Raw genomic sequence first — 71,016 nt, forward strand, 5'->3', positions numbered from 1 at the left:
CGAATGATTGTGCTGTACGCTGCTTTGATCTGTGGAAAAGCGGTATATAAATAAAATTTATTGTTATTATTATTATTATTATTATTATTATTATTATTATTATTATTATTATTATTATTTCTCACCCTTCCTGGTCCCACCAACAATCCTCCAACCCACCATTCTGACCCTCCTATCTACATACCAAGTAGCTGCTACAGCTCCAGCAACAACAAGTAGGATGTTAGTTAATTACTCAACACACATCTTACCTTCCATTTGTTAGCCCTGGCAAGGCATGAGAAATAGACATTTAAATGGGTGAAAGGAAAGCAGGAGAGTGCGGTAAAGACATTTAAATCAGAACTCACAGGTGTATTTGGGGGACATTATACTCATCCTGTGATTTCAAGCAAAGTCCTGAAAGCTGTGATTTTCTAGTAATGCTAATACTGCATGGAGCTTTGGCAGCTAGGGGTGGATGATACTTGTAATGGAGGGGAAAAAATGCAGATTCCTCTTGCAAAATTCTTAACCCAAGAACAGTTGCACTAAGATCATTCCCCTACCCAGGCTACAAAACCAGAGGTAAATCAGATAGAGAATATTTGGAAGGGTGCATCAGTTGGCATTGCAGTGCATAGATATGTATTAACTATGCCATGCTTGCCTCACTATTTTTGTGAGCTGAAAATGGCACTCTCTTCTTGTGTCAAGATGCAGAGTATCCAAAACCAGCTAAATTATTTGAAAGGTTGTGTCAGCAAGTCTCACAAGCACCTCTCTTTTTCTCTCTTACAATGAATAACAACAACAACTATATGTGAAAATGATCACTTTCTGCCTTGTCATGATATCCTAAATCATAAAAGGGCATGTTATTTTAGTGCTCTCTGCAATTCATTTCAACCTGGATTGTATGAATTCTCCAATTATTAAGAAGGCTGCTCACACTAATGGGGTGAAACATGACCTTATTTTCACCTGTGACAGATTACTTTTTGCTTTTTTCCTAAATATGTAATATGTGACCACAATAAACATAGGGTATTAAAATGCTGTCCATATGCTACCCACCAGAGATGCTTTTCTATACTATACTATTACGTATAGTGGCAACATGCTATGGAATCCTGGGATTTGTATTTTTACAAGGCACTCAAGCTCTCTGGCTGAGAATTCAAAATACTGGTCCTTAAAATGCAAATTCCAGCAGGATTCCATAACATGTTTTTATGGCAGTGAAAGTGGAATTATAATGCTATAATTGTAAATAAATAAATAAATAAATAAATAAATAAAATTGTCCAGTGTGAATGGGCAAAGTTTCAAAATTGATTGGTGTAGGAGCTTCAGGTGACACTGGTAAATATTATAGAGATTATTGCTTCATTTCTGGCTCACCTTTCATTATTATTTTTTTCCAAAGAGAGTACCTTATATACTCTTGTATAAGTTTAGAAACTTCAGTCTAAAAATTGACCCCAAAAACCTGGGCTGACTTATCCATGGGTCAATGTAAGTACTGTACTTTAACTCTTATTTTAAAAAGGAACCATCCCCTGGTGAAGGGCAAGAGTGTCATCTGCCGTGGAACCACTGACCCTCATCTATTCTCTCATCCATCCAGCCTTTAGTATGAGCACAAACAGTTATGCCTGCTGGAATTGTCCAAGTTCTTTGGCATTATTTTCCTTTGCTTCATCCTTTAGATCCTTTATTACATTCCCCTAAATTTTACCCTCAACTTATCCTCGGATCATATCAAAATCCATAATTTTGGCCCCCAAACCTGCCTCCAACTTATACATGAGGACGACTTATGGTCGAGTATATACAGCAAGTTATTACTATTTATATTATGCCAGTAAAGCCCAAGTTCCTGGTTGTTGTTTTTGCCAGCCAGAAATCCAGCCAATCTCAGAAACATTTCCTCCCAATTCAGAGTTTAAACTGTTGCAACAATTCCCCATTCGCTCTTCTAATTCTGGCATGGAATATTTGCAATTTGGCAGCTCTCTCTGGCCTTGCAGCTTCAGTAAACAGTAATTCTCTGATAGCTGACCACAGTGAGTCTGGTATTTTATTTTTCACATCCCCCTTACCCCCCTTCTCTAGATCAGTCTTGGTGCATGCATTATGTTTTAAAGTCCCAAGACTCTAGTTTAAACCATTTCCAGTTTTGGACTTTTTTGCAACAAGATGGGTAAGTATCAAGTTTTAACTTTAGCTTTTTTCAGTAAGACAGAAGAGATGTAGAAATGTCATTTTCAGGGAATTCCTCTGTTAAAAATCCGGGTGGAAGACTGCTGTTTGCCCTTATTAATGGTAAAACATAAATTAAGATTACTGAATTGCCCTTAGTAAGTGGAAAGGCTGCATAAAGAAATCGTAAACTTTTAAAGTTACCAATGTGAACATGGAAAGAAGAAATGGGCATATAGCTGGTGTACAGAGCTGGCTCCTACTGCCCTCTGCTGAATTTGAAGTGAAATGCTCAAGTATTTATATGTCCTAAACAGTATGGTGTAGTGGGTTGAGTGTTGGTCAGCAACCAAAGAGATCAGAGTTCAAATCCCTGCTTGGGTGTAAAAGCTTACTGGGTGATCTTAGGCAAGTCACATTCTCTCAGCCTCAGAGGATGGAAATGACAAGCCTGTGCTGAAGAAATTTGTCAAGAAAACCCTATGATAGGTTTGCTGTAAGTAAAAAATGACTTAGAGGCACACAACAACAACAACAACAAACAAACACTATGTATGTATGTGTGTGCCTTCATGGCCTCCATGGACTTATGGCAACCCAATGAATTTCATAGGATTTTCTTAGGCAAGGAGTACTCAGAGGTGGTTTTGCCAGTTCCTTCCTCTGAAATATAGCCTACATCACCTGGTATTTTTTTTTGTTTCCCATCCAAATACTAACCAGAGCTGAGCCTGTTTAGCTTCTAAAATCAGACAGGAACTGGAGCCTTTAGGGTATTTAGTACCTTCCCAATGGCTACTCTTAAACAAAGATTTTCTTTTACCCCAGGTAGAGTTGATGGGTTGTAGTTGAATATGAGTCACTATGGAGAACATTAAAACTAGTGATGACAGAGAAATTGGCAAGGTTCAGGTTTGTCTGTTGACAAGTGGGATCAGAAACACATTATTTTTATTTTCATTTTTTTGGCATTAGCCTTTTACAGTTCCATGTTCCTCTGCCACACTGGGCTGTGAATTGCCGTATGGTGTCTCAGAGCACATCTCCTTAGTTTGTTGATTTACCATATTTATTCTTCTATCTGTTGTTGTTGTGTGCCTTCAAATCATTTCAGACTTATGGTGACACTAAAGTGACTCCTGGCAAGATTTTTTCAGAGAGGGGGGGTTGACTTTCTTTCTTCTGAGGCTGAGAGAGAGTGAGTTGCCCAAGATCACCCAGTAGGTTTCCATGTCTTGAGTGAGGATTTGAACCCTGGTCTTCAGAGTCACAGCCCAAATCACTACACCACATGGGCTCTCTGCTTCCACTGTCCCCATCTATTTATATGAGAACAGGTTGAACAGTTGATGTGCCTATAGTTCTGTCTGTGAAGGCAAAATCCATAAGTGGCTGATTTCCTTCTTTCCTGTAGCAGTGAACTGTCCTGCACATAAGTAGCAGTGACCGGATGTTCCCTTCCTGCATATCCAAGGATGGAGGGGAAAGAAGTAGATATTGAATGGATGTTGAGAAACTTTGTTTAGCTGCCTCCACACTTTAGGCCAGATTGGACTAGAAATTGCAATGTTATTTTTAACTATGTTCCTGTTAACTTGCCGAATACAGTGTTGAAAAAGATTTTTCATTACATTACTAGTTGTGCTGTTGGTTACTTTTTTCATTACTTTTGTGAGCAGTCGGGGGGGGGGGGAATGGAAGAAATTTAATTTTAACTTGGAGAATTCCTGTTCACATATTCCTAAAAATGCTTTAAAATGCCTGTACGAAGTAACTTCTGAAAGTAACCAGGGAATGTGAACTCATTGCACTAGTGGTCCTCAAATGGGACCCCCAGGAGGATCCAAGAGTTGCTCAAGGGAGGAGGGACAAGAATTGGAGGCCTTGATCCCTCTTCCTCCTCCTCTTCCCCCTCCTCCTCCTCTTCCTCCTCTTTCCATGTATTTTTATGTGAAAAATGTACATAAGTGTTGAGTTAAATCTTGAATGTACTTAAATAAAATTGTTCTGATTTATACTACATTATTTTCTGATAAAATATGCATATACATAAATGTGCAATGAAAATACTCTCACTAAATAATCAAAAAAATTTTTATTCATATTAACAGTACAAAGCTCTACATATCTGCTCAGTCCCAGTAAATTCAATGGGAATTACTCCAAGATAAATGTATACAGAGCCGCAGCCTAAATATATGTCTAAATACATTAAGACACCCTCCAAAAAGAAGTGCCCAGTTTGTCTTTAGCATCTGCTTGAGAATGTTCCCACAGTTGTGGGTATGCTAGCTCAACTATAAAAAGTTTCAGAACTGTATATGTGGTGAATCAATAAATCTTTTAATATGTTGCTCTTGTGGGCTGCTCATACAAAGAAGTCTTGTGAGATGGCCCCACAAATTATACCACTGTGGGACATAGTTAGTTCTGTCTCCAACTTTAAACATGTGGTTAAGTTATCAACAACTAGTTCCACAAACAGAATGCAGCCTTTGTCCATGTGGTTTGATATTAATGACTCAAGAGAAATAGTTCATTTTCTCCTCTTTTCCTTTAAATAGTTGCACCAAATAGAGATCTGTGTGGCCTATAATTCCATCATTACTTGATTTAAACCTTTGGGATTACTTTTATTCAGGGGGTAATTCAATGCCAATTCTGCAAGAGGGCAGCTTGTGGGGAAGAAGCAGGGATTATTATGTCCCTCTTGGTCAATGGTGGTCTCCATGTTATGGCAACAGAAAACACCACCACCATGTTTTCCTATCAGCCGTGGGCTGTTGATAAGCAACAACAAAAGAGAAGTAGGGGGGAAGGCTGCAGATGGGGAAAAGCAAAAGAAAATAATAATTTATGAATACCTAATATACTTTAAATACATGCTGAGTATTACTTACCCAGAATTCCAAAATCCAAAATACTCTGAATTTTAACATTGTCCACATGGGTTTCTGAGATAGTGATACCTTTGCTTTCTGATGACTTTGTGCACAAAATTATTTTAAAAATATTATGTTAAATTAGTTTCACACTATCTGTATAAGGTGTTGTGATAATATCTGATTCTGTATATGTAAATATTCCAAAATCCAAAACACTTCTCATCCCAAGCATTTTGGATACAGGAGACTCAACCTGTATAAGCCAAGACTAGGACCTTGGCCAATATTGAAAATATATTAGGAATTATTAAATCAACAGCGTATGCCTTGAAGCTGGTAGAATTCTGCCAGTGTGCTTAGGAGGAGATCCAGGAAGGTGAAAACAGCCAGCTGGGGCAGGAACTTTAGAGAGTTTTCAAGGTGGGCATTTGGGTCCAGGAGGCCAGAACTCTGCCCAGGTAAGTGGCAGCTATTGCACAGTCTGGCAAAACCATGGCACATGGAGGTGTTGGATAACACCTTGTAGAACTTCAGGGGAGAAAAATTAAGTTAAATTAAAGCTACAAGAGGATTCTCACTAGTGATTTCTGTTTGTAAATTTCCCATGTTTTCTCCCTACTTCTTCCATTTTTTTTTTTGTTTTTTGTTTTTTGGTCTTAGGAGGGGGGGAAACCCTGCACGCATTAAAGAGGAAAAGTTGCATAATGCCTTATAATAAGTACTGCTAGGAAAACTCACAGCACAATCTGAAAACACCCACTGTTTGTAGGCATAAATATATCATTTTATTACCTGGACAATATCTGAACACAATTATCTGAAGAATCATACTATCTGGGGGAAATGGACTTATGCCTGCTCAGGAAGTCTGCTCCTGCATAGGCATTCCAGGTTAGTATGGTTAGTACGGTATAGGGCCAAAACCTCAGAGTAAGGAATGGCCCTAGGTGATGTTACAAGTAGTGGCCTCTAGTGATGTCACAAGAGGTGGGCCCTAGTGATATAATTTACATGTAATTAGGGATGCCATAATCCACCTGCAGGCGGGAAAGTCACGCTTTTAGCGGTAGTGGCCTGGTCCCGGTCTGGTTACCGCTAACTCATGGCTTTGGGCCCGGCCCCTGGGCCGGGCATGCTCATGTGGCCATTGCTGCGTCTCCTCCTTCTCCTCTGCCTCCGCTTTGGCGCGCTCCCCCTCCGCGCACTCCAGTGGCAGGCAGCCACCCGTCTCCTCCTCCTCCGCCTCTGCCTCCACCTTAGTGCGCTCCCCTCCACGCGCTCCGGCAGCAGGAAGCCACCCACCTCCGCCACCTCCTCCGTGCGCTTCCGCGCCAGGCGCTTGCTTCGGCCGCAACTGGCAGTAGCGTGCACTCTCCCCACTTGCGCAGCAGCGCGCGAGGCTATAAAGGCAGCTCGGCCCCTTGATGCTGGCTGGCAGAACAGCGGGGGCGGGGCTGTTTCCAGCCCCAATCTGCCATTGGCCAGCAACAAGGAGGAGGCAAAGCCTCAGAGGAAGAAGAGGAGGAGGAGGAGGAGGGGGGTGCCCATTTCCTATGTCTTTTTTTTCTAAAGTGTGTTTTTTGTTGTATTTTTGGTGCTTTTAATGCTAACAAGTCTGCCTTGTTGTGACAATGATAGTAATGATGATGACGATGGTGATATTGATATCAGCAAGCCTCAGAGGCATGGCCAATGTAAGTTGCTCTGAGTTTTACAAACTCATGTGCAGTGAAGAAAAACCAAAGTCCCTTGACCAAGTACACACTTCTGAGAAGTACAGTTGAACCTGAGGGCAAATCACTTCTTATTAAATCACCTTGACATATTCAATATGAATAGCCATGTTAACCCATGTTTAGTGTGAAACCCAAGGGGTTTGGTTAAGGAATAAGCATCTGAAATATGCAAGAGGCCATGTTCATTAAAGCCATGTGAAATTCCCAAATGTGCTGTTGTGCGTGTTTTGGAATGGGGGAAGGGGTGTTTGGCCAGTATTAAAATTTTTAAAAACCATCCAATTTTTTCCCGTGTCCTCCATTTAAAAACCTTGTCCTACAATTGTCCTACATTTGTCCCGGTTTGGAGGTCCTGACTTATGGCAACCCTACATGTAATACATTACCCATCAGCTACAGTTGCTCAGAGTATGGCTGCATCCAAACTGCTGGATTAATGCAGTTTGACACCACTTTAACTGACATGGCTCAATTCTATTGAATTCTGGTAACTGTAGTTTTGTCAGATATTTAGTAGTCTTCGTCAGAGAGCTCTGGTGCCATAACAAACTACAAGTCCTTGAATTCCATAGGATGGTGCCATGATAGTTAAAGCACTGTCAAACAGCATTAATTTTGCAGTGTAATAGGAGAAAAAATAGTCTAGAAAGGGAAAATAGGTTCTCTCTCTCTCTCTCTCTCTCTCTTCATATATGCACACACTTTTTAAATTGTTGCTCTCATCCTGGGATTATTTCCCCCTTTGTTGTGCAGACCAGACAAGAAGATCTAGGATTTAAACTCAGGAATCCCTGTGCCCTATCCATTTTGTGGTAAAGTTATGAAAAGAGCAACAACCATAATAAACTGTTCACAGGTAGTGATTTTGAGCCCTGCTTATTCAAACATTCATGCAAACAAGGGCTTCATGGATACAATTTGTACCTGTGTTAAGTTTGTTTCACACTTTCACCCAACTGCAAGGCCAGTAGCTGCTGCTCAGTCCCAGTCGCCTCATATTCTTGTTCAGATGAATATGTGAAAGGGGCTAATGGATTTTGGAAAGATATCTTGACAAATGTTCCAGTAATGACAACAACGCAATAACTTTAGATGCCTCGTTGTTCATTCATTGATATCCATAACAAAAACCACATCCATTTTTTGCTGTTTTGTTTTTCCCTTGTTTGCATTGTTTGAAAATCTTTAATAATTAAAAAAATGAAAAAGATTTGTGTAGAGTAACAACAACAAAATAAAGGAACCTGAAAGAAACAAAAATATGTAAATAATTATGATGAAACTGCCAGTTGCTTTCATCATGCCAACCCTGGAGTCTTTAACACATTTATACATTTCATTTTTGTAATATCTTGGTTTAAATTGCCTTTTGGCCATCCAATAATTTCATTTTTTCTATGTTTTGTAAAAACAAAATTAATTTTGTTTTCTTAGAATGAGATGGTAACGAGGTAAAAGTGATGTCTGGAGAGAAGAACTGTTAAGAATACTAAAAAGAGGTTCAATACGAACTGCAGAAGACCAAGGGGGGGGGGGGGGGGGGAGAAAGAGGGGACATAAATGGAAACATATATGAGAATATGTATGATAATGTTTATATATGGTTGTTGTTACGAGATGATATTGACAAAATGTCTTAAACAATATATTTAGAAAAATAAACATTTTATACTTTTATCGGGTTTCTCTAGTCTAGCCCAAAATCTACTGTCTCTCAGTTTATTATTGTTATTAGACAAATGTTTCACTGAAAGAGATCGACAGCCCTCTTAGTACAAGACAGATTGATAAATGGTCTATTTGCACTCACAGTTTAATATTGCACCTTTTCTCTTTAGACAGATCAGTGATTGCACAGCCCATCTTTGTTTTCAAGAAAGAGCAACCTTATAAGGTAAGTACCAAACCTTTCTTCTCTTGCACTTGTCCAAACAAGTTAACCAAGGTATGCAAATAACACACAGTGGAAGTGTGGGATCACAATAGCAGCCCTATGCACATTCACTTTAGCATCTGTATACAGCTTGCGCACATGTACTAGAATTCATTGCCACTAGATGGTGATGGTGGCTGCCAATGTGCTCAGATTTAAAAGACATCTTGATAAATTAACAGAGATAAGAGCCATCATTGGCTACTAGTTATTCTAAATCTGTCCAGTATCAGAAGTAGTCTACCTACATATTGCTGGGGAACAGAAGACAGAGTACAGTTGCACTCCTCTCCTGCCTGTGGACTTGCAATAGGTGAACAAAATAGGTTCCTGGTTTTAGTCTGGGTGAGCAAAATGTTTGACTAAAGAGGCCCTAGGCCTCAGTCAGCATGGCTTTTCTTATCTTCATAAACAGATAGGGTTCTTTTGTGTGATATCTTGGAGAAACAGGATTCCTAGTCACAACAGCTTTGTTTGACCATTAACCCTATATTTTTGGAAGGAGTAACAGGCTTGTCCAGGGATGTTTCTTTGAGTGTCACTCAACCCTAACAAGAACAATCCTGGACTGGCAAGAATCTTTGCAGTTTGGTTCTTATTCTGTGCAAAATTCACACAAAGTTGTTTTTGTACAGGAAACTGCATTTTCTACATGGAAAATAAGATTTCAGTGCAGAAATATTAATTCCTGCACAGGAAAAAAAGCTATAATTAGGATTTGTTTTGCGTAAAATTTGCATATAGTAGATTTGGATAGAAAACAGCATTTTCTGTGCAGAAATTAATATTTCTGCATTGAAATGTTATTTTCCATACAGAAAATGCTGTTTCCTGCAGGGAAAATGTTGTTTTCTATGGGGAATTAAAAAAAACAACTTTGTGATCATTACTCAGAACGAGTCTTGAATTGCAAATAGGCTTTGAAAACTACATAGTTTTCAAAGACTTTCATGCAGTGAGAAGAAATTGCTGAAATTACTCATTGCTACCTGTATGAAGCAACTTAGTGAAGACATCCCTTCTTTTCGTCATTGGTCATAACCTGTTTAAACATGAATAAAAATGTCTGTGCATACCCAGCACTTGAATAGGCAAGAGATACTGGATAGGTAGGATCCCTTGTTCTTGTAGACAGAACTAATCCACACTGTTTGGTGATTCACAAATTTGATGCACAGTCACACATATCTTTCATATTTGTCCCTTTTCAAGCAAAATGAATTACTGTGGGCTCTGATCTGGCTCTGTGGGTATGCCATGTAATGTCTGAACAGAGCTACTGAATAATCTTATAATCCGTAACATGCATTGCCTTCGTGCAGAAATGCAAATGAGGGTCACTCCCTGCTTGTGCATTCACAGGGTTAAAGTTATTTGCAAATTAGGAATGGACGATTAGGAATCTCATTGTGCAACAAGAACAAACATCCCTGCTGTAGTTACTGGAAATGTTCTTTAGTTTAGAAAAGGTAAAAAATATGTAGATATACAAGCCTTTATGAACTGAACAAAAAATAAGCTGCTTAACATGTATGTGTTAACTGTGTGAACTGCTGTTACCTGCGACTTTAAAAATGAGGATGGATAAAATTGCAAAAAAAGGTAGGGAGTAGGTATGCTTTAGAGCTCCAACTTTTGTTCTTTGTTCTGCTTTAAAGTTGAGATAGTGAATGTGGAAAGATCATCAGGACCTGTGAATGATGTTAGCACAGAACATCATGTCACACAAGGGGCTTTTCTTAAAGAATTAACATCTGATAATACTTAATCTAGGTCTAACTAAGATTTCTTTTTGTTCAGACACCTATCGAAGATCCTGTGTGCAAGGCTGAAAATGGTAATTATGAATTCAATTTAGACTCTTTTTTTAAAACACAAATATATTGTGAAGGATATGATATTATTTTATTTAGTGGCTGGACATTCACTTTGTCACAAGCCCTGAGCCCCTCCACATCCTCTGTCACAGAAGTTGCCATACTAGACTCCTTTCTTTTGCATCATCATCATCATCATCATCATCAATAAATGTACACAAAACATACTTTTATTTATTTTATATAAAACCAAATGTACAAATCTGAATGTGTTATGTTCAGTTATAATAAAAACCAACTCTTAATGTGTTGATTATTGCAATAATGAAGAAGAGAAATGCCAGCTTTAATTCGATATTTTTGCATTGTGTGCTGCCTTCTTTGATTTGTATCTCCCTTTGTGATTCACTAGGAGGTATGTCCTCCACCATTATGCAGACAGACGCTGGCAACTGGATGATGGTGTACATGCCAGGGGGAAAAAGCAGGCAGCTCAATTTCTAAAACTGTTCCTTGTTTCCCATCAAACCTTCCCCAATAAAGCAAGTCCTCTATGCCCAGAACTCTCTGAGTAGAAGCCATGACAAATTCATGAGTTAAAAGCCCAGAAGGACACAAACCAGAGGCTTTAACCATATTTAGTCCTGGGAATTTCAGACTACAATAGGTTCCACCACAATTGTACAGACAGATATCACAGTCCACTCTTCATGTGAAGTGAGATCTGGGAGAACCATGTCCCTTCCTCCCATCATATGAAAGGCAACCATAAGTTAATAGATTTTACATTTGCTTTATGAATTTTTGTAATGGATTTTTTGGAGGGGAGGAGTAATTTTTATTAACACACAATTTAGTATTCTGGCAGCTGAAGCATATATAAAACGATTCTTCCATGTTTCTTCTCCTTCTGTTCATCCATCAAACCCAATAGAAAAAGTTCTGTTCTGTAGAAAAAACCCCCAGAACTTTTGTTGGATTTTAAAAGTGTTTTAATGCAGACATGAGGAACCTCTGGCCTTCTATGTATTGTGTCCTGCAACTCCCACCAGCCCCACCCAACCTGACCAATAACAATGTACTATGGGAGTTATAGGTCAAAGCAATTGTTTGGGAGGTCATTGGATACTCACCCCTGTCTTAATGTAATGTATTGTTGTGCTTGATAAGATATGCAGTGTATGCTGATGTCCTGTCATTCTTTTTCTCTTCAGTTTCCACTGGTTGTTCCAGAAAACGTCCAAGATCATCATCTTTTTCTTTCCAGCCCTCTGACTCTCAGTTGTGCAGAGGTATGACTGCTTACCCCTTGCTCATTTCCAGTTAGTTATGTTTAAAATGAAAATAATATTTTAACAAAACCTGATGTGCAAATGTATTCATGAACTAAACTAGAAGTAAGTTCTGTAATCTGTGATTTAGCATCTGTTCCATCCAAAGTGACTTTAAAGCTTAAAATTAATGACACTAAAGTGGAAATTGTAAAAATAACAAATATCATGCCTAATATTTGCCATGTTTTGGTAGCAAAGACATGTATCACTATAAAATTATACCTGTTTGCATAATTTGTTGTTGTCCTTATTTTGTGCCTTCCAATCATGTTTAACCTATAGTGGCCCTAAGGCGAAGCTATTGTTGGGTTTTCTGGGGCTGAGCAGTGACTCACTCCAGATCTCTCCATTGCTAAGTAGGGACTCAAACCCTGTTCTCCAGAATCATTGTCCAATGCTGAAATCACTATATCCCACTGGTTCTCATAATTTGCATAATTACTTTTCTTAAAATTATATAATGTTAAGTGCTCTTCCAGGGAAAATGATGAGTTGCTCCTTTTAATTCCAGAAACGATACTATCCCCAAAACGTGTGCGATCATCTTCCTTTACCATCCTTCCAACATTCCCACCATCTCAGCCAGGTAAACTAAAGACTGACCGGTGAATAAATTAAAATTTCTTTATTAAACTTTAATTACATTATTCTTAATAATGTCAAACTTACCCCGATGAAAATAAACATACAGTTTAATGTTTGAGCTGCCTTAATATTTGATAACATCCTTGAACCAGTAAAAAAATTATTGTCCCATATGAATATAGTGTGTTATTTCATATTAGGGTATATATGTGAAAGACATTGCAAAGTGTTAGCCAATCAGTGTGCTATCTATAGTTGACTTTCCCCATTCATATTAAACATTTGAGGAGGGGAAATGGCAGGAAATTGTTTACTATATAGGGATGGGGAGCTATTGTAGGGAGGAATATGCTTTTTGATGATTTCCAGAGTTTTTAGATTTCAATGGACAGTCAAGATTGCAGTTTTGAACTGGAAGCCTCCATAAACCTTACACTGTTTCTTCTCAGAAGCATCATTAGCACTCCACATCTCAGAATGACAAGATCTAGGGCAATCCTCTAGTTCACCAAGGACCCAAGGTGAACTTTCTGTTGTCTCAGATAGACCAGCTCTTCTAAGCAAGCTGTCAGTTGCAGGCAGATGAAAAACTGAAAATTACAAATGAAAGGGCATATAGTGTGTCCTGAGCTAAACATGAAAATGCCCAAGAACTGTACTGTAACCTTTAAGAGAACTGAAGGCGGTTTGAACAGAAATGCCAGTGAGACACACACACACAATAGAAGACTGCATGAGGTGTCTCTCTTGAACTATGTGAAGCTACTGTTTGATAGTTATGCCTTTTGGAAACCACTCTTACTTCAATTCAAAAAGATATTTTAAAAAAACCAGTTTTTATTGTTTAAAATTTTGTTTTGTTTTCACTTATTATTCTACTCTATTTTACTCTTTTTATTGTAGCTTTTTTCTCTGTTTAACAGAAAAGTGGGGTGTAAATTTTAAGAGCCTACTCAATTTAAACTAAATTCAAAATGAAACTTTTTAATTAAAAAAAGCTTATTATGTAGCTCTAACCCATTGTCAGCTGTTATCTCTCTTCATCTGGTACCTAGCACCAGGTTGATCCTTTGGAGGGCTAGTCACTCTAGACATGTTCTGACATGGTCTTTCAGCCAATAACAGTTTTCATGTATTTCAGTAAAATGGACATGGGCTGCATCTGCACTGCAGAATCAATACAGTTTGCTACCACTTTAACTGCCATTGCTCAGTGTTATGGAGTTCTGGAATGTGTAGTTTTGTGAGAGATTTCTGTCAGAGAGCTCTGGTCCACAAATAACTAAAGATCCCAGGATTCAGTTAAAGTGGTGTCAAACTGCATTAATATTGTGGTATGGAAACAGCCATGGATATGATATCAAATGCTATGCATATGCATTCAGCCTCAATAAACATGGTTTGTAAAGAGGAGTTTCTTGTTAAAAATCATAAAATGCTTGAGAGGACAAATCTGCCAAAGCATATTGAAGACATATTAAAAATGGAATAGAAAATTGACTTTATTGGGCATATATTTGTTTTGCAGTAAAGAAGAATAACATATTCTTGACCTCCATGCTACTACAAAAGAAAATTGGTGTGAAAGCTACAGAAGAGAGTAAGTAGAGTTAGCCCATGTATTTATTGCTTGCAAATGCTAGCTGAGAGGACAGGGAAGAGAGAGGAGAGACTCCTCTAGTTCATTAATATGTGAGCTTAAAGTAGGAAATGGCATTCCCCCATCCCCACTCCCAAAAAAATGCACACAGACAAAAGACAGTGGGGACTGCCTTTATCTCTCTGCATTGACCAGGAAAAATACAGGAAGGGATCATGGGGAACCCGAACCTTCTGTGGACAAGATTAGGTCCATGGGCCAGAGGTTTATTTTCAAGGGATTAGGACTACACCTTCCGTAGGTAGGTAGGTAGGTAGGTAGGTAGATCTTGGCTTAACAGATATATCTAGCTAGATAATCTGCAATATATATCTCATGAGGTTCTGGCATGCACGAGTCCAACCAAGTGAGGTTTCTGCAGAGATAAGAGAAATTACACTTGCAGTTTAAGTACATATTTACTTTTGTATGGTTGCTCAAAAAATAAAACATACTGAATTCAAGATACAGAATTGAAACTAATCCTGTGCTATGACTAAGGCTGCCTGATCTCAGGGCTTGCCTGAATCTCCAGTTTTCCAGTTCATAGATAAGTGTGCAAATTCTCCTGTTTTTGTGGGCTCAGATCCAGGCAAAAAGACTCAGATAGGAGAGCAGCTGCCTTGCTGCAATTTACAAGGCTTAATTGAATTGTTGATGCAACTTGCAAAGACTCTCCAGAGTCTATACATTTACTTAGTTGGCTTCCTCCTTCCCTCTCAGTCATGGTGACTGCTCTGTTTTGCACATGCCTTCTAAAAGCAAATAGACTTTTGTTTCCTTGTCCCAAATCTCCAATTAATTTCACTTTGATCCACACCCCTAACATAAGATTTCTGTCTAAACTTCCAAAAAGGAGTATGTACATAAGAATGTGTGTATATTTCTGTGATTGTGTTCTTGAATGACAAGTTGTGAGCAACTGTGGTTGCTACTTAATCTGTAACTCTTAATGACATGACAAAATACCATCCCTATGTATCAGGTTTTGGCACAGAAACCTCAGGGCCTGGGATGATCCCTAAATTGACAATCCTTGCTTTGACAGATGTCTTGCATCATCTGAGGGGCTACTTCTTCTTTAATACTATACCTATTGTCTAGTCTACAGTCACTCAGTATATTATGAGTGACAAAGTCACAAGCATGAGAAGAAGCGATATTAACGTGAGAAAGGATTATGTGGGATTTAAGAAACATTTTTTAAAAGAACATGTGCAAGCAGAAGCAACAAAAATTAACCCCGCTTGCCTCTGTTTTGCAAGGTATTCCATCCACAAATGTACAGTGGGATGTTTTGAAGCCTGCCATCTTACAACCTCCACAAGCTTCTATGCACAGATTAGCAGAAAAGATAAGCACTGAATCTGTTCTGCAAGATACAAACGCTGAGGTAAATACAGTGTGAACAGGAAATATAGTTTGGTATGAAGTGTGTGATGCTGTTGTTTCATACATTACTATTAATATTTTATGGACGGTTTTCCATTTGTGGTTTTTCTACTTCTGTTGTTTTTAGGTATCTGAAGGCACTGATGCCTGGAAAGATGTTCCAGAAAAGCAACCTGTTTCTTTTCACATTTTAGGTCCTCAAGTAATAGGGTATGTGAACTGAAATGTATTCTTGTTTTAATATTTTGATCTTGAAAAAAATAAACATTTATCTAATTGGTTTTAAAAGTTTTTTAGTATTCCTCAACCTGGTGCCCTCTAGATATGTTGGATCATATGTTATTGCTGGATGGTCATGATGGAAGCTATAATCCAATATGTCTGGAGGGTTTACTTGGTTGGAAAATAGGTCTCCTTCTTTACTTATTTCTCCTAACAGTCTTAGGTTAACAGATTAGTACCAAGAGACATGGGGAGTTTGAGGAAGGGCCAAGGAAATTTCCAAAGGACAACAATGTGCCCCCCCCCCCGGTCTTTGTGCCTCATGTTCATGGATTTGACACAACATCCTAAAAGGTAGCCTTCAGATGTAGTTATTTATCGGTTACATTTCCATTATTAATGAGAGAAGATTTATTGCTTTGTCCAAAAACCACTGCAAACAAAACATAGAATCATAGAATCATAGAGTTGGAAGAGACCACAAGGGCCATCAAAGCTTTCATATGATTAATAATAACAACTTTTATTTATATTTCCCACCACTCCCAAGGATCAAATAAATAAAAAATATACCTAAGATTAAGATACATATCTTGTTTTATAAAACAGATCACATTGTAGCAACAAAGAAAAAATACTAATTAACTATTGGTGTCCTAGCAAAAAATATTGTATACACTCATATCCTCAGGTTTCTATGACAGTTAAGATGGCTCCCAAAGACGTTTCTCTACATCTGATAACCTTTGCCACAAACACAACAACCCTTTGGACCACATATTGATTTTATGATTGTAACACTAAACTAAGTTTCTTTTTCACACTCCAGTATTTCATTTTCTTTAGGAAAGGCTCTAAATAACTTTCTCTAATACCAGTATATATCTGGCAGTCAAGTATATAATGAGCCAAATCCTCCAAAACTGGCTCTCCACAGAGACAGCCTATCTTTAAATGGGATACGATAAAATCTTTCCCCATTTTATGATGATTATTATTTGGTTTAGTTGGTTTTTAATATGTAATTTTTAATCTTATACTGTTTAATCTTTTTTAAGGGGAGGCATTATATATATATATGGATGTATTTTAACTTCTTGTAGCCAGCTTTGATTGCCTTGCAAAAAGTGGGATAAAAATTAAAAAATTATTTATTTATTTATTTATTTTATAATCCATTTGTTCAAAACATAAGCATGTAAGAACTGTACATGATTCCATTATCTAGAGATATTGTCAAACATTTTTCACGATTATGTTCACATTTCACACTGGCTAACCATTTCATTGTTCCTATGGTTATTAGGGCATTTATATCAGTTTGTGCAATCCACCTCAGGCGCTCTTTGTTTAAAGATCTTTTAAGTATCACTCATCCTTGGATTCAACGCCTGAGCAGAAAATCCAAAGTTTGGTAGTAAATTTAAAAATTTCTGATACCAAAACTTTCCTTGGGGGAGATTTCTATTATTACTTTCCTCCAGTAATCTCAAGGTGGTGTACATGGCTCTTCCCTTGCTGCTGTATGGGTCAGGTTACGAGAGAGTGACTGGCAAAACATGACCCAGTGAGTGTTATGTTTCTGTGGAAAGTTGAACCTGAATCTCCCAAGTCCTAGATCGATATTCTAATTGCTATCTCATACTGTCTGGCTATTATACACATATAGGTGCTTCACACCATCAGAAGTCTGAGTTGTGCAAATGTGTCCCAATAGCTTCAACAACTAAGACACTTGTGATGCTTTATCGACTGCATCCCTCTGCATACAGTAGTACACATGGTAACCCTCTTTTCCAATGTTGTGCCAAACTTACAAACATCTTGACAGTTGCCAGCTTGCCAAGCTAGGGGTTTTAAAGCCACACACTTTCCCCTTGTATTGACATTTATGCATCTGTACCCATGATAGAAAGAGAACAGTTACTTTTTTGTACTATAGTTCCCAGGATTCTCCAACCACTGGGTTTGTTTGCTGGATATGTGGGTCTCAGACAGTTGTAATCCTCAAAAGAATAATAAAAAGTCAATTTGTTTCTAGGGTGGGAGTACCAAATGTTAGGGCAAAGCTAGTGAGTATGGCTTCATGGTCCCTAGCATTGCAACTGGGCAACAGCAGCAATCCCCTGATTGTGTGTTGAACTAGGAAAGCCAAAAGATTTTAAGAGTGCATGGAAAAAGGAGCTGGCACTCAGATTTCGTGACAAGTCTCCTGTGTTTTTATCTCAATGGAAGGGAGGAGTGAGTGGACCTAATACATATGTATTTTAACTGGTTTTACTAATATATATTGTTTTCTTTTGACAATCCCTCAAACTGATGTGGCTTTCTTGTTTTTGCTTCTAGCAACCAGTTATCCCAAAGCAGAACTTTTTCAAACAGTAAACATCCTGACTTTGTGTTTGGAGAAAATATAGTAGAAAGAGTCTTGGTAAGTATTAACGATTTTTTGTCTCGTTTGGTGGGGTAGTGGAAGGACAGCCAGGAAAAAATTACTCACCTGAGCTTGTTTCGTCACCATCTCTGTCATACAATGTCATCTGCATTCTGTGGATGTTTACATTTATTTCATAACCCATTAAATTTAAATCTTGTTAAAGCAATTTCCCTTCTTGGAGAATGTGAGGCAACTTTACTTGTAAAGAGAAAATCCAAAATGTTAACCATTTCTAAATGTTTCTCAAAAGTGTTCAATAAATTTAGCAAAAAGGAAAATCAATGATGAATTGAACGCTGGCTGGCTATGAAATTTTCTGAGTATTAGACAGTAAGAACTCAACTTTTTCTGAAACATCATCTAAACATTTGGTCTAATAATGCAGTTGGTGGTAATGTGAACTTTCTTTCAAAGATATCTGAGTAGGGAATTCTAGTGATTGAAATGGCTTATTATGTTACTTTAACAGCTACTTGATCTGTAGCAATTAGCATCCCATTAAGTCCTTCATCTGATATTTCCTGCATATCAGGTTCCTTTTAAAGGCAGAAGATCAGACTGGACCTCCCCGCCCCCCAGTTGCTAAGCAATTCTTTACCTGGGAGCTTTGCACACCACATACATGGGACTTACTAATAATGTGTGGCTAAGTATGCTTTTGTTCCTCGAGGTAGAATGATGTAAAAGTAGAAAAGCATAGGAATGAAAGTGAATTTCATCAAAGTTGATATGTTGATGCAACAGAACAGTCAACTGTATGTATCCACAGATTCTGCATTAATTGAGCTAGAAATGCCCAGTAGAGTACTGTCTCTAGGAATCTCTAGATGTTTCAGTGCAACTTTTCATTAAAGTTGACCATAGAGTTGCACTGGAGGAGGACCTAGATATTCCTAGAGAGAACACATTAATTAAATTCGTGAGTAATCAAATTGCAAATATCAAAGCCACAAACATGGAGGGATGAGTGTAATTCTATAGAAAGCTGTTATGCAATTGCCTTGCTGCATTCACACAATTTTATGGGTGTCCTGATGTCATCATTAATTTATAATCTATGCTTTCTCTCTAGCAGGTCAGTGTGGTGTAGTGGTTTGAGCGTTGGACTAAGACACTGGGAGACTAGGGTTTTAATCCCACCTCAACCATGGAAACCCATTGGGTGAGTTTGAGCAAGTCACATTCTCTCATCTTCAAAGGAAGGCAATGGCAAACCTCCTCTGAAGAAACCTGACAAGTATATACGGGCCTTTGTGACGCCCTCGTCATGTGCTAGGACTGCCTGGGGGCAGAGTGCCCACACGCCCACAACCCTAACATGTGACAAGGGCATAACAATGGCGGCACCCTGTATACACTTGTTATGCCACCGCAGCAGCTTGAAAAGAACCCACTTTTTGTGGGTTCTTTTTTCACTGGTAGGATGTCGCATGGTTTGGCAGCTGCAGCTTCCCTCCGGCAGAAAAACAGGTGCCGGGAGGCCACCCTTTTTGGGTGGTCTGTACTGCACCAAGAAAACCCTATGATGGGTTTGCCTTAGGTTCACCATAAATTGGAAATGATTTGAAGGCGCACAGCAACAACATGTTTTCTCTTTGCTCCTCTTTCTTTTCTCTTTGCCACAAAAACATGGAAGTACAATGCCTTTTGATTGGCAGACATAGGACCTGGGACCGAGTGCTGGAATTTAGCATTTGGTTGCTTTGGTTCAAAAATCTTGAGTTGATTAAACTACAGTTCCCCATTAAATTCATTTTAGCATACGTTGCTTAGCAAATCAGAAAAATAAGCCAGAATAATGGTTTTTGAGAATGATTGTCTAGAGTTTAGAAGAGGTTCTATTTTTAATAGATATAATCACTTTGCATCACAGATTAAGAGGTTCCTGTAATTCTAATGCGCAGTCCTTATTAAAACATGAGGTTAGAAACATTATTTTTTGGATCACAATTCAGAATCCCACTGATATAATATCATGAACAAGAACCCTTTAGAATGAGACTAAAATGGCAAGAGATTCTGCTTGCATAGGAAAGAATCTAGTGCAAAGTTCTCGTAGTACACATGCCTTTGTGTCAACATCTCTTTTTTGGGAGAGTTTCCTCATCAATTATGTCCATTCCTACTGGATTGCCACCTGAATTGTGTGGAATACTATATTCCAGAATTATTGCTGCTGTGTGTCTTCCAGTCATTTCCGATTTATCATGATCCTAAGGTAAACCTATCATGGGATTTTTTTGGAAATATTTGTTCAGGTGGGGGTTGTCTCTGACTTCCTCTGAGGCTAAGAGAGTGTGACTTACCAAGCGGCATCCATTGGCTTTCCATGACTGAGCAGGAATTTCAACCCTGGTCTCCAGAGTTTTAGTCCATGGCTCAAACCATTACACCATGATGGCTCTTGTATTCCAGAATACTGTTTGCAAAATGGACTAGTAAAGTAAAGTCAGAAGTCAGAATATTAATGTATGGCTACCATTTAGCCTTTATCCTGCTGTGTACACTGTAATGCCATTCATTCTTTGTAAAAATCAAATAGTATTAGTATCTGACATACAATTAATTCCAGTTCTATTTTTTTCCATTGTAATACCTTTCCCCCATTTTCCAATAACATTTCCAATTTTCTATCCCATCCCATTCTGCAATGTTTTTCTCTGACTTCCCTTAGAGGCCTGAGATATCCCCAGAGCTGCCGTCAGAAGATGAACCACACAACAGTGAAAATGAAACATTAGGTTTTCATACCAGTTCTCCATGGACAAGTAGGTGCTATACAATACCCTTAACTTTACCATGCTGCTTCCCATTCTCTTCACAACTTTGGATAGATGGTTACTGTAGTCAGTATTGATAGATCTAAAAGAAAAGCCCAAATTCAATCAAGAAGATGCCGTCTACCAGGTTAGATTATTTTGTCTCTCCAGCCCAGTGTTGGCTACTTCAGTTGCGTAGTCTTCAGCTTCTTTTATATTACGTCCTGATCTTTTTTAGAAAAAAATATATGGCAGAATGAACCTGGATGTTCTGCGTCAAAGATGACAAAAAGCCAGCAGGTTAAATACTTTTACTATAAGAATGTGCCAAACCATTGTTCCCTATAGATTGAAGTTTGGACAAATTCTGTCCAAGAGCAAGCCCTTCCCTAGCCCAGTCCTTTATTTTGGCTGAACATTAGGAGAAACATCTTAATAGCAAGAACATTTTAGCAGTGGAAACAAAGAGAAGGGCAGACTCTCACTTGCTGGATACGTTCAAGCAGAAACTGGACAGCCAGCTGGTGAGGATGCTGAAGTTCTTGGCTGAGATACTATTCAGCACCAGTTGAATGTAAAGTTCTGCCAGCATACTTAGATAAATGTGGCCCATTTGGGTGAGGCAGTTGGCATTTCTGGGGCAGGGGATGAACTGTATCTGCATGCTGACCAGACTTTAAGCTGCCCCATTGTACTGCAAGCAATATGCAATATCCATATGCCAGCACCTAAAAAGTACAATTGCAGGGATAAGGATGTAATGCCCCAATAGATTCCAGCTTTTTTAGTCCCAGCAAAAACTGGAAGAGAGGAGGAGAGAATGAAGTAAGCTGTATGACATAATAAGCAAATTGACCAATTATCATTCTGATCCCATGACACTGTAGGGAACTTGGCCAATCATTCAGATCTATTCAGTGACTTTGGTCACTATTGGTTCTGGATACTGTGAGATCCAATATAGGCAGACCTCCTTTAAAAAAAAAAAAAGGAACAGTGGTCTGATTTATTAAATGTAAAGAAGGGAATGCTCATTTCTCCACTCTCCCACCTTCCATGATAACAACAAGGTGGAATTAGTGGCCAAAGAACCAGGTGTATACTGTAAGTACTGAATCACACATGACCCATGGGACTTTTTGTTCCAATAGATATCAGAATTGGCAGGGGGCACCTGCCTGGGAGAGAATAAAATTGTACTACTGGTGCGGGTTATTGCCACTGAACACTCTAGGACAACAGAAATGTCATCTGGTAGAGCAACAAATACTGAAGCCATCAGGAATTTTTACTCTGTCTGGAATGTTTCTATGACTGGTAGTAGTTGTCCAGGTTTTAGGCAGAGGTCTTTTACTGTCCTGCTACTTCTCCCACATCCCCCCCCCCCCCAATGTATTTGGAGATTCAATCACTTCTTGTCCCTTTGACTAAGACCAAGTGTAATTTGGAGATGCCAGAAAACAAACCTGATACCTCATGCACTTTATGCTCACTGCTGAGCTATACCATGGAGAGGTCAAACAGATGTTCCAAATGCTATCTTAATAAAAAGCTAGTTATATCTGAATCAAGCTGTTGAAAGGGGGGAAAGGTTAATGTCCAATACATTTTATTATAGTAGCTCCCTCCTCTTATGATTAAAGCTTTAAAAAATATTCTTTCTTCTTGTGCAACACTAGATTTGGTCAAGGACACAACACTGGCTGAATCAGCTGCTGCTTACATATCTAACAAGCCAAGACAAAGATATTTATTAGATAAAGTTGAAGTCACAACAGGAGAAGAAGCAGAACACAATGTGTTGCAGGTAGTTTTTTTTCCTAGATATTTCTAGGTGAATGTTTGAATGTTTCTGTTATATTAATGGGGAGAGTGAGGGAAACCAAGCTATGTCTTGATTTTACATAGTGACCTTCTGATGTTTGACTAATATGTACCACTGCTGTGATTTTTATTTGAAACAGCTATAAGTCAGTGGAAATCACTGTCCTGAGCCTTAATAGCTCACTTTAAAAACTTTCTAACACAAATGGTTGGGTTTTTTTTTTAAAAAAAAATGAAAATAAATAGATAAAAATAAGTAGATTTATCTTCTCACTTAAGATAGAAGCTATTATCACAAAACTTCAGCAAGGTAGTGTTAAAGAAAAGTATTCCCTAGATTCAAATAATGCATGTCTGCATATGCCAAATTGGCTGCAATCCAGTTGGGCTCTGTTCTTTGCATGCTTTTGAACTAAAGATTTGAATAACATGTAGAGTGCTCCCAGAACTTAGTACAGTTACTTGTCTGGACAACACTCCCAGAATCTCAGCCAGCCATTTCCAGACATAGCCCCTGACTGCGCTAGGAATATGAGCAGTGAAGCTTACTTCCTCACATTCTGGATGAAATGATGATTTGTACATTGGGAAGTAAGCACACACTTGGAAAAGGCACTAGGCTTATTGCATGAAGCTTCTCTGAAGAACACAACAAGCCTTCTAATAGTCAGCACCACATAAAACTATGCAATGTTGCAAATTCACTGATCCCTGTGTTCTTTCCAGAGGAAGGGAAAGAATTTGAAGTGTTGTTCTCTGGGAAGAGTATTCAGTTCTACTTTTCTCTTCAGTTTTGTTAGTGAATAACTAAGTATTCATTTTGACCATTCTCCTGGTGTTTCATTTTTACATTAATAAATAATAACCACAATACTACTAATAAAACTAAATCACTTTAAATTAACAGTGTAGATGGTGCAGAGTTTTTATTGTTCAAAAATCCATATTCCAATTTATGTTACAATTTCTTACCTTAGATCAACTGCAAACTTTTTGTATTTAACAAAGCGTCATTGTCCTGGATTGAAAGAGGCAGTGGCTCTCTGAGACTTAATGATACATCCAGCAATCAGTGTGGAATGCTTCAGTCAAGACTGGGTGAGACTTAGTTCCTCTTTCATTCTGTCTTTCCTTCTCGATACAGAAAATATCTAAATGCAACAAAATTGTACTTACTATTGCTCTAACACAGTCGGCCCTCCTTATTCACAGATTTTTTATCCACGGATTCAAGGCTTGAAAATATTCAAAAAAGTATAAATTCCAAATAGCAAACCTTGATTTTCCATTTTATATAAGGGGCATCATTTTACTGTGTTATTGTATTTAATGGGACTTGAGCATCCACAGATTTTGTTATCCACGGGGGTTCCTAGAACCAAACCCCAGTGGCTAATAAATACCCACTGTATTGTCAAAGGGTTTTAAGTATATATGCCACATTTGAGATAGAGGTGATCTGAGAATAGCTTTCATTTGAATAATATTATCCAGTTAAAGGAATTTTGATTGACTAATCTGTTTATTAAATTTCCATATATCTATAAATATAGTTTTGAAGAACAACATACATGCCCATTACCCAAGATATGAATATTTCTGCTGTGTATACAGGCCCTCTGTTTCTCCCTGGTTGCAAATGAGCAAACAAATAAGAAAGTCTTCCATTAGCTATAATTTATTGCTTTGTCAGAACCAGCAAACAGAACAAGGCAGGATATTAAGTGGTAATTCAAAGCTCACTTACACTGTGGTAGTAGAATTTCAGTTGTATGTTTTTGCTTATACTGTAGTATGCTATCTGTTCTAGAAAGTATAATTGAAGATGCACAAAAAGTTCAATAGCCTGAAGACACAATCAAAATTTCTTGATAACTAACATTCTGGAGAAATTGGTGTATTGTCCCCGTCTAGTTGACAAACTTGAATTTCAAACCATGAGGATACTACTGTTTTAAACTGCATTTTATTCTACTACAACAATGTAAAATTTCAAGACAGTTCCAAAATATTGTGAACACTTCAACATGCCTTTACAGTAAATAGTTACTTTACAGTAAGTGGAACAGTAAAAAGCACACAAACTTCTTTTACGATTCAGGATAGTAGGAGCAATGTAGCCCATTACTATCAGTTCTGACTGTCAGTGACCCTCCATGTTGTTTCAGACAGGATTCTTTCCCATCCCTACTTGGAAATACCTGTTTAGCTTTAACATTTGATGAGATGTGTTCAGGATGGTGTGGTGATATTTAAAGCGGGGAAGTATCCTACATTACGGGAAAGGGATTTCAATTTCCCTGCCTTTCTTCTTAGTATTTCATTTCTCCTATTTATAGTCATGCGAAATCAAGGAAGCATGAGGCTTGTTCTTAACGCCAAACTCTGGCCTCAGATGGTCATAAAAAGAGCAAACAGGAAAAGTCTGTGCATCACAGCAACAGACCTGGAGGACTGTTCTGTGAAGGTATTTCTAATACAGGTAAGACTTTAAAATAAAAAGAAGTTTTACTGTGGGGTCCCAGGCAGGTCTATTCAGAAATAAGCCCCACTGATTTCAATAGGACTTGGTCTCTTGGATAAGACATCTTTCTCTTTCTTCTGCCTGGCTTTTCCATTTATTATTATTATTATTATTATTATTATTATTATTATTATTATGCTTTATTTATATAGCGCTGTGAATTTACACAGCACCATACATACAATCAATAAAATAGGTAAAAATAGATAAAAATAAGTCTGCCTATAGTGTACATTCTACAAAATAATAAAATAATACATTTGAATTGATTTACACTTTTGTTTCAACTGATTAATTTTTAAATAGAGTTTGATATTTTAGATCATTTGGATCCAAGGTGCTCTTGTGATTTCTGCTCATTTCCCCTCTCCCAGCATCCTATTCAAGTTGTTTCTATCTTATGGCAACCCTAAGGGAAACTTATCATGGGGTTTTCTTGGCAAGATTTGGTCAGTTGGGATTTGTCATGGATTTCCTCTGAGGCTGAGAGTGTCTGACTTGCCCAAAATCACCCAGTGGGTTTCTATGGCCGACGTTGGATTTGAACCCTGTCCTCCAGAGTTACAAAATATTCCAACACAGAATTCCAACACTCAGACCTCTACACCACATTGGCCAGGGTGACCAGATGTCCTCCTTTTCTAGGACTTGCCTTACATTTCAACCTCCTGTCCAGGAGAAATTTCAAAATGCCCTTTTTTTTAACATGACTATGGAACATAGCCATCACAGTATTTCTTGGCAAGATTTATTCAGACGTTTACTGCTGTCTTCCTTTATGGGTCAGAGTGTGTGACATGTTCAAAGTCACCCAGTTGTCCTCTGTGGTTGACTAAGATTTTGAACCATGGTCTCCCACAGGCCTAGTCCAAACAGTTAAACTACTACCACATCAACACTCAAAGAGTGCATATGAAATTTTAGCGAAACATTTTACAAGACGTTTCAGGACATTTTACTTATTACATTTTACTTTCAGGACATTTTACTTATGAATCTGAATTTCACTGTGTAGACATTCTAGATATATATGAAGAAACTATAAACCCTGATCCTTAAAATGCTCTTTAGGCAGCTTGAGACACTCACCAGTTGAACATAGTGTTTGTGGGGTGCAGGCACAGGTAATGTATAATTGTACAATATGTTTTTATTATCACATATGTACTATGTATATTTGTCTTCCCATAGGAGGAAAAACAGGAGAGGAAAATCACACAAACCATAGCATCTCAAAGATTTTAGTACTGTTCAATAATTTTAGAAATTCTCTATCCAGTTTGCTCAGTTGTTCATTGATAAGCCACAAAACAATACCAAATGGTTCTGTGCATTCTGTTTGTTACACAGGCCAGCTCAAAAGATGCTGCTTCGCTATATGCAGCAATCCACCACCGTCTTGTTGCATTGAAAAATTCTGCAAAGCAGGAATGTGATGCAGATCAGATGGAACCAGAATCAGATATTCAGCAGTTAAACTGCGAAAGTGATGAAGAAGAGAGTGAAAAAATAACGGAACTGAACAAAAATAGATCAGGTAAGCAGAGCTTTCCTTCTGTGTAAATGGCCAAACTCCACTCAAATCTGATGGTGTAGTACTTGGTGCATAAGATTGCTGTGAGTCATCATCCACTAGCACAGAAAAATGGGCAGCTACCTTCTAGAATTTGTTTACTTATTTATTTTATATGCCACCTTTGTTCCAGAATTTTAAAAAACCCTTAAAATTAAAGTACATTTTCCACGTTATGTTTTTTAAGTCTCCCATTCTTGCTTTAATCAAGTTTTGCAGCACTCACACCTGTATTCATGTACAGATGGGTTGTGTGATCTTCTGTGCAATCTGTGTAAAGGTAATGGTATTTACATATTGACCAATGTTCTACTTGCTTTTCAAAGTAACACTTAAGATGGGACGCTATGGATTTACTAAAGTTCAGAGCAATGGCTGGTTTAGGTAATTTTATGCTCTGGGTTTAAGTCTTATCAGGAACCTGCTTTAGCTGGTGATATGCATTACTCTATTTATTGTTAAATGAAGTAATCCAGCTCTGCTGTGTTTAGGGGCCCCTTTACTAATTCTCCTAAGCATGGCTTTGGAATTTTCTCAAAAAGTCTTGCCTTGCCAACACCAATGGCCAGGGCAGTATAAAAACCCTGGCACTCTTTGGATGCATGGCTATATTCATTAATTGGCTGCCTCTTAATTTTAGCTTGTAAAGCCTTGGGCAAGTCACAGTCCTTGGGTTGTGACATTCAGAAAGTCACAGTCTCTTAGAGCCCATACAGACTGGTCAAAATAAAGCTGCTTCGGGTCACTTTGGAGGTGTGCTGTTTGCTGAGAAAGGGGAGAGACGTAAATAACACAAAGGACAACCAACTGGCAAGAAAGAAGGCCACAGTTTCATTGAATACAGCAACAAGTAAAAAGAGGGTTGGCCTGAAAGCATGAGGTCTGGATCTGACATCTACCAACCTTAGTTGGTCGATGAACCGAAATGCCTGGTCACAGCCAGGCTTCGGGATGACAGAGGGGTAACCAGCCTAAAGTGTGCTCACCATTTAATGAGCCGGCTATGAGCATAAGCGCATTTTTGCCCCATGTCACCGGGGAACACTGAATCGATGTCGCCCCCACACTGGCGACATAGCTAAGCCTCAGCACCCCCAGGTCCCAGTGGGACTCCCGATCCAGTGCTCCACAGCACAGGAAACCACGTCCATCAGATCCGAGACCTATGCTGCTGCGCCAGAAAGCCGCCTCCTATGAAAGTTGTGATGAAGAGCACAGGCCTAAACAAGAGGTGGATGGTGGGGAGCTGGCTGAAAATGGTGCCAAGGGTTGGTGCGGCAAGGGCCTAAATAGGCCTGCCAGCCAATGGCTGGCCAGGAAGTCAGGGTGGACCCACCCCTGGCCTCTGCAGCTCTGCCACACAACCAATCAGGGCCACTTCTGCCCTCAAAAGGGAGGCTGGGAGTTGAAGTCCCTCAGCCTGGAAGTGACCAAGCAGCGTGGCGCTTCCCTTCTGCTCCGAGGGGAGTCTGGGAGCTGTAATCCATGCCCACGTGGACCAGAAGTGCCTTGGCCGGCTGCTGGGGGTGCCCGCCTGCCACAGGCAGGAGCCCAGTAGGGGCCTTGGGCTCACAAGACGAGCAGGCCGCCGCACCTCTGGGCCCCAGGCAAGCCGGCCCAACCTCTCCTCCCCCCCCAGCAACTGGACCAGCCCGGTGAGTTGGGTGGTCCCATTTAAATGATACATGTGTCCTAAGAGGCCAAAAGCCATGCAAAAGCCATGCTCTAGTCCTAAGGACTGGAGCGCAGTTTTGGGGCAGCTTCTGGCCTCTTAAGATGCATGGGTCATTTAAACATCATACCTCCAAAGTAACCCAAAGCAGCTTTATTTTGGTCTGTCTGTATGGACCCTTAGTCTCAGAGGATAGTAATGGCAAACCCCTCTGAACAAACTTGCAAAGAAAACTCTGCAATAGATTCGTTTTAAGTTGAAAACAAATTGAAAGCAAGCAATACGTACACCTTAACTCTACATGTCTAACCATCTACATGTCCAGATAAAAATAAGAAGAACTTAGTGGGGGTTACTCCTATGTAATTTGACATCAAACTAAAAGGTATGCAGTCTTTCCCATGCTGGTTTGAGCTGACGGAATATGGCAAATATTTCCCATGCATAAAGCCATTGAAAGCACTAAACTGCACAAGAGCAATAACATTTTATATCCATTTTTTTAAAAAAAAATATCACAGCTTATACTATTTGTTCCTTTTTCAGCTGTGGTCTAAAAACAGTCTATTTCCTTGTCTAAACATAATATTTTGTTTATCTAAGATCACAGAGGCCTTTTTATTAACTTCTGTTCATAAACATCCTTTGTCTAAAATAATAAAGTGTGAAGTTGTACTCTTCTCTCTTCTGCTCTTCTACTTTAGAGTTGTGCCTGTGCATGTGTTGGAAAATCTATACAAGGACATTTTTTTAACATTTAAAAAATGCCAAATGCTTCATTAAGAGTCTTAGGCTTCAGTCATGTGCACACTTAGAAGGAAGTAAACTGTAATTAGTAGCTAGTGACTTTTAGCAATTGCTTGCTTCTGCAAAGTATGAGACATGGAAAATATTTGTGAAGTGACTCCCAGTGGAGGTGGACTGGTGAGCGCTATTCATGGAAAAATGACACACTGCCCAGGTGGGCCTTCACCAGCAGCAGAATTACATTTCTGTCTAGTTGGCATTATCCACACTTTTCATTTTGCACTGGTAAAAGCTTGCTTGGTAAGACCTCAAGGTCTCTCTTTTTATTCTTTGGCTGTACTCTTTCTAGAAGCAAAAGTGGCTAAACTGAGTCTGTCATACCTTGGGCATATTATGAGATGACATGCTTCATTGAAAACAATGATCATGCTCATTAAGCACTAGGAAAAAGAAAACACCACATTACAAATAGATTGACTCAATAAAAGGAAGGCACATCCCTGAGGTAAAGGTTACATGACTTGCACAAGTCTGTTCATGTCCAGGGTTCTTGCAGGATTGTCATTCACCAAAAGTCAAAGCGGACTCGGTGGCAAATAACAACAACAAGAAGAATATAGCCCTTAGTGCAAACATCATTATGTCTCTTTCCACTCCCAACCACTCCCTTCACATGAAAAAAGAAAACCAAGATGCAGCAAGAGAGAAGCAGCTTTCTCTTTGTCTCTCTGAAGCTCTCCCTTTCTCTTCCTCGGGAAGACAACTTGTAAAAGCATACTGTATATACTTGTGTATAGGGTGACCTCATATATAAGTCGAGGGTAGGTTTTGGGGCCAAAATTGTGGATTTGTACATGACCCGTGGATAAGTCGAGGGTAAAAAAGGGCATGTAACCAAAGATGTAAAGGATGCCCTATTCACTCTTCCCAGCCAGGCTGCCTCCTCCAGATGTTGGGCAAGTCACACTCTCTCAGCCTCAGGGGAAGGCAATGGCAAACTCTCTCTGAAGAAACTTGCCAAGAAATCCCCATGATAAATTTGCCTTAGGGTCGCCATGAGTCAAAAACAACTTGAAGGCATACAACAACAGCTTCTACAAAGAGGAAACAAATGGTTTGGGTGGACAAAATGGCATGCATTCCTGGCTTGTGAAGCAAGCACATTATTCAGATGGCTAACATAGAAGCTGGGAATGACCAATGAACAAAGAAACTCCATTTTAAATATTGCCTCCTTTCATTAAATGAGTTTAGGCAGGCTGCTTTTTCTCAGTCCTTCACCTGCTGTTTGTAATAACGGGGCAATAATACTGACATACCCAGCTGTGTTTTTGTAAAGAGTATAACTAGACAATCTAATACTGGACATTGGAAAGTGCTGTAGATATTAAATATTACTGTCAAAAAGAAAAGCAAACAAAATTTAAGCGAGCCTGACAGAGTGGCATACATCTATGTCCCATGGTGATTTCCTGGCAGTAATTTCTAGTGATAGAAGGATTTACTTCCAAGTAAACATGCCTAGTATTATATCTTATACTTATTTATATAAGATGAACACTAAAAATATCTTTGTCAGTAAAGGTTTGAGACTCATTTTTGCATCATAAGTAATATACAAAGAGCTTACTCTTTCCCCCTTAAGCAGTAATGGCTTAAACCAACATTCAAAGAGACCCCCCCCCCTTTTAACTAGAGCATCAGCCCTGAAAGCACTGCAAGAGTTTTCTGAGGAAGGTAATAAAAGGCCAACATTTATTTGCAGAGTTCAAGGAACTATCCAATCAGAGTGCTGATGTGCAAGTTTAAACAAATATGTTGACAAGTAAAGGCCTCTGACACAGATCCGGGGGGAAAATTAAGGCTTAGTGGATGATGATAACTGAGGGCATAGTCCTTGAAGGATACTTGCACTTTGGCATGTGCCCCTCTTACTTTGATGGGCTTCTCAATTGAGTGTGTGTTTGTGTGTGTGTGTAGTGCACAAAATAAAAGAGTGGAGTGAGAAAAATTCTGAAGATTTCATATCCCCCATCAGTCCAAATTCCTCCTCCTTTTAGCTCTAGGTGATCATTGACATCCTGACCCCTTCTGTTATCAGGCAACCTTGGCAGGACCTCAGGCAGTTCCTGCTTTATTTATTCTAACTATGTCGACTTCATTCTGCTTATCTTCTGTGCTAGCCAATCCTGCTCTAAACACAAGAAGCTATGCAGAAAAACTTTGCTGTGCTCTTGCTCTGAATACCACCATTTCTTAAATGGTTCCTGCCACCTGAAAACTGCCAGCTTTTCTTAGCTTCTGGGCCCTTGGCATCCATGTGACAGCTTAAAATTGGCAGGGCCAACTTCTCCCATTAACACATCCTGATGCCAGGAAAAAAATCGCTAGACAATTCTACTTGTTACTCATTTCTTAATACAAGGAGAAGTGAGAAGCCTGTGGTTACTGACTATCACCTTGATTCTTGAAGCAAAGAATTGGCATCAAACAAAGAGCTGCATGAAACTGAGGTGTATCAAATTGAACATGGTTTCAAAGGGAGAAAGAAAGGAGGAATATATATACAGTATGTTCAATTTGATGCAGCTCTGTGTTTAATGCTGATTCTTTGCTTCAATAATATACATATATGGGGAAATATTGAAGGTTGAGGACATCTAGAACTCACACAAGGCCACTGCCCATGATCATTCCCAGACTTTCAGGTTACTTGATTTTAAAAAGAGGAAGAGGGGGAAAAATATAGGAGGAAATGGAAAATAAAGAGCAGCACATCCCCCCCCCCCCGGTTAGAGCTACCACATTAGATGGTACTTGAAATTCTTCCAAATTAAAATTTAACTGTTGTATGTGGTCTCTTTGGCCACTTAAGCTATCCATTTCCTTGGGGATGTATTTGTTCATGAACAAACAGATAGGATTTTCTTTGAAGTCCCTAGTGTAGATATTTGTGTTGCCAAAGAGGCGAGGTGCTTTAGAAAAAGCAAACGAAAAGTAGGTCACCTCTTAAAGATTTGGTGAAAACTTAAAAGGAACCCTTCATTTCCCGCTATTAAAATGCATTGCAGTCCACCAGCAACTGCTAGTGGTTTAAAAGAGTTTACAAAAAGGTTAACGTTTGAATGGCAAGCATGAATGCTCAACGTGCTCTGAGTGTTTAACACTGGCCTTTGTTTTATTCTCAAGAGTATGTTGTTGTTGTTGTAGCTTGCAAAGTTTGCTTGCTGAACCATCACCAGCATTCTGCTAAGAGTTGCTTCATGTCAGCTCATTGCTCTGTTTGTTACACTGGTACACTGTTACCTTCCATGATTATTCATGAATCTTTCTTATACCGTTTATCATATATATCAAGAAACTTAACTAACATTGACTGGGTTGACTTTGCTTATGAGTTGAATGAAACCATGAGTGGTAACACCTACAGTTCCTTGAAATTTTATTCATATGAAGTTCAATGCTTGATGGACTCAAAGGAAGTAACACACACATATTCCATGCCAAAATGTGTTTGAAGATGTTTGGGGCATCAATCTAAATGTAAATATCAAATTTCATCAATATGTGCATTTTAAAGCAACACATAAATTTCTTTAGGAAGTATGCAAAATGGATGATGGATCAATTGCCAAATATTACTTTGCTACTTGTTTGAGTCACAAGAGATAAAACACAAAGTTTAGTGACTCTGCATATTGAATTGTATAGCATAAGAGAAAACACTCTAAATTACAGCATAGATATGTATGTAGCTGTAGTACTGTATATAAATGTACCTATGGTATATACATCTTTTTGTGATGGACATGCTGAGGGAAGTCCAGAAACTGCCATGAATAAAATATCTCAACCTAGATTGCATTTTTACACATGAAGAGGCTCTATGCTACCAAGAAAGGCAAACTAGAATGCATCACAAATATAGATCATGATCATAATCCAAGAAATGTGCTCTCATACCCATGTGGTATATTTTAAAACCAGTTAGCAGGTTGCTTTGTGCAGCAGAGCTCCTCAGATTTTTGTTGCCTCCTGCATTTTTCTAGAAACCAATGCTAGAGTCAGTTTTAGTGCAGCACATGCTCATGTTAAATGCAGATGTATCACATACCATGGCCAGTCGTGTACAGTCTATCATTTCATATGCTATGGTTTCCCATGTAGATGAGAAAGAGCAATGAGCTGACATGAAAAAGAAAGAGACCATAAGATCGTAAGCTACTCTACAACATTTCACATTAAAACAGGGACACGTGGTCAAGCAACACCAAAGTGTGGTCAAGATGGCTTATATTATTAATGAGGAAGAACAGACAAACTAAAATAGGCTGCAGCAGTTTTCTTTTCCCTGAGACTACTGGGAGCGGCAAGATTCTGCACTCTCTTCTCCTGCTGAGTTAGCTCAATGCAACCTACTTTTGCACTCTGATATCAGTTTGTAGCAACTGAAGTAAGCCAAGGGGGAAAGTGGGAGGAGGAGAGAATTTTTGTGGTTGGTGTGTGCCTTCAAGTTGTTTCTGACTTATGGTGACTCAAGGTGAAGCTATCACAGGGTTTTCTTCACAAGATTTGTTCAGGGGTTTTGCTATTCCTTCTTCCGAGAGAGAGAGAGAACAACTTACCTAAGATCATACAGTGTTTTCCATGGCAGCGTTGTGATTGGAACTCTGGTCTCCAGAGTCATATTCCAGTGCTCTTACCACTACACCACTTTTGCTCCCAAGGAAAGAGAAACTGGGGCATTTTAAAAGCTGCTGAAAAGTGGGATGTAAAAACCCACTGGGTGATCTTGGACAAGTCACACTCTCTCAGTCTCAAAGAATGGCAATGGAAAATCCCCTCTGAAGAAACTTGCCAAAAAAACCCCATGATAGGTTTGCCTTTGGGTCACCATCAGTTGGAAATGACTTGAAGGCACCCAACAACAACAAAGACTACTCAGGACTCTCTCTGCCAAATTGGAACCTTTGGAGCCTGTGTCTCTTTGTGCACAGAATGAGACAAGTTATCATGGACCAGAAGTAGATTTTTCTGGCTACATTTGGCAGTGCTTGAGAACAAAAGTTCTGTTATGTGCTAGAATCTAAAAAGGGAATTCAATGACTAGGTCTGTTGCAAAGCCATGGGATGGAGTCCCATTGTTTCTGGCATAAGCAGGACCCAGCTCTACAGCTTCTGATCTCATTCCCTTGTTTGTTTGCTGTTTTGTAACTAGCAACATCCCAGCAAAGACACTATTCACCTGCTTAGCAACCTTCTCTCTGGCTGCAATCAACCTAAATCTTCAGTCCTGTGCACTCGTTCTTGGGAATTAGTCCCACCAAAACAAGGGGAACCTCAGATATGAATGTAAATCTATTTGAACTTAATGGTAGATATGAGTTGTGTACAACAGAAGTACAGCCAGCATGCTGATGATATGCAAGAATCCTCCATTTACCTCAAAGACGTCCAAACACAATGGTTTCTGCATACTGCCCAGACAATATGTAGATTTCCTTCCCACTGCAAATGGCAAAAGTTCCCACAGGACAAGGAAGCACTTGTTTGCAAACACTCCTTCCAAAATCTAAACAATCAAACTTTAATAGCAGACCTTTAACACTGGTGGCATTCATTAGTTATATTTTTCTACAGATAAAAGTTTTTTAACACCCTGTACTTCAGCAGTTACTTTTGTTGCAACATTATTTAATTACCCATTGCAGTGAAGCAAGAGAGGAAGAAAAAACTGACTGTGTAATGAAAATAAACATAAAAAGGACAAGTAGCTTGAAAATGATGTTCCCAGTTGAAGTTTAGAGCACTACTGTGTGCATGCGTACTTCCGAACAAATATTACTATAGCTTATTTTAAAGCCACTCAGTGAGTACCACGGCTGAGTGGGAACATGAATCTGGATGTTGCATATAGTCTTAATGGTCTGAATTAAGGTAACACTGTGTAATGTTAATTTTTTTTACAATCAATTTCAGCAAATAACCAATGGCATTACATTCTTCTGCAGACCATTCTCCATGGATCCAAAGGCACTCTGTGGTCTGTTTGTGACAACTCACTGCTTCCAGTCCTAGAAATAAGGATGAAAACCTGTTTGCTTTGGTGGTCTGAAAGACTCGGCGCATGATGGATTTCTCTGCAGCATTTGTCGCATGACTGTAGGGCAAAGATTTCTGAATGTTGGCTTCAAACCCTTGAAGATACATGGAAGAAGCACTTTAAAGATTCCGATCATTAATCCTTATACTCAAGCAGGAATCTGAGCATTGCTCCATTTCTCTAGGAATAATGTTTGAAAAGGGAAAGAAACTACATATTTTGGAGTGAGCCAATTGAAAGTACAATTTAAAGAAAAGGATAATCCTGATTCTTTCATCATATTGATGGCATTAATCACTTATCTATGAATTACTGACTGTGCTGTTTCTCTATAGACAAGTGACAGGCTGCTTACATATTTGCAAAATGCTAAAAGTTTAGGTTTCACTTTTGCTAACACAGCTTTATATTTGGTTGTTTTGCCAACAAATGAGTTTAAGGGCCAAACTGCCATTTAGAGAATAAAACTGGTGAGTGAAATCAAAAAGCTACTTCAATGGATTTATTTACAGAATACAGTGCATGAACATCTATATAAAACATTTTTGTCACAATTTGAAGTCCAGTATTACAGGATTTGATACTTCTGCCAAAACTGATTTGAGCAGGCTAAATTATGGCAGCGGACTTATGCTATGGATATAGAAATAGATGGTTATACTGCACGTATGTATAAAACTTTAGGGTGTGTGCATGTATGGTACATTAATCCAACCAATAATACATGCATAGCATGTATTATTGGTTGGATTAATGTACCATACATTATGTGAGCTCAGAATTAAACGTCACTATCTTTGACTTAGGTGTGTAAACCGCCGCTGTACTAGAAGTATAGTTTACACTCATTCTGAAAGAAGAATAATCATGTGGCCATGCATGGAAATAATATGTGCCTTCATTTCATTCTCCACTAAAATCAAATTTCCTCTCTTTTTCATATGTACTACTATTTGAAAGTAAAGTACTACTTCTAAAGAAGGTGTAACTAGAGGAAGAGGGAGAAAATGAAGGTTAAATATCTGTTATCCCAGATTTTTTAAATCCAGGATTGCCTTTTGTTTAGTCTCAACAACTTTTAAATAAAATAGGAGGTACAATAACGTACATCACACACCCAGAATGTCGACAGACTTACTTCTTGCAACTATAGGAGTCATCCACACCTACGAATTTGCAACTTGTGTCACAGTGACAGGTGTGGAATTTTTCATCTCGGACTACAGCATGTCCAAACATGATCCCCTCTTAGGGATGTAAACTTTTGCATTATGTGTCCTTTTCACCAGCTGTAGGACAAAATGAAGACTTATGTAGTTCTTGAGAATCATACTTGGACTATTCTCTCTTGGACAACAATGCTGTTTAGAAATAATTGTTCCATTGCTTTCTGAGCAAAACAAATTGTTTCCTGCACAAAATCATACTTGCTTAGAAAAATCACATGCACTTGTTGCCGCTATTCCCCAAAAGACTCTTAAAAGTGCAAAGGATTTTGCCAAAGCAATTTTCAGCAGAACCAAGTAGTTTTCCGCACACATGATGAGAGGGGAATGAAGAATGCAAGATGTTTTGGCAGACCCAGGGTTAGAATTTGGAGCATCACATGAAACAAACAATGGCGGGTTATAAACCGCCATAAAGTACGTGCTCCGCGCACGCGTACTAGGGTTAGGAAGGGCCGTATTAGGGTTAGGAAGGTTCTTACCTTCCTGATGGCCCTTCCTCCCAGTACGTGCGGAGCGCAGACTTTATAGCGGCGCCCATCCACATGGGCGCCGCCATTTTGACGTCTTGGACGCTGTGCGTCCAGACGTGTCGTGGTGGAAGTGACACCGCAAGGGCGCGCTCCACCCCTCATGGCGCCACTTCCGCGTTCCGAAAAGGCGCACCATTTTGGCGCTCCTTTTTCACTGCGCGGGGAAGCCTTGCAGTCTGGCCGCTGGGGCTTCCCTACGCAGCGAATGGTGGCAGCGGGAAAACGGCCCCTTGAGGGCCGTTTGTAACCGGCCACAGTGTCCTTTCCCCCTCATAGTGAAGGTCAAATCTGGAATCCTGACAAACATTTCTCATTTATTTAAGTAGGGCATGGCTCCCCAGACCATGTGCTTCTAGCCTAACTTTGGGAGCTATGGCAGTTTTTACTACTGCATTACTATAGTTTGATTCACCATGTTATCTGATCCAATGTTGAGTTTTTAACTTTTCACTGTTAGACTAGGAGCACTTGTGGCCTGAAGCCTTGTGAGATTTACATTTAATTGACAGTAACGTATATCTGACAAGAACTGCCCTACTCAGGATGACCCAACATCCTTTTTCCAGGGCATGTCCTCCATTTCAACCTTCTGTCCAGGAGGAATTCCAAAATGTCCTCCATTTTGAGCCTGATTAAGAAGCTCACTGAATAACACCATGTTTGCGAAGGGATCTGGCAGCACCTCTGAGACTAACTGGAAGATGCAAGTCGATGGCATGAGCTTTCGTAAACTTGATGCATTTGAGGAACGCTCCTAAGGAAATAGGAAATAGTCTACAAAAGCTCATGCTCCCAGCTTCTTTCTTTCAGTTAGGTCCAAAACACACTGCAGAAATAACCCAGTTTGAGAGTATAGCTGCCCAGGCTCAAACAGGGAAACAGGATGGATCCTTCTGAAATTATACATACCTAGGAACAGCAGCAGGTTAAGATTTGTCTCATGTTTCTTTCTCGGAGGGGAAACGGACAGAGAAAATAGTGTCAGGCAATGGGCTGCTTGAGGACACAATGCAAGTCTTGAAGGTGGGTTTCCCCCCTTAATTTCAGCACAATGGGCAGAATGAAAGGGACAATTTAAATAGAGATCCAGTCAAGGCCGGTTTGTTGCTTGCAAAGTACAAGTTTAAGCCTTTGTTTTGCTCAGAGTTCTAGATTTTAAGGAAGATAAGTCCATCGGAAAAAGTACGGCTGACTACATAACAAAATATAGTACGTTTAATAGAGCTGTGAATAAAGAGAGAGCCAGCGTGGCAAAACGGTTTGAGTGTTGGCCTGGGACATGATGTTGCGGAAGGAGGAATATCTCCTAAGGGGGGAAAGGAGCGATATGGGAACGATACTCATATAGGCTCCTGCATGCAAGCATTTGGGGTTTAGAGATAATAACCAGCCATTTAGAGCCAGTTTAGGATCGACATTTGTGTGCTGGACGATGGAGTTTACCACAATTTCGGCATTAAAGAGAGATTAAAGCACATCTAAAGCATCCCGCCAATACAGTGTAAATGGTGAGTAATTGCATGAATGATGACCAGTTACTCAAATAAAGCGATATATCAGAAATCCATCGTCACTGGAATCCTGAAAGTGTCAAGATGTGTATTACTGTCTTTTTGTGGGTTTTGTGTGATTACACGATTTCCTCAGGATATTCATGGGATAAACTCCTATGACTCTGGAGACCAGGGTTCTGGGCGACCTTGGGCAAGTCACACTCTCTCAGCCTCCTCAGGGGAAGCCAAAGGCAAATCTTGCCAAGAGACCCCCAGGACAAGAAACGACCTGAAGGCCACAGCACCATGCAAGGCAGATGCAGACAAACCTCAGGCAAGGGGCTTATAGTGATATCATCAGTGTTTTTAACCTTTAACATCATTCAACGTCCCCCGTTTTCTTGAACAGTCCTGCGCTGCCTGGCCCTCCTTGGCCCCCGTTTCAATACATTCAAATCCCAACCGCCTCCCTCACTTTCCGCCAGCCTCAGCGCCCGAATTGCCCCTCTACGCATGCGCAGCAGCGAAGCCGAACGAGCCTCAACGTTCTCATCATCGCTCAGAACGCGAAGCTGGTGCCTAAAACACGCATGCGCAGCCCAGGCTCCTCCTGCTCCTTCGCCTCCCGATCTCCCGCCCTCTTGTGGTTCTGAAAAACCGAGTGACGTCAAATAGCCTTCCTTCAAACCCTATTGGGTTTGGAATGCGTGGGTCTGACTAGAAAGGCCAGGGTAAGAGAACTAAGCGAGGGAGGAAGGAAGGGGGCGTGACTTCTTATTTTGGTGCGTGTGTAGAATGCCCGAGTGACGTCAAAGTGCCTTTCACGACTTTCCCTCAAATCCTATTGGGTTTAGAACGCGTGGGTGCGAATAGAAAAGGCGGGCTAAAAGAACTGAGCTAGGGAGCGAGGGGAGGAGGGGGCGTGTCTTCCCGTTTGGGGGCGTGCCTAGAACGCCCGAATCGCCCCTCTCCCTCTCCTCGCAGAAAAAACCTAGTGACGTCAAACAGCCGAATGCGTGGGAGGGAGGGAATAGAAAGGCCGGGCTGAGAGAACTAAGTGAGGGACCACCAGGGAGGAGGAAGGGGCGTGTCTTCTCATTTTGGCGCGTGCGCAGAATGCCCGACGCCCGGGTGGAAAAGGGAATAGAAAGGGTGGGCTAAGCGAGGGAGGGAGGGGGCGTGCCTTCCGATTTCGGCGCGTGCGCAGAATGCCTCCTGCCTCGCGCCTGAGGGGACGTACTTGAGCCCTGGTTGAGGTGGATGCGCGCGCGCTTGTGTGTGTGTGTGTGTCAAAGTGCGCGTGCGCGTGAGCGAAGGGGGCGTGGCGGGAGAGCGCGACCGTTAGGGCTCCAGACCTGAGTGCGACGGCGTCAGCTCCTCAGTCCCTTGGTCGCCTTCACCTCGGAAGGCCATGACCTGCCTGCCGTCCTACTTGAGCGGCGGCGGGGGCGCCGGGAACGCCTGCGCCGCCCTCCGCGCCCTGCTCAAATCCTCGCGGCGGCACCACCAGCCGTCGCCGCCTCCGCCGCCTCCTCGCCCTCCGCGGCCCCTGATCCTGAGCCCCCGCAGGTTGCGCTTGGCGTCGGGCCGAGGGGCTCCTCCTTCTTCGCCTTCGCCGCCGCCCGCTCTCCCTCCCGCGGCGCCTCTGAGCTCCTCCGCCTCGTGTCCGCGGGGCGAGGGCGGCGTGGCCGGGGGCTTCCGCCCCTCGCGGGTGGTGGTGGTGGCCAAGACGACCCGCTACGAGTTCGAGCAGCAGCGGTACCGGTGCGCGGGGCTCTCCGAGGAGGACCTCAAGCAGCTGGTGAGTCAAAGGCTGCGGGCTCCGGCGCCGGGAAGGGAGCCACCGCCCCCAAGGCCCCCAGAAGGGGACGCCCAGACGGGGCTCTGGCTCTCTCCGGCAGAACTACCCCCGAAACTGCCATAGAAGTCTATGAGCAGCTACAGAGCAGGTGGATTTTAGCGAGGCCTCGCAGAGTTGGAAGAGACGGCAAGCGACGCCCAGCCCAGCCCCAGTCTGCCAGGCAGGGACTCTCAAGCAAAGCATCCCCAAGAAATGGCCATGAAGCTTGTTTTCTGCAGCTCCAGAGAACAGGACCCAGAGCAATGGATGCCAGCCCCAGGAAAAGAGATCATGTTTCAACATTAGGAGGACTAACACTCTCCTTCCTCGGAGGGTAGTGGAGGTCCTTAAACAGGGGCTGGATGGGGATGCTTTGGCTGAGAGTTCCAGCATGGCAGAAGGGGTTGGACTGGATGCCCTTGCCATCTCCTCCAACTCTGCCATTCTCACAGCCGGCACCCATAGTTTTCTATGGGTTTTTCAGGCTATGGCCGTGTTCTGGAAGAGTTCATTCCCAGCGTTTCTCCAGCATCCTCAGAGAAACGATGCCAGCCACAGATGCTGGAGAAACATCAGGAATGAACATCCACATCGCCCCTAAACCCCCAAAAAAGAATCAGACTATCAGGCTGGATTGGTCCTTCATTGTGTTTTGGACCACAGGACCATTCCTTTGAATTTGTCAGTGGCTCTGAGTCCCAGTTTTTGGGGGAAAGCCAGATATAAATAAATAAATAAATAAATGATGGTAATCCTAGTATCCTAGGGTTGGAAGAAACCACAGGGGCCATCCAGTCCAAACCCTTTCTGCCATGCAGGAAGTCACAACCAAGGCCTCCCCAACAGATGGCCATCCAGCCTCTGTTTAAAGACCTCCAAAGACGGAGACTCCACTATTCTCCAAGGGAATCTCTTCCCTTGACAGAAACCTTTTACTGTCTGGAAGTTCTTCCTAATATTGAGGTGGGGTTTCTTTTCCTCTAATTTGCATCCATTACTCTGTGTCCTGTTCTCTGGAGTATCATAGAATAAGCTTCCTCAGTATGACATCCTTTCAAAGGGAGTCCAGGGACACCTTTGCAGAAACAAACTGTTGTGCTTTTGGGCTACTCCAGTTTGTTTTATATGCTGTACCAAATAAAAGTCATGAGGCTTTAACAGTGATGATGCATTGCTTCTGGTGGTTTGCCTTACTGATGTGCTAGTTTTCTGTTTGTAGAAAACCTCATGATGTTGAATGATAACACTGGAAAAGGTGACATCCCACACTGGCACCTGGGAGGAGGGCACCTGGTGCAGGCATTTTCTTGATGCTGAAGGGATCTTGGTTTTAATGCTTACGAGAGAGAGCACCTGGAAATCTCATGTACATTCCCTAACAGAGGAAAACTTTGATATACTGTAAATGTGCCAATTCATTTTGTAATTCATAGGTATAGCCATACTAAGTTATGCAGTCAAAAGCAACCTAAAGATACTTTTTAAGCATCGTGGACTAACCCCATTAGGTGCATCTGCTGAAATACTGTTTAGCATACAAGAGCTTTTCTGCATATGTGCCTCCAAGTTTCCTGTGGACTTATGGCAACCCCATGAATTTCATAGGGTTTTCTTAGGCAAGGAATAGGCGCGGTACAGACCACCCCGAAAGGGCGGCCTGCACCAGCCCCTTTTTGCTCCTGATTGGGGCCAGGGCAGCCTCACTGGCAGACCTGCTGCCCCAATCCGCCGTTTCTCCAGGTGGAAAAGGGATGTCCTTGGGGCTTCATGCCCCAAGATACCCAGGAGCCACAGCCATGGGAGGAAGGGGCCACTCGGCCCCTTTCTCTTTGGCATTGTTCCCGCGGCCGTTTGGTTGCCGTGGGAATGATGCGCACAATGATAAGAAGCTCTGTTTCGGAGCTCCTTTCCATGCTGCAGCCAGGCAGCTGTAAGCGGCCAGGGGCAGCATGGAGACGTCACAAACGTGCCGTTCCATTTGGATGTGGGCTGTGTGTGATGTCATCGTCATGTGCCCCGTGTAGATGGCGCCGCGTAACAATGGCGCCGTCCACCCATACTAGGGTTAGGGAGCATGCAGTTGGTGCGTGCTCCCTAACCCTAGTATCGACACAAATACACCGCTTTATGGCGGTCTGTACAGCACCATAGTTCTGAGCCTGGGCTCTAGATGGAGTTTCAGGAGGAGTGATGAAGAGTGGCTTGTGGGAGTCATCTCTCAATTTTTTTCTGAATAAATTGGAATCTAATTGCACAATTTATATGTGCATTTTAAGCAATGAGTAAAAAACTCTTTTTAAAAAAGTTCAGTTTCTTCATCTGCAGTATTTATTGTATGTGGTTCAATTTGTGGTTCAAAAATTAGAAATGGGACTTCTTCATTTTCAGATGTAATATTACTTTTGTAGGGGGTGCAAACATTAGTCAAACATTTCCTAGGGGTGTGGGGAACAGAAAAGGTTGGGAACCACTGGCCTACAATATAGACTGCAAACCTGGTAGTCTCCCATCCAAGTACTAACTGGGTCTGGACTTGCTTAGCTTCCAAGATCAGATGGGATCTGGTGATTTGGAGGTATTTAGGGTCCTACAGAAAAGCTTATACCACAGCTACTTACCCTAGTTATGGTAGCACAGGGCCCAAACAGACAGGCCAAAATAAAGCTGCTTGGGGTCACTTTGAAGTCATGCTGTTTAAACGATTGATGCAACTTAAGAGGCCGGAAGCCATGCCAAAGACACACTCTAGTCCTAAGGACTAAAGCGCAGCTTTGGCACAGCTTCTGGCCTCTTAAGGTGCGTGCGTCATTTAAACAGCATACCTCCAAAGCGACCCGAAGCAGTATTATTTTGGTCTGTCTGTTTGGGCCCACAGTTCAGCATCTAATTTTGCTGCATCTGTAGATTAGGCACTGATACTTAGACATGTTCCAGCAGCACAGAGAAGTGACATTGGACAGCTTGCTTCATAGGCTAGACTGTCTTATGATCCTACAAAACTATACCCTCAGTATGATAGTAATCTAGTAATACTTCAAGTTGCTGTCCTGCTGAAGTCCTCCAACGTCATTTTGAAGAGCAGTTGTCATAGGTAGTCATAAAATGTAGCTTTCTAGTAGCAAAAGACAGAGTTGAAATGAGATTTAAACATCTACATGCGTTTTTTAGATTGTTTGTGATATCAGAAGCAGTTAGCAATGCTCACTTCTAGGTTGGAGGGGAACACACTGTAAACCCCCAGCAGTCCAAAATGTTTTATTTAGCTTTGAGTTGTTAAGTTCCACCTATGTACCTTTCCCAAAATAGCACTGAGCCTTATCTATGCTGGGGCCAATGTATCAAAGACCAAGCTGCATTTTGTGCAAATATGATAGTCTGTGTCCTTTTTACTACAGGGATGTAAATGACTGAATGAGAGATTCTGAGCAGAGAAATGGCTGGCAAGGAAAAAGCTAAATATTATTTCTTGTGCATGTATTCTTCTTATGCACAATATTTCTGTTGGGAAGGGAAGAATTGGTAGAGAACTATGCAGTTTAGGGGAATAGACATGAAACAAAGTATCACCATTGGAGAGAATTACGTTGTCCTTTATTATGGTGTGCTCTCAAGTTGTTTCTGACTTACAGGTGACCATAAGGCAAACCCTATCACAAGGTCTTCTGGGGCTGAGATTGTGTGACTCACCCAAGGTCACCGGGTGGGTTTCCATAGCTGAGAGGGGAGTCTGATCTCCAGAGTTGTAGTCCAATGCTTAAATCACTACTGGCTGTCCTTGATAGTACAGACATTCAGTTTAGCACACCTAAGTAATAAGTAGAGTATAACTGTTTCTTTAGCTAGGTTTTCCATTTCGCTTACTGGAAGCATTTGTTTCCAGAATAGTTATGTGGCAGTAGGAAACTATATTTGAATTAGTTCTCCACCACTACCCTCTGACTTAGTTAGCGCTGAGATTTATTTCAGGTATGCTTAATGCTCCTGATTGGATATTGATAATGCAAAAATGAAAGTAACCTCCTGGTCCCTCTTTTGTCTTGTCATAATTCCAGTTGGGGCATATGGCTTACATACACTGCTTGTTTTCCATAGGTCCATACCCAGCATGGCGTAGTGGTTTGAGTGTTGGACTACAACTCTAGGAACAAGGTTCAATTCCCAGCTTGGCCATGAAACCCACTGGGTGACGTTGGGCAAGTCACATGCTCTCAGCCTCAGGGAAGGCAAAGGCAAACCTCTGAACAAATCTTGCCAAGAAAACCACATGATAGGGTTGCCTTAGGATTGCCATAAATTGGAAACGACTTGAATTTCATGCATCACACACCCACAGAGTAAATATTCCCTTCTATTTTATGGGAAGGAGCTGCTGTTCCCAAAAGCCAGGTGGGTTTATTACTTTACAGTTGCTAGACTACTGTTTTTGTCCAGGTTTCAAATAACTATCTTACTATAGTTTTTTGTGGGTTTTTCGGGTTATATGGCCATGTTCTAGAAGAGCCCGAAAAACCCACAAAAAACTGTGGATGTTGGCCATGAAAGCCTTCGGCTTTACAACTATCTTAGTATTCAGCAGTAGTCCATAGTTGGTTTCTGTGGAGCAGGGCCAATGTTCTGTGTAGGGAATGGAGTGCTGTTAAGCTCTTTCTTAATATTTTAGTCTTGTCCTGTTTTTCAAATTGTATCTAAATAAATTGTGGTGGGAATTCTTGAAAGTGGTCTGACTCTCCTGGTGATGTTCTTTGCACAGGCTGCCTTGGTGACGAAGCAGGGGTTCTTAATCAGTTATAGTCAATCTGCTCTGATTTTGCCAGCTGGCAACATGTCTCAGGCTTTCTTTTCCCACAGCTTTTGACGTTCTTGGTGCAGATATGAAAAACTTTCTGTTCAGTACAAGCAACATAGATACAAAAGTAATTTTTCTGAACAATGTCGTCTTTAAATCTGAAATTGTCACAATCAGCCACCTCAAGAACTGCTTCCTCATTTTTGACTTAACCTGAATTATATCAGCAGAACATAGACTTCTATATTATAATTGCTTCCATTAACTATTTGTTGTATAGTTGCTTGTAAGAAACTTTAACTCTAGATTTGAAACTGTTACCCAGTTCTTATGTGGGCTGTTAACTATGTTTTTTGCAGGGGTGAGGAGAGGATTGCAAGAAGGAGTGTGGTTAATTTCATCACACATTCATTTACTACTTTGTTTTTTAAAAAGTATATGCTTCCTCTCTCACAACAATATTAAATCATTTAAAATAAGGACAGGTTGATTTTTTTTAAAAAAAAACTAACTTTGGCCAATGAAGACTGTAAATCTGAATGCAGATCCCGTCCTAATATGCTCTTTCTGAAGGCCAAGATAGCATCAGGTGCCAAGGAGATTCAATTGGCTTGATACTAGGTTATTTGAATGACTGGTACAGGTTGAGTCTCTCTTATCCAAAAGCTTGTCACTAGAAGCATTTTGGATTTCTGAGTTTTTTGGATTTTGGAATAATTGCATATGCATAATAAGATTTCTTGGAGATGGGACCCATGTCTAAACATAAAATTCATTTATGTATACACCTTACACATACATCCTGAAGATCATTTTATGTTTTATGAAACAGACATGAAACAAAGGTTATGTACATTGAACCATTAGAAAGCAAAGGTATCACCATCTCAGCCACCAATATAGATAATTTTCAATTTTGGAATTCCAGGTAAGGAAGATTCTTCCTGTATTGATTTGTTTGTTTGTGTGTGTGGGGGGGGGGGGGCTTGTTGTTGTTGTTGTTGTTGTTAATGTATTACTTTTGAAATTCTTCTAAACTTCCATAAATATCAGGTGGGGTGCTTCCTGTTGAAGTCCAGAAAGTCCACATTTAAGTTGCTTAATGTATCTATGCAGGCTTTTTTTAAAACCTACAATGATCTGTCTGATTCAGTTTTTTGTAATTCTTCCAGTAGTACTGTACTCCACTTTAGCATCTTGAAACCATCTTAAACAGGGAAGCGAGCATACAGAAATTTTGAGAATCCCATAAAGTTTCTTTTTCAGGGCCTTTTTCTGAAACATTTCTTTGCCAGATTCATGAGAGTGCCTTTGTTTGTACATACCTTAGTTCCTGAAATGGGTACTGATAGTGAGTGTTTACATATGTCCTGACAGGACAATCCAAAGTTCAGACTTTTTGGACACATCATTTTCAAGTGAAGAAACATCTTTCAATAAACCAAATCCACTTCATTTTGCTGACAAGCTGGAGACCTAATTTCTGAAATTGCATACTAGAAATGGCTATGTCCCAGTATTTGTGACTTGGGTGAATTCAGATAATCATCAGTTTATTTCTGTAGCAGTTTGTTTAAAACAAGGGTATTGCCCACAAGGCAACAGGCTGTTATTTATACTTCACTTGGCTTAATTCTGTCATTTCTGGTAGTGTCCTGTCACTGGTAGGCTAGTATATTTGCAAGCAGTTCAAATACTGAGCTCACCTAACTTGTCATTTAAATTACCTCAAATACATAAGGCAGTATTTCAACTTGGGCTCAGCATCAGAACTTGTCTAGCTAAATGCCAGCTATCTTATATCATAAGAATGTATATGGAGGTTCTCATAGACGGTTGCCATAGTCTTGTGCTACCGCATGGAATGATCTGAAGGCTGAAGTAGAAATCCACCATAGAAAAGGAACAGAATAGAAATCTGACTTTAAAAACATCACACACAGAGGGCACATTTGTAAGAGTGAAGCTACAGCATCCTTCTTTTCAAATCAGACAAGGAGGATGTGGATGAGATACAGTTCTCTAAAATGAATCAATGGAGGCTGTCTGTGTGAAAGCATTGAACCCACCCAGAACTCAGCTGCAGGGACCATGCTGGGGTTATGGTGAGCATGGTTGTTTTCCTGAGGATTCTGTCTCTTTGGAATACTGAGATCCCACTCCTCCCTTCAGATGTCCTGTCTGTCTGGAGGGAGGCAGCCTGATAATGCAGTTGGAAAACTGTAGCCTTAAGGCTAGCTTGCGGTACTGTGCTAGTGTTCTTCATAGTGAGGCAAACACAAGGAAATGAGCTGACTGTCTTTCAGAATTTCTTCTCTGCTGTTACAATGTTTTCCTGCATACTTCAAGGAAGAGGTCTTACAGTGGGTTCTGAGCAAGAGGAAGAAGAATCTGGGGGAACTAATACATCAGATTAAGGTGGAATTTAACACTTTAAATTGCAAAGTATGAATTAGAAGAAACCAACTCAGTGGAAGAAATAGTTTTCCCGATAAATGAAAATTTTACATTTGTTTTAGAAGGCTAAATTTAACGTGGAGTTGTATAGAATGTTATTGATTTGAAAACACCATTAAAATTGGATAAAGGTTTAAGTTGTCATAGCAAGTTATATACAAAGGAGGTTAGTAGAAGCGACTAAGATTTGACCCAAATTTGTTTATTATATGTTTCTTTTTAGTAAGTTTGAAGGTATAGTTATTTATTTTAAAATTCAAGATTCGTGTTCTGTACCAGTGTAATTTTTATCTGTTTTGATGTTCAGTTTTTTAAAAAAAAGCATTCCAGAATTCATAACCTCAGTAAAATACTTCTGAGCACTGTTCATAATATAATCTGTAAAATAGTTTTGTTGGAATATTATAATGGAAGGATTAATTTTGAGATAGTTTGTCACATGGTGCCCACTTCATTCTATGCAGTTTTATATAATTCACTGCTGTGTGGCATTATCTACTAAATGTAATCTGGTAAATCTGATGGATTTTCATAGACCCATTTTAAGCGTAGCAGATGGTTTTGTGCTTCATTTCCCTTGATTGCACTTTGTGTTTCTGCCTAATAATAATAATAATAATAATAATAATAATAATAATAATAATTTGTATCCATATTACTATGGATCTATTTATTAAGCTTTCCATAGATTATGAGGAAGCCTTTGTAAGTTCATAACATACATAGTTTGTGTTAAGAATATACCATATCTTAAGCATGCAGAATTGGCACTAGTTTGACAATATTCACTCAGGCTAATCTCGCAAGTTTTTGTAATTTGCTGCAGCCTTCAAAATGCTTATAGTCGATGAACAAACTGCCCAGTCAGTTCTGTAAGCTACGGAGAATTATGCTGAAGTATGGTTACTAAAGATGAGACCTATGAAGCAATTGTGAAGACAGTTTTCTTTTTCTTCTTTCTTCTTTAAGTTCATTGACTTTTGCATGCCAGGAAGCCATTCACAGTTGCTAAGGATGTAATTTTCATAGACCTGTAGCTCTGGAATCAAGAATATTGATTGATTCTTGTAACTCTGTATACTTAAGAGCAAGGGTGGGCAACTTCAAACAGGACAAGAGGCATTTTCTCTTCTGTGCCTGTCTGGAGGGGTACAGCAGGACATTTCAGGACACCTGAGTGTTGTCACTTCTTTCTGGCTTTTTGGCTGGTTATTTTCCACCCCAAAACTAGTGGTTTGGGGACAAAAAATGGTTTGGAAAAAGTTTGGGGGGTAAGGGGAATAACCCCGATTCTCATTTTACGTTGTTTGAGGATATTTGAAATGGTTTGGGGACAAACATTTCCCTGAATCAGCCTGAAAAATTGTTTACATTTTTTGGGGGGGGATCTGGGGGATTTGAGGGCCTTGTGGGAGTCTTGTGGACTCACAGATCCAGCCCACAGGCTGCATTTAACTCACTCTGACTTTGAGAAATTATGCTGTTAAGATCCCAAAACACTTTCTAGGGAGCTTTCAGTGGTGGCATAGGGATTTCTGTATTACTTGTTGTAGGCCACAGACTTCTCCTGCTAAAATCTGTACTGTGCCTCCTTCCTCTTTCTTAAAATAAGATATCCTTTTTCCCCGAAACAGATTTTTAATTTAATTTAATTTTAAGAAAGAGGAAGGAGGCATAGGTCAGTTTAAGCAGGAAAAGTGTGTGGCCTACAGCAAGTAATATGGAAACTTCTATTTCCATTTTGGAGAGAAGGAACATCTTGGTCTTTTGTTGATTTAATCAAAAAGCAATTTCATTTGGCTGTGTAAAGTAGCCAGTTACACGTTAAATTATAACACATTACAACTGGACTGAAATGGCTGTGTTGTAGCTCAAATTTTTCATATATCAGTTTTTGACCTAAGATTTAGTAAAAAATGTCCACTGCTAATGTTAAGTTGGTCAGAGTCTGTGCACCATTAACTCCAGCGTTGGTTATTTGATTGGCATGTCAGAATTCATTTAGTTGGTACTGAACAAGAGTATTTGTAAACTGGATTTTTTACTTACAAGAGGAATGTTTCATATGTTGTTTTTGTGTGTCTTCAAATTATTTCTGACTTACAATTGATCCTAAGGCCAGATTTGGCAAGATTTCTCGGTTAAAATTTGTTTAGAGGGGGTTTGCCATTGTTTTCCTTTGAGGCTGAGAGAGTATGACTTGGCCAAGGTTGCACTGTGAGTTTCCATGGCCAAGTGGGTATTCAAACCCTGTTCTTTAGAGTCATAGACTAATGGTCAAACCACTACACTGACTCTTAATTTAAGTAACTTTATACATACCAGGTGAAAATATTGTGCTTGGTTTAGTGAATAAACATTCTTATGTTCTTGATAATTAAATTATTCTAGCTTGTAAAAATAAAAATAATTTTTTTAAAAAAATAAAATTTGTCCAAGCTTGGCTGTTTACATGGTGTTGCAATATGTTTTGGCAGTAATTGCCAGCTTTGCTGAATTGTGGTTTTGCCTTTTACAGCTTGCATTAAAGGGCTCTAATTACAGTGGACTACTAGAACGACATCGGATTCATACAAAAAACGTAGACCATGTTGTAGATAGTTTAAGGTAAGGGTATGTATCAGAATTTTTGATTATAATCAATTTGAAATAATTTCAGTGAGAAGGGGTTGCAGAACTCATCATTATTCTTATGTCTGCTGTCCTAAAATTACTAAGCTGAATGCTGTTTTGGGGGATGGGTGGGATGTAAATCCAATAAATAAATAATAAATCAACTGTTTGTGATTCAGTCATCCTATTATACATACACAAAGGGGAATTACATATACATAACCTACCTCTTCTTTTAATTTTCTGTTTATTAATGGTACCACAAGTATTGACATTTTGAGTTCAAAACTGTTTTACGGTTCAAGCTGGACAGTTTGAAAGCCGAAGGATTGTCTGTATGCAGTTCTCTGAATTGTGGTCAATGTGTAAACACTTCATAGTGTTTAATCGAAAATAGTGTATAGCTGAATGTAATTTAATAGCAATTGTATTTAACTTTTTCTCTTAGCATGAGTCAGCTCTCAGTTGAATAATGTAGGACCAGTTATGCATAGCAATTCATGCAGCAAGTTTTAGTGTGCATCTTTATAAATTGTAATGACTTGGTTTAGGCTTATTTCCTGAATAATAATTTAAAAACCTGATCCTGCACTACTATTTCAGATATAGTAGAATAAGTGGTTGGAAAACATTTTGCTAAATTCTTTTGTGCATAATTGGAGGACTTTCAAAGAAATAAAAGTTATAGACATCTTCCATAAAATTATTTTTGGTAGATAATACTAGAATTAGTTGAAACATGTTTTATGCTTCTTTTTTTCTTGGGGGACTAGCTAATTTGGGTAAACTAGCTCTTTAACTAGAAAGTTACATTCTTTAGGCCTTGCAATTCTGAATAATAACTACCTGCATTTTTTTCAAAATCTCCAGGAATGAAAAGATTGAGGTTCGACTTGTGAAGCGCAGAGAATATGACGAAGAAACTGTTCGATGGGCAGATGCTATTGTAGCAGCAGGAGGTATTAACTTGTGAGTGGGGAAATGCATTTTGAGTTACAGTAATCTTGAGTAAACATGCACATTTGATTGTCACAACAATCTACAGCTTGTCCTTGTCAGGGTGCAGCAAGTGTTATCAGCTGTTTAAAGTATTGAGTGTATCTCAGCTTTGACCATTCCTGTGGTGGAGTATATCTTGGTTGAATATTATGAGAAATCAACAGCGAAACCAATTATTGGTGGTAGTGCATGCTCCCCCTTGGAAAAGCAGATCAACATCAATCTGTTGAGGATGCTGTAGGCAGGGATTCCTGCACTGAATTGGACAGCATGTCCTGGGCAATTGTCCTTAATTCCATTATTTTTCTCTGTGGTTTCAGTGACTCTCACGAATGAGTCATTTGAGCCTGTACAGTGCATCTTGGAACCTTTTGGAGCAATGTTTCAGTAGTAGCCCCTCCCATGCTCTATATGAGTATCTGTTCTGACTGACTTAGCATTTGTATAGTTATGGACTGGTTTTCTCCTTTTTTTTGTTTTGGATTATTTGTGGCTTGGATTGTCTTTTGTGTACAACTAGGCTTTGGACTTACCTCATTTTATCTCTCACTGTCTCTTTCTTTTTGTGGCTCTGGTTTGGTTACTTTGTCTCAGGCTGCACATGCTCTCAAGGGCTTATGGCCTCATTTGGATACTTCAAAAGATACACCTCATGTGAAGGAAAAATACTTGAAAAGGATGGGCATTTTAAGTGCCTCCTTTGCCTCTTTGAGGGGAATAATGTGAGGTCTTGCTGTCACTGTCAGACTTTTACCCTTCAGGCACACCATAATCGTGCCTCCTGACTAAAAACTCCTTTGATAGAACACTCTTAAGACAGCTGATCAAGCTGCAGAGAGTAGGTTGCAGCATATGGCCTCAGAACGACATATGGCTTATGGTCACCAGAACGACTGCCTTGTTACTGGCATCACTCATACCACCATTCCTACATTCTATGACAGGCTCCAGTGATACTATAATGCCTGGGCTTCCCTCATCTTGCACTCATGGGTCCTTGCCATCATCAGGAGGGATATGTGATAGAGTTTTTGAAGATCCCGCCCATCACCATAGGGATCTTTCATATTACCCAATCCTTGCCTGTGTTGAATCATAAAATTGTAGAGTTGGATCCTTTGTTCCTTCTTCAGCATTCAGGCAACTGGGGGTTTGCACAGAAGATGGGAGGGGCTAATGCCAAAACACACATTAGTTTACTCTGGAAGGCTCTGAGAGATGCTCCACACAGGCACAAATGACCCATTTCTAGGAGTTCACAGATGACCATTCAAAGAATCACAGTTACAGGTAAGCAACCTGTTCTTCTTGAAGATTGTCATTGAATTGTATTCCTATCTGAATAAGTTTGATCTGCTACTTATAATTTCATTATTATTATTATTATTATTATTATTATTATTTACGGTATTTATACCCCACCCTTCAGCCCTAAAAGTTCTCAAAACGGCTTACAATTATTATTGTTTTTAAATAGATGATTCCCTGCCCTCAGGCTTGCAGTCTAAAAAGACATGACACAAAAGGAGAAGGGAATGGTGGTAGGGAAGGAGATCAGGTCCAGCAGTTCTTCTCTCCCTCTGAGGCCTGGACCAAGGCAGATGGACTGGAGGGAGGGCTCTGCTTCTTAATCTAGGCCAGGCCCAATGGAGATGGGCCTGCATCTCTCCTTCCATGGCCGGATGGTACCAGATGGACTGGAGGGAGGGTTCTGCTTCTTAAAGGCACTTGGAAGGCAGAAGTACAAGTAGAAGTACAACCAGCAGCTTCTTCTCCCCCCTGACCCCAGATAGTCACTGTGATCCTCCCATTCTCTCTGCTAGGGTGTTTTGCAGCAGAGCCCTATCAGATCCTGGTTTTATAGCCCTAGCAGGCAAAGCAGCTGTAAGTGACGATACAGTGCCTACTGAGTCAGGGCCTCAGTCCTGAAGAGAGAAGAATCTATTTGGAAGGTAGAAGTCCAAGTACAGTGGTGCCTCGGGTTACGAAATTAATTCGTTCTGCGGCCGCTTTCGTAACCTGAAAAGCCTTCGTAAGCCGAATTGCCATAGGCGCTAATGGGGAAAAGCCGCGATTCCGTGCGAAAAAGCCGAAAAAAGCACCAAAAGTTTTTTCGTAACCCGAAAAAACATTCGTAACCCGGAACAATGATTCCCTATGGGATTTTTTCGTATCCCGAAAATTTCGTAACCTGGGTATTTCGTATCCCGAGGTACCACTGTACGAGTAGAACCAGCAGCTTCCTCCTCCTCCTGGACTTCCTTCTCTCTCTGCTGGGGTGTTTTAAGTTCTTCACTCCCTCATTCATTATTTATTCATTATTCATTAATTCATAAAAGTTGTACTATTGGAAAGACATTAAGGTATAGATGTTGAATTCAAATGCCTGCACTAGAAACTGTTAACTTGTCTATGCATATCCATTATTCTTTTTTTTATATAAATATCATTTCCTGATGACAATTTGTTTTCTGCATCACTTGAAGGCACACAACAAGAAATTTATTTTTAGGAGAGATTTATATAGAAATAGCTTTGGGTTTATGGTCATAAAAGTGATACTACATAATTTTTATATGTTCCTATATAAAAGCAGACTGTGATTGCATATCATATCTTTTACCTAGGTGATGGTACAATGCTCCTGGCAGCCAGTAAAGTTTTTGACCAATTAAAACCTGTTATTGGAATAAACACAGACCCGGATAGGTGAGTTTAAAAAAAAAGTTGATATTTTGTGGTGTTCTAGGCTGCAGTATTACAAATCTGGGGGTTGTTTCAGTACTGTAAATATTTACAGAATATTTTCTGTTGATGATGACACACAAAATAGGGTTCTTGGTCAGTTTATTATGCACATTGTTGTGAGTATATTTTCACAAACTGACTGTCTTTTTGTAACTTTTACAAATGTATTCAGGAATATAAATCAGTTTAGCCTTAAATATACATTTAAATTCAACTTTCTTACAAATCTGAAATTAATGTCTATATACAGTATGCTGAATGTCACTATAGGTTCATATGTTCACTAACCTTACAATCACATGTATTAAATATATGCTCATTAGTAAATATAATCTACAGTAGTTGATTCAAATGTGTGAAGCACCTGCTGTTTCTGTTTTCTAGTCCTCTGCACCATTAAACCAAGGTGTTTTTAAAATTAATTCTACAGTTGAGCCTCTACTTTTGCAAGTTTAACATTTGCAGATTTGATTATTTGCAAATTTGCTATAAATATTTGCAAATGTGCTATCAATTAAAGGGAGACACCCCCCCCCCCCAAGTTTTGTGGTGTACTGTAAAAAATTGCAGATTACATGTAGAGACTAAACAAAATTAAAGAAAACTAAAAAAAAAAGTTTACTAAATTATACAGGCATGAAATAATACAAAGTATCTCTGCTGCCTCCGCCCCACTTCTAGAGCCCAATATTGTACAATGCTACTTCTTCCTTATTTTAAAAGAAAATAAGGGAACAGATATTTTTATGAAAGAGGTAAGAGAGTACTCTGTCTTGCTTTATTTTCACATTGTTATATTATATCTAGATCTGAAGGCCATTTGTGCTTACCTGTACGATATACACACTCATTTCCAGATGCTATACAGAAACTTTGTCGTGGTGAATTCAGGTAGGTCAGATTTTATATATCTAAAGGCAGCTGTCCTTAAAGAAATTAATTTTTTGTATGGGAAATCACATAACTGTCTCAAGGAACAATTCTGATCTGACAACTATCTGTTCCAACCCTGCACTAGTCTAAGAACCAGTGTATCCAATCAGTGCTTAGTCTTCAGTCTTGTGCACATTCATCCCTTATGAAACCTTATTAAAATGAAAATGTATGGAAATTTAATGTCAGTAAATGATCAAGAGTTACAAATAATGACAATGAATTTGTGATGAAACCATAGTAATGTGCTTGCAAGAGAGAAGCTATAGGAAAATGTTAATATCTCCTATGTAAACCAAGCTTACTTATGCTGTTCCACACACAGAATGGTGGAAAACACTCCTTCTGATCATGAACTCATCTGGTAAGTGCTGAAAGCAATGTAGCCAAAACAGGCCCAGTGAGAAACAAGTTGGTGATTTCAGTAGAATTGGGAATCTTGTTATCTACAGAAAATTTAAAAACTGGGGGAATAAATCTGGGAGGGGCAACTTCCGGCTCCGTACTATAATTCGGTAGGACCTGGACAGTGGGCACAAAATGCTAAATATCTCAGTGGGGAGAATAGAATAGAGTATCATGGTGGAAAATATGGCTGGCTAGAAGAGAAGCATTCCTTGTTGCAATGTATTATGGCAGGTTCCGCTTGCAAAAGATGTAGTGGCTTGTTAGTTAGACAAATATAAAAATTACTGTTACTATTCCAATATTCCACCTGGAATATTGTGTCCAGTTCTGGGCACCACAATTCAAAAAGGACATTGAGAAACTGGAGCGTGTCCAGAGGAGGGCGACTAAAATGGTGAAAGGTCTGGAAACCTTGCTCTATGAGGAACGACTCAGGGAGCTGGGGATGTTTAGCCTGGAGAAGAGAAGGTTAAGAGGTGATATGATAGCCCTGTTTAAATATTTGAAAGGATGGCATATTGAGGAGGGAGCAAACTTGTTTTCTGCTGCTCCAGAGAACAGGACCCGGAACAATGGATGCAAGCTACAGGAAAAGAGATTCCACCTCAACATTAGGAAGAACTTCCTGACAGTAAGGGCTGTTCGACAGTGGAACACATTCCCTCGGAGTGTAGCGGAGTCTCCTTCCTTGGAGGTCTTTAAGCAGAGGCTAGATTGCCATCTGCTGGGGATGCTTTGATTTGGATTTCCTGCATGGCAGGGGGTTGAACTGGATGGCCCGTGCGGTCTCTTCCAACTCTATCATTCTATGATTCTATTTTTTTCTCCAAAACTAGAAAATAAATACATTAATATTTGAGTGGCGTGTTTCTGTAAAGGCCAGGCTAGGTCAGGAAGTAAAAAATAAAAATTAATTCTAATCATTTTAAATCTCTGTAATTGAAAGTTGCTGCATAGATATATTATAGGAGAACACTTGAATAATATACCACAGATGGTTACTGATGGTTATTATACGTAGTATCACAGCAAAGTTGGGCAAATTGTGTATCCAGGACATGTTTGATTAAGGGTATGATAAGTATTGGAGTTCCATTGGTAGTACGGTTGAATCCATAGGAAGAGGGGCAGTCTCCACTTTCTGTTAGTTGCCCCCTTGCTCCCCTAAACCTATCTCTGAAAGGCTGGTAAATTTACTGGAGTCAGTTTTCAGGCAGATCTGAGGTTTCAGGGAGGAGGAGAACAAGGAGAAATGTTGTTCCACAAATAGTGTAGTGATAGCATAACACTGGATTGAGGACCAAATTCAGTTTTTCAGATATGAATAATGAAAAGCTGAATATTCCTAGTATTGTATAAAGGGAACAAACCTATAGAATATCATCTAAATAATAAAGGAGTTGCAGATATGATACCATTTTAGTACCTATGATGCTGAGAAATGTAATGAATGTAATGAAGACGTTGACAAGCCAAAAAGATGAAAGTATGAGCATAAAATTTCTTGCAAGAAGACTGTTGTGAAGCCTGTAAAGAGGAGTAGAGGACCTGGGAGGATCTTTGGTTTAGCAAGGCAGTAAACCAGTATACACAACTAATTTGAAAACATTTCAGCATCAAAGAATCTGGGAATAACCCACTCTGTTATTTAGATGCCTAAAATGACACTTCCTTGAATTGGTAAGATTTGTTAAGGTTATTAACCGTTCCCCATAGCATCAGCTGAACTTACAGATGATTTAAAGTGAAGCAATATCTATTTTATTAATGACCCTCTGAATGGAGCTGATAGGTTGACTTGTATATATTTTCCATTCTTTAAAAATGTCATCTATTGTAATAGTTCTGAACTTTGTGCAATCATTTTCTTCTAAAGATGGCAGTGGCGGCAGCGAATCCGGCTATACCTTGAAGGAACTGGTATTAACCCTATCCCTGTTGACTTGCATGAACAACAGTTCAGTCAAGAACAGCATAGCAGAGCCCATGTTAATGAACGATTTCAGGATCAAAGTAAGAATGCATCCATACATAAGCTTTCTTATGGTCTTAGAGAGGCCCCTGACATTACAAAATGAAAGATGCAATTTAAAAGTACAGAGAAATCCAAGGTATATGCTTACAGTAACAGAAACATAACTGTATGCAATAAGAAACCTGTTATAGTTTACTGTTACTGAAAAAATATTTAGAAGGTTTTAACTAGATTATTTTAATTGTTTTAAATTTTTTTTTATTTTAAAGTTTTTAAAATGTTTTTATTTTGTGAGCCACTTTGATTACCTCTCTGGGAGAAAGGCAGTATAAAAATAAATAAACAAATAAATGAAGTTGTAACAACTGACAAAGTATAATTTATATTTCTTAATTTTTGATATATAAGAGTCTCTGATCCTTTATACAATTAAAAATGCATAACCTTAGAGCAGTAGTTTCTAGACTGTGCCCTTTAAAAGATTTTGGACTTCAGGTTGCAGAAGCCTCATTCATGTGGGCCAGTAGTTTGGGATTCTGAGTGCTGAAGTCCAAAATCCCTTAAAGAGCAGTGGGGACCACTAAGATAGAGTTACACACTTGTGATGGCTACCTATTCAATAGGGGCTACATAGGGACCATGAAATCCCCCCATTCCCACTTACTGGGAAACAGCTCCTGCGATTGATGGGAATCTGTTTCCCTGTTCAGGAAGTGGGCTGCTGACATTCTTGCCCCACCCCGCCCACACATACCCGTGAGCAATCTTATGGCACAAGGGGCTCTGCTTCTGCTGGTTGAACCAGAGATCGCTTGGGGAAGGAGTGCAAACTACAGTCAGCTGCTTCCTGAGCAACAAGGGAACAGACCCCTGTTTAGTGCAGTGGTTGCTTCCTAGTAAGTGGGAATTGGGTAGGTTGGGCCAGGGTTCGCTCAGTAGCACCAAATCCATGGTGCTTATGCATACATATCTCCCATACAAGTTTCACACCATTGTCTTCCATTCTTAGTAACCATATCAGATGTCATAGGACTGCGGTTCTTAACCTGTCATACATGGACCCCTGTAGGGGTGTGATGTCCTCACAGGAGATCATGAAGACCGTTTCCTTTCTTTTTGGCCACCTGTATTGAAAAGCCTTCCCTGCTTTAGCTGTTTCTTCTCTGGTTCCTCCAGGAACTCTAAAAGAAAAAAGGCAAGAAGATGCCTCCATGGTAAAGCTTCCTTGGCCAATGAAGTCCCCACAGTCCTGGTTGAGCGTCCCTCCTCACTCACTGGCTCTCTGGCTTCCTCCCCCTACCTCCTTTCACCAGAGCAAATCACCTATATTGTGCAGAATGACAGGCTTTGGAACTGCTGTTGTGCATAGAATCAGAGGCAAAGAGAGTTGGAAAGAGACTATCTAGCTGGCTGGATGCCTGTGAAGGAAGGAATGTATTACATGTCTGTTATATGTGTGTAGGCTCACATATGTGTGGCTCTGTGTTCAGGAATTCATGGATCAAAGCAGCTCCCGGAGTGAAGGATTGAGAAGCAAACTTGATCACTCTGCATCTCATGCACACACATTGACACACACAGCAAGCAAAGTCCCAACTCCTTGTGCCTTTTGATGCTACTATTGACACATACAAAGCATTGGAGATATGGCAGAGGTGTCTTTGATCTTTGGCCAAAAAGCACGAGGGTGTGAGCAAGGAAACAGAATCTAGTTAGCTTAGCTTGCGGGATTTTGTTTTTAATGTCCTTCACTATACATTTCACAAACCCACTCTGTCCAACGATATCCACGTACCTTTTTTGGTGGGGGAAAAGAGAAGAGAAGGAAGGAACACTGCCATTTTTGGATGTCCTAGTCATCCGTAAACCGAACCAACGTTTGAGTCACACAGTATACTGAAAACCCACACATACAGACAGATACCTGCACAAGAACTCCAGCCATCACCCAGGACAAAAAAGAAGCACAGTCAAATCACTGGTAGACCAGGGAAAACGCATCTGTGAACCCCACTAGGAAGATGAACTGAAGCACCTGGACTGGGCTCTACAGACCAATGGTTATTCCAGCTCAGACATCAGAGGGGCTGCCAGGCCCAGGAAAACCCAGAGAAGTAAAGGCAAGCAGCCACCCAAAGGGAAGGTATTTTTACCATACATCAAAGGAGTCACAGACAGAATAGGCAAAGTGGTGAGGAAGCACAACCTTCAAATGGTTTACAAACCGACAAAGAAAATCCAGCAAATGCTTTGCTCAGCCAAGGACCAGAGAGATCCTCTCACAGCCGCAGGAGTTTACCGCATACCATGCAGCTACGGATAAGTCTACATAGGGACTACCAAACGCAGTGTGCAAACAAGAATCAAGGAACACAAGAGACACTGTAGGCTGGGCCAGTCAGAAAAATCAGCAGTAGCAGAACATGCCACAAACCATCCTGGGCATAAAATACTGTTTGAAAACACTAAAATTCTGGACCATGCCAACCACTACCATGACAGGATGCACAGGGAAGCCATTGAAATCCACAGACATGAGGATAATTTCAACCGGAAAGAAGAAACCCTTAAAGTAAACAAAATTTGGCTACCAGTCCTGAGGAATAGCAAAATAAGGACTCAGCAAATGCAATGGGAAACCACTGAGAGTCAGGGGCTTTCCCAGCACATAACGATCACCAATTAGCAGACACTAATCCTCTTTTGCATTAGCCTCCTAGCCTGAGGCCTGCCATCAGCACCAAACAATACACATGCAAATCACTCCTTACTTCCCAGGTCACAATATATATACCCAACTCCTTTCCAGGCAAGCATTCTTGGAAGATGCCAGCCACAGATGCTGGTGAAACGTCAGGAAGAAACTCTTCTAGAACATGGCCACATAGCTCGAAAACCCCACAAAAAACGAGGAGAAAAGTTTATTATGTTTAGAATCATTCCAGTAAAAGTAGATTAGGAATGTGTGCATTTACCTATTTCTCCCTTCTCTCCAAATTTGAAGGCTCTTTTTGATGCACCTTAAGGTTTTCAATCTTGAGTTAAGTCTTGGTGGTCCACAGCATGATAAGATATTTAAAACTGATCTGTGGAAAGGAAAAATTAAGAACCGCAGTCATAGAAAGTAAGCCAGATATACATCTTAGGTACAAGAATAACCAGCTATGTGTTCTCACAGTGTATCTTTGCATCTGGTCTATAGATAGGGAACCTCTTTAATTTTAGCCCTAATTTGCATAAAAATACATGTGTATGCATGGAGACACACATTTATATAATAATTATGCCTTCTCTTTTTCTCAAGATAGTCTTCTTAGGGTTATATTTCATCAATGTAATTTGCCTATGTTTGCAGGGGCTCACATTTCTGAACCACACCTCTTGCCTGTGAGATCTTTAAACGAAGTCTTTATTGGGGAATCTCTCTCATCTAGGTATGCTAAATATTTATTTGTTTGTTTAGACTATACCCCACTTTAAATATCGACTTAGAAGCATTACTGTTTGGCAAAGCATGAAACTTTACTATCGATTTGTATACAAATATACAATCAGCCTGCATATTACACAAGGGATCCGTTCCAGGACTCTGTGTAATACAGTTTTTTCATACAATCTGGAACTCTATTTCTCTTTCCTGAAATGAATGCTGAAGTGTTCTCTAGGTATTTTCTAGGCCCTGCATCACAATTCTATGGTATGCTTCTGCTGGAAGTTGACCATAGAATTGTACTGGAGGACCTACAGATCCCTAAAGAGAACACTTCTCTAGGCATTTGTCAGTCCTTCAGTGTGAATTTATGGTAAGCTTACAGCAGAAACATACTATAGAATCCCATTAGAAAATGCTAGAGAGAATGTATTTTTTCCGATGCATGTAAGTGAACCTGTATTATACAAACTCATGTAATATGTGCTTCTACTGTACAATCAGGCTTAATAAGCTTATCTTTCCTTACTAATATGTGCAAAAATATTACCAGACTTAATTACTCAATCCAAATCATACATTTTTTTCTGTCTTCAAATCTGTGAGAAGCAGCTATGTCGTCTTTCCCACCTTGCTAATACATTCGTGATTCAGCCGGACTTACTTCTGCACACAACTTTTATTTTTGACTCCACTGAAAGGAAGAAAAGATTAACTGTTCTTTTTAATTATTTTCTTGCTTCTAATGTATCATCTTCATGCCTAGGACAGTTATTGATGTTCTAACCATCCTTGTTCACACTTCATGGCACAATTATCTAGAGGGACAGTAGGACAATATTTCTACATTTTACGGTGTTTGACAGTACCTTTGCATATTAGTCAAATCTGTGTGGCATTTTGTTGTGTGAAGTATGGAGATGTATTAGGTGCACACTTATCCCATGCATGTTTTATGTGCAGCAAAGGAAAATTTAGGTTACAAACTGAGCTAATTATTTTCTCCCCAGCTTATAAGCAGAGGGGTGTTTCCCTTGCTAGTGAGACTTTGAATGGATCCCATCTTAACAGAAGCAGTGCTACCAATTACATCAAATAAGCGTACTGCTGAAGATATTTGAATTAGGAGTGAGCCCAGAGCTGGTGACAAAGGAAGTGGAAGTGTATCGAAATGACTATCTCAGGGAGTCCATTCAACTACAGATCACATGGTGGCTCAAAGGATGAAGTTATGATGGTTAGATGTGCCAGACATTTATGTTAGAACATAAACTTGGAGCATTTTTATGTAAAAGCAGTAAATACTTTAAAAATTGTCCACTATAAAGAAATGTAGCTATACTTTATAAGTGTAATGTTTATGTAAAGAAAATAGTTTGGAGAAACTAAACTCATCTAATATGAATAGCAATATGAATCGATAGATTGAACTCTTGCACAGATAACAGGTTGAACTTCTGTTGCTTGCAGCTTAATCTCGGGAATTCCTTTTTTTGTTTGTTTTATTGACAATGAGGCTTACACTTAGGAAGAAATTATTAAACATTATGCATGCGTTCATGATGCACTATGAAATGCTGTTAACGAACCACCAATAATATTACACTAGAAAATTCTAAAAGGCTTTCAAAATGGCTTGCTTCTTACTAACAATTTGCTGTATTTTTGAAATCTGATTTCAAAAACAACCAGTTAAAATTGATATTGACCTTTCCCATTTAACTGGTATATTAAATTCAACAGTGAAATTTTCAGCCATGTTTGAAATTGGCCCTTTTAGATTGGTACATCCTGATGTAGGGCTGTGTTCTGTCTCATTCAGGGTGAACTATAAGTCCTGCAAACCCAGTTTTAAATTCTCCCTTCGTAGGGCCTCTTACTATGAAATATCAGTTGATGATGGTCCTTGGGAGAAACAAAAGAGCTCAGGTCTCAATATATGTACTGGAACTGGATCAAAGGCATGGTAAGTTTGTTATGCTTCTAAAATGCTAGTTGTCAGATTTTCCAGAAGGAATGTTGAGATTTCTGTAGGGGGAAAATGCTTCTCTTATTTTTGAACCGGTGGCCTTTTATAAGAACAAGCTCATAAAGTGATCAAATCCATTGAGTTTTCTGGGGCTGCAATCCTATAGCAACCTACTTTGAAATTGTTGAGTTTTTGTTGTTGTCAGCCTTCAAATTATTTCCAACTTATGGTGACCCTATCATGGGGGTTTAGTGACCAGTTTCTTTAGAGGGAGTTTGTAATTGTCATCCTATGAGGCTTGAGAGAGTGTGATTTGCCCAAAGTCACCTAATGGGTGTACATGGCTGAGCCAGGATTTGAACCCTGGTCTCCGTTTTAAAAAGCAGGCTAGGATATAGCACAGGATGCTTGCTGTATTGGAGAAATACACAGTTGGAGAACTGAGGAAGGGGGAATGTACAGAAACAGTTGTTAATACCTAGGTTTTAGTTTTTAGTTTCAGTGGACACTTGTCTACTCCTGCGGAACAAGATCCACTTCAAATTCTGAATACAGGCAAGTGATACAGATCTTCTGGAAATGAGTCACTTCAGAGTTCAGATGGGAGATGCTTGAATGCTCCTCATTTAACACAGGCCCATTCCAGACAGGCCTTGGCTCCGCCCCCAGTACGTACTAGGGGTTGGCCGAGGACGCAGCGTCCAATCAGGCCTCACCCCAGTACGTACTGGGGACGTCAAAATGGTGGCACCTATAAACATGGGCACCGCCATTTTGACGTGACGGACACTTAGCGTCAGCATGTCGCGGCGCGGATGTGATGCTGCAAGTGCGCTTTTTGCGGGTTCTTTTTGCTGCGTGGGGAAGCCGTGCAGCTTGTCCACTGCGGCTCCCTCGCACAGCAAACACGGGCACCGGCACAGCACCCTTTTTGGGCGCTCTGTAAAGCGCCACAGAATCTCTTCATATACAGCTTAATTTGTAAAGAAAAACTGCCTAAAGTTCTTACTGTTTTGTGTTTCTTAGTATTTTGCATAACCTTGTTGAAAACAGGCCTGCCTGAGAAAGTATATAAATACAGTTTTAAGAATATTAAATACAAATATTTATTACGGCACATGGCCAGTATGAGTTTTAAGAATATTTAATGAAATAACTAAATGAGAGGAAATTTCCAGTTAGAATTGATCTCTTTTATTCTTCAGATATAATTAAGTAAGCAGTTGCAATAAGGGGTTGAATGTAGATTTACAGCCATTTTCACTTATATTCTGTCTTGTAAAACTATAATTCAGTGTTCATAGGTGGTGATATTTTTACTGATTGACAGAAGAAAAACAATTCACAAAATTATGCTTAGAAATTATAATTCGGTATGAGCATTTATATTGTAGCACAGAACTCTGGTGGAGGGGGAGGAGAGTTTTGCAGCTGGTGTTGATCTAAGTAGCTATTACTGTTTCTGATTTTAGGTCTTTTAATATCAACAAAGTAGCAAGTCAGGCTGTGGAAGAAATCCTTAAGATTGGTGAGTTGCTGTAGAATCCTAGTACAAAAACAGGATCACATTCTCAAAGTGTGCCTAATTTTAATTTAGCCTATGTCTTTAATAAAAATGTATTCATTTTGTCAGGCTCAGAGCTACAAACAAGAATATAAACAGTGTGTATCACATTGATAATGTTTTGAAATGGCTAATGTGCATTTATACATCTCTTATTAGACAACCTCATACATTTAAAAAAACCAATTGTTTCACAAGGTATGAAGGGAGATGTTGCAATAAAAATCTTTTAACATTTGAAAACATTTAAGTAAAGCATTTAAAAAACATGTTTTTTAAAAGCTTCACCTGGATAACCAGGATAGTATGGTGTGGCTGTGGTGGTATATACCAGTGGGCACTGTTTTTTGCTATTCAAAAGATGTGGATAAACTTGCAAATATGTAACACCAAAGTCCACCCTAGGATGCAAATATTTATTCAGAATTTAATGGATTGGTAATCCAAGCCAAATTTAAACTTGATGGAAGTTACTGGTAGGAGAATAGAAAATCTCTCTTTCTCTTCCACTATTTATTGTTCTCTGTGTTTTGTTGGTTGTAGTCCTTCTGCTGAGCAAAGGTATCTTCTAGCAGAAGATTGAGAAAGTCAACTTTAATAACTTTCCCAACTCTCCCCAGATACTTTCCCTGAAGGAACAGTGAGATTTCTGTAGATTTTTTTTTAAAAAAAATGCTTGTTATCTTTGAAACTGTGGCCTATTGTAAGAACAAGCATATGAAAGGATCAAACCCATTGCAATCCTGTAGCAACTTATTTTAAATTGTTGACTTTTGATTTGTGTGCCTTCAAGTTATGTCCAACTTACTGTGGCCCTAAGGCAACCTTACCATGGAGGGCCTATACAGTTGGCCCTCCACATTTGCGGGGTTAGGTTAAAGTGGAAAAACCATGAATATCCATGGCATCCCCTTCCTCAGCAGGACTCTCTTGAGGGCAGTAAGAGGAAGTGAGAGGTGCTGCTGTGGCCCAGGTGGTATACTCGTTGTACCTTTGCCCACCCGCTCGCCCTCCCTTTCACTTGTTCCAGATGCAGACATTACTTCTAGTTTGGAAATAAGACCCATTTGTACTGAAACATGTGGTGAAGGAACAGAGGCCTCCAAATACAAGGAATGAACAGTAACACCCGATGGGATTTGGGGAGTACAGTTAGCCCTTTGAGAGACAATTTTAAAAAATGACCCTAGATTTGGGAAGGACTGTTGGATGCCCTCAAAAACAGTATTGAGGCTGTATGTGGCCCTAATATCCCTATCTTTGTATTAAAGGAACTCAGTTTTCTTATTTTATGTTGTTAAGATGTTTCTTTGTGTAAAATCTATTGTTTGGATACTTGGCATAAATCCCACACACACTACTATATTTGAGGAAATGCTGAATGCTGTAAATATTGTAGTTGAAATGAAGTAAGCCACCTCCAACCCTGACCTCTTTCCTTATGGGTAAAGATGCTTATGTTTTTGTGTGTCAATCATCCTATGAAGAATAAAATTTTTAAATATTCAAGCTGAAATAAAAATAAAACCTTTGAGTTTTGTGTTGCAAAATGTCACTCCTCCCATTGACATTTGTTGACTAACAAATGCAGAGCATAATGGTATATAACCAAGTTGTTATCTTTTTTGTTCAATAGCTAAAAGTTATGACAGTTTAAATCTTCCATTGAGCAAGGAATTAGTACAAAAAGGTAAGACATCTTTTTAGCATGTTTGATTTAACGTTCACGAATTTACAGGAAAGGCTTGCTCTTTTGAAAAGATTTGTTCGTTACTTAGTTTTCAAGAGTGGTAGGCCGCTTCTGGATGTAACAATAAGCCCAGGGAATGCAGCCTTATTGCATAAACAAATGTGATTCCTTGGCTTATTGTTATATCTGAAGGCAGCCACAGAAATAATGGACTTCGTTGTTTCTATTCCTAGCTTGTACATATGGCATTTAAAGGTTTGATTTACTACTATTCACAGGTCATTTTAATTTGAATTTTGATTCACTATTTGCCATGTTGTTTCCAGAATTTTGAATGTTATTAACTAACATCAGTTTTAAAACTTCTCATAAGTGGAGTGAAAATAACTGATGCAAGCAAATTTATTCCATAAGTTTTTTTAGCATAGGAACATAAATTATGTTAGTCAAAATAACAACTCTGGTAATTAACAGGACAATGGAGTTGAGAAGATATTGTTTAGTCTGATGCTAATTTGTAGAACCTGATAGTCTGCCTTCCATATTTTCAGTAACAAATGGATATAATGAATCACTGCAGTATAGTCCAGAGGAACCAAAGATGCTTTTTAGTGTACGAGAACCTATTGCAAACCGTGTTTTTTCAAGTAGCCGGCAGCGGGGCTTTGCTTCAAAGTAAGTATAGACTGCAACACCTAATTTAATCCTTTATTTCATTTTTAAATTAGTTGACACACTGACTAAATTTTGTTTTGAAGCAGGAATCCTGTATTTGTGGCTGAAATAAATATTGTGTTCCATTATATAGTATTACAGAGTTTAAAAACCCCCAATATGATCCAATAAACATCCAGTAGACAAAAGGGATAATGCATCTTTGAAATCTTGAGAAATGAAACATTTTCATAGCATCCAACCTGATGCTGTTCTGATGTTTTGGACTGTAACTCCCATCATCTGGCCACTGTTTGTGCTGGCTAGGACTGATGAGACTAATAGTCCAATCTAGAGTGCGCTGGATTAGAGAATGCTGACTTCATTATTCAAATTACAATGGGTGCTAGCTTTTTGTCTGCTAAAGTTATCTTGAGTCAACTTACTAGTTTATGTGGCACAAGCCATTTATTAAAATAGAACCTCTATAAGTATGTACTGTAGTGGTGGTCATAAAACTGAGAATACAGTTCTGTATCTGTTTCCTCAGGTACTCTGTGTATGTCAGTCATGCAGACTGACATTGAAAGCTGATCCAGCTTAATGCCCCCTGTTGACATGCTGTGTACCTGTTGTTTTGCCCTTGTAGGAAGGAGATAATTGAGCTCAAAGAAGGTTCTGCTCTTGTGAACCAAAAAAGTAGGTTTAACATGCACTTTCCAAAATCTATAGTTATACCCCAGCCATGATTATGGAAGGCAGTGCTTTCTCTGAGCTATTCAAAGGACAAAAAATGGGCCTGTGAGATTGGTGAAAGAACAAACACTAGGCTTCACTTCACTGGAAAAAAGCCTTCTTTCCCCCCACAGTTCCTTTCCCTGCAGTCGAGTCTGTCAGAAGTGACAAGGAACACCATTTGTTCTTTGTGGTCTCTGTGACTCATAAATTGGGTTACTGTGCACCTGCAGGAAAGTTTTCAACTGAATTACTTTTTTTTGTCACTCTGCTTCTATTTTTGTAATCTCCAAGTGTAGACCTTACTGTATATACTCATGTATAAGTCTAGAAATTTAGGTCAAAAAATTGACCCAAACAAACTGACTCGACTTATCCACGGGTCAATGTAAATACTGTATCTTAACTCTTATTTAAAAGAAGGAACCATCTCCTGATGAAAAGCAAGAGTATAATGTGAAGCACTGACCCCCTCTACTCTCTCATCCATCCAGTCTTAAGAGTAAGCACATAGAGTTCATTTTATAAGTTATTTGACATTGTTTTGCTTTGCTTCATCCTTTAGATCCTTTATATATGCCCCAAAGTTTTACCCTCGACTTATCCACAGGTCATAGCAAAGTCCATATTTTGGCCCCAAAACTTCCCCTCGACTTATACATGAGACTGACTTATAGTCGAGTATATACGGTAGTTGAGGAAAGGTCTCAGCTCTTGAAGATGTGCTTGAACAGCTAAGGAAGAAACTTCTCTGAGCTGAATGTTGTCTTGCTTACAAGTAGGACAAAAATTAACCATGAGTATCTTTATCCCTCCTTGATTTCCATAGTCAGTTTCATGGTAAAATTTAGCTTCACTTTCATAAAGTATTGTTATATATGAAATAAATCTGCTTATTTGATTAGTTTTTCTGCTGTTATTTTCTTTTAATATATTTTCAGAGTTTGCATCCGGTCTCGTTGTTGGGATGCCTGTATGGTGGTAGATGGAGGAACTTCATTTGAATTTAATGATGGAGCAATAGCATCAATATTGATCAATACAGAAGATGCACTGCGTACTATTTTGCTAGAAGAATGAAGAAACAGCTGGAAGCACTCAATATTCAAATCACAAAGAAGGGATATACTACACCATTTCAGATGAACATCGCTCTTCTGTATTGACAAGTGTTTGGGAAACAAGATTGAAATGGTTTTTCATTCCTTTTGGCTGAGAAATTTTTGGGAAATCAATGTTTGTCATTTATTTTATAATAGCAAAGATAGGTTGAACATTTCCATCTCAAGCCAACAATGTCATGACTATCTAAAATCTTAAAGTGCAGGTAAAACTAAGTAAAGTAAAACTAAGATAAAGGGTCAAACAAGCTGATACTGATATTAAACTGAGCATTTCTATGGCATCTGTCTAACACCAGTTAAGCAAAATAATTGTTTTCAGTATATGATGACAGTTCCAAAAAGCAAATGTTAAAGGATAATTAACTTTAAGAAGCTAGGTATGTGTTCAATTTACAGCCCAAGAATTTGAAGGTTTTTTTGTATACATGAGGATTTTTACTCTCTGATTTGTCATATTTGAAATGCACTTCATTACCCTAGTTTTTCTAATCTAATAATCATTGACTGCCAGGAGTATTTAGTTTCTAAACTCTTTCTCCTTCAATTTGAGTAATACAGTGCCTATCTTCTCTGGCAACTCACTTAAGATTATCACTTGTTCTTCATTACCTTTTGGCTGTTTTTTTTTTAAATATTAGACTAAACTGGCTTCTGAAAAATATTTTTTTAGTAAATTCCCTCTATTTTTTTCTGCAGAAAATGTGTACAGCAATTATCTTTGGCAAAATGTTGCATACTTAGACATCAGGAATTTCTTTTGTTTAATTAAGTCTTGATCCAGAAAAAAAAGGCCGTTCTCAGTACTATGCTGAGGGCCTGCCATCAGGATACCAACTGGTGCTGAAAAGATGCAGTTGAGTGTTGGGCCAGATTACATTGCCACATAAGTGTGGAAATCCCATCTCCAGCCTAAAAAGGCAGAAGCAAGGTTTCTGCCAAGCTGAGACAGATCATAACTAGTGAAAGTGCGCAAAACCATTCCTTTTGAAGTTTCAAATGTGGAGGACAATGTGTGCTGTATTAAAGAGGTCTAAAAGGAGTTTAATCTACACTTTCAAAGGGAGATATTCAGTTATCTTGAAATGCACTCATTTGTCAATGAAATCTGTTTAGAATGTTTTTTTTTTTAAAAAATATGTAGGGATGAACAAACATGACTGGTAATGTGGGGGGGGGGAGACAGAATTCAAAATTGAATACAACAAACCACAGCACTATAACCATGGCAACTATGCTCCATTGTTTATTTAAATTAACTATATGACTGTTAGCAAAAATGGTACTCACTAAAGCATTAGTTGACACTAATCACAGACACAGTGCAAACTGGTTGTGAGAATATTGCCAAATGGATTCACTGTTCGCATTTAAAATTGGGGTACGAATCTCAGTGTGAGTCAAGAAAATGTATGCTTTTTCCCTTAATTACTCAGTGAAAACATTAAATAGACATGTATCTTGAGGACTAAACAGAAATTTATGGAAAGGTGATGTAACACTGCTTAACAAGTTTGAGGAAAAGATTTTTGGTGGGCTGAGCAATAGTGAAAAAGTTAACACTGAAATGTACATTGATCTCTAGTTCTTAAACTATACTGTGAAGAACCTGACTCATCTTGGAATACACCCATTAAATTTTGTGTGCGGAAAAATGGTACATCTACCATGTATTCCTAACTAGAGGTATTTCAGTATATGATGAGTATACATATGTGAGACTTAGGGGCTCAACAGATGGGGAGAAAGGGATGCCAAGATGCTGCCCCTTTCTGCCCCCAGCGGAGGCCACAGCAACCAAACAGCGAAGCCTCCAGGAGCCCTAAAAAGAACCTGCTCCCAGCATGTTCTTTTTAGGGCATGCGCAGGGCACCATTGCGCACTGGTGATGTCTGTGCGGTGCCATTTGGACGCTGCACTGCATGGACGTCATCATGGCACCCCTCGTATGGACGGGGTGAGCCATGATGGTGCCCACGATATGCGGTAGAGCTCGGGGATGTGTGGACGCTCTGCTTTGCACCAGACTGTACCGGGCCTTACTTGCAAGTAATGTTAAAAGCAAACAAAAATGCAGAGCATGAAAGTGTCCTGTAATTGTTACTTTCTAATGATGAAAGCTGTGAAAACAGTCTGATATGATTGCAACTTGTTTTTTGAGTTTAATATAAAGTTTAGAATGCTAAATAGTGTGTTCAGCTTGCACATGTCTGAGAAACCTCAGAGAATTTTATTAGACCCTGCTTTCCTCCCCTGCATATACATTAATCACCTGTACAGAGAGGTCTTATTTTTGTAATGCCCCTGTGCATGCAGGGGTAAGGATGCAGTACCCCAATTGGACTGTACCCACAATGAAAGAGAATCATGCCCGAAAGAAAAAAGGAATGGGGGGGGGGGGGGAAAAACCCTTTTTCACTGGGCAAAAAAATGGATTTAAAATTGTATGTAAAGATCTACAGTTGCCTACTTTAAG

At 39.7% G+C, this 71,016-nt stretch overlaps 2 protein-coding genes across 11 annotated transcripts; both read left to right on the forward strand.

The window, feature by feature from the left end:
- Window positions 1-3,048: 3,048 nt before the first annotated feature.
- On the forward strand, window positions 3,049-35,857 carry RANBP3L (RAN binding protein 3 like). Its single transcript, XM_042447840.1, has 15 exons — window positions 3,049-3,096; window positions 8,541-8,699; window positions 10,539-10,575; window positions 11,770-11,847; window positions 12,401-12,475; window positions 14,003-14,074; window positions 15,379-15,506; window positions 15,633-15,715; window positions 18,074-18,158; window positions 20,839-20,932; window positions 22,603-22,730; window positions 23,725-23,845; window positions 25,087-25,229; window positions 26,622-26,808; window positions 35,275-35,857. Exons 1-15 carry the CDS (start codon window positions 3,049-3,051, stop codon window positions 35,316-35,318), a joined length of 1,482 nt encoding a protein of 493 aa, XP_042303774.1. The 3' UTR covers window positions 35,319-35,857.
- Window positions 35,858-39,242: 3,385 nt separating this feature from the next.
- Window positions 39,243-69,668, forward strand: NADK2 (NAD kinase 2, mitochondrial). Of its 10 annotated transcripts, XM_042451381.1 has the most exons (13): window positions 39,865-40,419; window positions 50,220-50,308; window positions 51,185-51,273; window positions 53,941-54,022; window positions 54,869-54,952; window positions 57,279-57,415; window positions 60,733-60,811; window positions 62,630-62,773; window positions 64,249-64,304; window positions 65,977-66,030; window positions 66,582-66,705; window positions 67,334-67,383; window positions 68,361-69,668. In XM_042451381.1, exons 1-13 carry the CDS (start codon window positions 40,030-40,032, stop codon window positions 68,402-68,404), a joined length of 1,422 nt encoding a protein of 473 aa, XP_042307315.1. In that variant the 5' UTR covers window positions 39,865-40,029; the 3' UTR covers window positions 68,405-69,668. The 10 variants fall into 10 exon arrangements, with proteins under 10 accessions (XP_042307323.1, XP_042307324.1, XP_042307319.1 ...); XM_042451389.1 differs by lacking the exons at window positions 39,865-40,419; window positions 67,334-67,383 and adding an exon at window positions 39,243-39,349 and having other exon boundaries at window positions 50,220-50,314; window positions 51,185-51,283; XM_042451390.1 differs by lacking the exons at window positions 39,865-40,419; window positions 67,334-67,383 and adding an exon at window positions 39,243-39,349 and having other exon boundaries at window positions 51,185-51,283.
- The last annotated feature ends 1,348 nt before the right edge of the window (window positions 69,669-71,016 follow it).

The sequence above is a fragment of the Sceloporus undulatus genome, chromosome 2, assembly GCF_019175285.1.
Source record: "Sceloporus undulatus isolate JIND9_A2432 ecotype Alabama chromosome 2, SceUnd_v1.1, whole genome shotgun sequence".
NCBI classification, from domain to species: domain Eukaryota; kingdom Metazoa; phylum Chordata; class Lepidosauria; order Squamata; family Phrynosomatidae; genus Sceloporus; species Sceloporus undulatus.

Bases quoted from the DNA above. Each gene is read 5' to 3' on its own strand.
- RANBP3L (XM_042447840.1), top strand. From the start codon at position 3,049: ATGGAGAACATTAAAACTAGTGATGACAGAGAAATTGGCAAGGTTCAG. The intron at 20,933-22,602 runs GTAGGTGCTATA...GTGCAACACTAG, and splicing joins TACCAGTTCTCCATGGACAA to ATTTGGTCAAGGACACAACA. The intron at 25,230-26,621 runs GTAAGACTTTAA...TTTGTTACACAG, and splicing joins TGAAGGTATTTCTAATACAG to GCCAGCTCAAAAGATGCTGC.
- NADK2 (XM_042451380.1), top strand. From the start codon at position 40,030: ATGACCTGCCTGCCGTCCTACTTGAGCGGCGGCGGGGGCGCCGGGAAC. The intron at 54,953-57,278 runs GTAGGTCAGATT...TTTCTTCTAAAG, and splicing joins CTTTGTCGTGGTGAATTCAG to ATGGCAGTGGCGGCAGCGAA. The intron at 60,812-62,629 runs GTATGCTAAATA...TGTCTCATTCAG, and splicing joins GGGGAATCTCTCTCATCTAG to GGTGAACTATAAGTCCTGCA.